This window comes from Chenopodium album, chromosome 23 (genome assembly GCF_948465745.1).
Source record: "Chenopodium album chromosome 23, dcCheAlbu1.1, whole genome shotgun sequence".
Taxonomy (NCBI): domain Eukaryota; kingdom Viridiplantae; phylum Streptophyta; class Magnoliopsida; order Caryophyllales; family Amaranthaceae; genus Chenopodium; species Chenopodium album.
The window spans coordinates 23,139,581-23,211,669 of record NC_137856.1 but is presented as its reverse complement, the minus strand read 5'-3'; the positions used below and the strand labels follow the sequence as shown (position 1 = coordinate 23,211,669).

The 72,089-nt window shown below is 36.1% G+C and overlaps 4 protein-coding genes across 4 annotated transcripts; 1 reads left to right on the top strand and 3 right to left on the bottom strand.

Annotated features, from left to right (window-relative positions):
* Window positions 1-15,730: 15,730 nt before the first annotated feature.
* LOC145609188 (uncharacterized) lies at window positions 15,731-30,620 on the top strand. The gene is made up of 6 exons (XM_081664735.1): window positions 15,731-15,974; window positions 16,104-16,215; window positions 17,721-17,765; window positions 19,818-19,926; window positions 22,088-22,349; window positions 30,287-30,620. The coding sequence occupies exons 1-6, from the start codon at window positions 15,924-15,926 to the stop codon at window positions 30,485-30,487; spliced, it is 780 nt and encodes a 259-aa protein (XP_081520861.1). The 5' UTR covers window positions 15,731-15,923; the 3' UTR covers window positions 30,488-30,620.
* Window positions 30,621-34,150: 3,530 nt separating this feature from the next.
* On the bottom strand, window positions 34,151-36,023 carry LOC145607150 (zinc finger BED domain-containing protein RICESLEEPER 2-like). Its single transcript, XM_081662898.1, has 2 exons — window positions 34,235-36,023; window positions 34,151-34,182 (listed from the first exon to the last, which is right to left on the bottom strand). Exons 1-2 carry the CDS (start codon window positions 36,021-36,023, stop codon window positions 34,151-34,153), a joined length of 1,821 nt encoding a protein of 606 aa, XP_081519024.1.
* Window positions 36,024-54,989: 18,966 nt separating this feature from the next.
* LOC145609113 (late embryogenesis abundant protein D-34-like) lies at window positions 54,990-58,469 on the bottom strand. Its single transcript, XM_081664671.1, has 3 exons — window positions 58,122-58,469; window positions 55,997-56,302; window positions 54,990-55,213 (listed from the first exon to the last, which is right to left on the bottom strand). The coding sequence occupies exons 1-3, from the start codon at window positions 58,464-58,466 to the stop codon at window positions 55,049-55,051; spliced, it is 816 nt and encodes a 271-aa protein (XP_081520797.1). The 5' UTR covers window positions 58,467-58,469; the 3' UTR covers window positions 54,990-55,048.
* Window positions 58,470-59,896: 1,427 nt separating this feature from the next.
* Window positions 59,897-63,083, bottom strand: LOC145606674 (NEDD8-conjugating enzyme Ubc12-like). The gene is made up of 6 exons (XM_081662486.1): window positions 62,927-63,083; window positions 62,224-62,337; window positions 61,446-61,554; window positions 60,582-60,660; window positions 60,340-60,456; window positions 59,897-60,250 (listed from the first exon to the last, which is right to left on the bottom strand). The coding sequence occupies exons 2-6, from the start codon at window positions 62,330-62,332 to the stop codon at window positions 60,110-60,112; spliced, it is 555 nt and encodes a 184-aa protein (XP_081518612.1). The 5' UTR covers window positions 62,333-62,337; window positions 62,927-63,083; the 3' UTR covers window positions 59,897-60,109.
* Between the last annotated feature and the right edge of the window lie 9,006 nt (window positions 63,084-72,089).

Genomic DNA, 72,089 nt, shown 5'->3' with positions numbered 1-72,089 from the left:
GGAACGCCTGCGAGCTGAAGGCGCCTCGTCCGCACCTGCTCCGGAACTTAGGTTCCCTCAATTTGCCAGTTCAGTCATGGATGGGGCCGAACTGGTAGCCTGCAAAGACAACCCTTCCAATCCTGGGGCGGACGCTTCTGGTTCGTCCGTTCCCTCTTCTTCTCAACCTCGGCCTCAACTGGGTGGGGCGGACAGACCCTTAACAGGGATCTCAATCCGCGAACCGTCCGCCCTGCCTATTCGCAACGCCCCTCCTTCGGGAAATGAGGCGGACGCTGCCAAGGATAAAGGCAAGCGTCCAATGTTCGAGGAGGACGTTCCTTCTTCAATGGGCGTTCCAAGCTCAAGGGGCCGAAGCTCGGCCGAGGCAGCAGATTTGGACAGAGTGCTGTCTTCGGAGTTTGGGAGTGCCCCTTCTCACCAAGTGGAAGAGGAAGAAGTTGAGAAAGAGGCCGTGGGTGAGACGGCCGAAGGCGAGGCGGCGGCCGAAGAAACTGTCGCCAACATTGATAACTTCAGGGACCCGTACGCCTGTACAGTTGGGGAGACAGCCCTAAAGTTTTTAAAGAAGGATTTTGAGAAGTATAAGGAGTCCCTCCATTTGGGGGAGGGATTCGAAATTCAAGTCCCCAGGAAGGCCATTGCTGTGGCTACCTGGGATGAGGAGAAGCCGCGCAAACGAGCGTTTTGCGTCTACATGGCCGCCTTGGATGTGGGGCTCCGCTTCCCTCTTCACCCATTCGTCCGGACTGTCCTGGACGAGTACGACATCGGCCTCTTCCAACTGACGCCAAACAGTTGGTTGAACATCTTTGGGTACTTAGTGACGTGCATCGCTAAGAAATTTACGCCAGACTTTGCGGTCTTTTGTGAGATGCACTCACTCACCCGGCTGGAAAAGGAGGTGGATGGTTGGCTCATCTTGAGTGAAACCAGGGATTACATGGTCGTGGTCGACCGTGTCAGTAAGTGGAGGGACTGGAAGCACCGCTTCTACCGTGTCAAAACTCAGGACGCGGAGTTCAACCTTCGCATGAACAGGTGCCGTCCAGAGCCTATTCAGCTCGGACGCGGAGACCACAAGCCTGACAAGCCGCCCATCCACCCAAGCCACGAACACCAGCTCGAGTACTTCAAAGTTAATCGAGTCAGGCGGGGCAACAAAACTGAACGGGTCCCTAGCCATTGGGTTCCTCTTGCCAATTGGCTTAGGGACCCTATCTTCATGTCTGCGTACGGCCTGTACCAGAACATGCCCCAAGGTGGACACTTAGATATATGAACTTTTTTGTACGCACGTAGGGTTCTGCAGAAAAATATTCTAACACTTTTGCTTTTTGTTTTTGCAGCGGAGGCGTACGCTATGCTTGACTCGGCCCAAAAGGCAGAGGTTGAGATGTCCGAGGTGGACTTGGCCAGATACAAGGCTCGTTTCAAGATGTACGAGCAACTCAAAGAGGTAAACACTTAGTTTATTTTTTGAATTTCTCATTCCTTAATGTGGCCGTTCTGCTATATTGGGAGGAACCCACTTCCTGAGTTTGCACGGACACTTTACGTCCGTTCATGCATGCTGGAAGGGAGCTTCTTTCCCAAATCGCACGGACGCCATCTTTGGTTTTGACTTCCAACATTTTCCTAACTTTGTATTTTTGCAGACCTCCTCCTCTACCCCGAAGGCCAGGCGGAAGCAGCCGGCCACGTCCACTCCTGATGCGAACGCATCCAAGAGGAGAAAGACGGTTGCTTCCAAGCCGTCTTCTCAAGCAGCGGCAACGGCAAAGTCGCAGACTGCTACAACGCAGTCTAAAGGAGAACAACCCCGGCTGGGACAAAGCGGGGCCTCCAAGCCCATGGAACTTGTTGCTGATCAGGTCCATGAAGAGTCCGTCCCTTCGGACGGTGGGGATAGGTTAACCCCAGAACAAATGACCGGTCGCTGGATCGGGACGATGCTGGTCAACCCGCCGTCCAGCGACGCTGAAGGGAGCCGTCCGGAGGAGGGGGAAGCTCCTTTACCGCCTCCTCCCACCAATCTTTCTCCTCCAACCTTCTCCACTAGTTAGCCATCTTTTTTCTCACTTTTTATAAGTCTTTGTTTACTTGTAAAATTTAGCTAACTTTTCTTACACGGTCGTCCGCAGATATATCAGAGGAGATGCAGTTGAAGGTACCCGGCCAGTCACTGACTGGCGCGGACAGGAAGGCCATGCGCGAGGCCATGGTTCGCGCGGTCCCCCAAGCGCAGCGTGATAAGCTGCGGGGGATCAACGAAGGCTTCCTCGGCCCCATACTAAACTGCAGCGCCGAGGTATACTTCTATCTCCTTATGTTTTTGCTTTCCAGCACTTAGCCAATTTTTCCATATTTTTGACTAAGTTTCTTTCCTTCTGTCCGCAGCTCTTCCTCCGTTTGAACGCCTTCCTAGATTGGAAGGACAAGGAGAACGAACGGTTGAAGAATGCTTGGATTGAAATCAGGAAAGCCGAGGATGTTGTAACTGGGACAGCCGCCGTCCAAAGGGTACACTTTGAGACCCAGATAACCGCGCTGTCCGACAAAGCGGCGCGGCAAACAGAGGACCTGGTCAAACTGGGCAAGGCACTCGAACAGGAGTCCTTGGCCAGGGAGGCCATGAGGGTTGAAAGGGACGAGACCGTCCTGGAGAAGGAAAAATGGAAGTTGGGCTTCGAGGCGTCCGAGGCCCTGAAGAGTGAGCTGAAGTTGGCCCAAGCCAACCTTAAGTCTGCGCTAGATGAGGCGGACGCGCTGAAGGCCGAGGTGGAAACCTTAAAGAAGTCCCTTGCGGACTATGAGGAGAAACTTAAAGCTCCTCGGCCAATCAGTGTTGAAGAAGTCATCCGCATCGAGCAAAATGCTGAAGACAGGCTTAAGGAATACTTCTTTGATGCCTTCAACTTGATGGTGGACGAAGGTAAAGCCGCCTATTACGAGGAACGCTTCAAGAAGCGGCTTCAGTACGTCTGCCTTAAAGAAGAGGCAAGGAAGGCCGGCATGCCTCCTCCAGAACTAGTAGTTACTTCCCCCGAGTCCGGAGGGGAAGGGGATGAGGAGGAGGAGGAGGCGGACGAAAAGGATGCCCCGGCCAAGGACGCGAAGACAGCGGAGGAGCCTGCCACAGATAATACGGCTAAGTAGAGCTCAGGTCCTCCAGCAGCCGTCTGCTCAGCTTTCCTTTTCTTTTCAGCTTACTGTGTACTTTTTTTTTTGTTCTTCTTCTGAGGCCGCCCGTTCGAGCGGTTATGTAAACATTTCGGCCGCCTTTGTGCGGTCTTATTAATGAAAATTTTGTCCGCCTTTTTGGCGGCTTTTACTTCTGTTTCATACTTAGCAGTTTTTTTTTTTTTTTTTTTTTTTTTTTTTTTTTTTTGCAAATTTTCTGCTTTTTGCAAGTTTTCCGTACGTCTCAGCATTATGCCTTTTCGTACGTTCCTAGGGGTATGCCCCTTTATTCGGTGTTCGCCTAGTCCATTTTCTAAGTGGTTTGATTAACTTGGTAGTTTTTATGCCTTAAAAGGGTATGACGGCTAGCAAGTTAATCAAATCATAGTAATGATTGCCCTTGGGCTAGGCGAAGCACCGAATTAATTTAATTGGTCGTTCGGCTATCATTGTACGAGTAGTCCGTTGAATCTATCGCTCGGACGTACCCTAGAAATCCTAAGTATTATCTCAACTCAGAGATTCCTTGATTGGCCGGGCTAAATGCCTAGGTATGCCCTTGCCCTATTTGTAAAGGACACTTGTTTTCTACACAAGTTCGGGATACCTTGCCTCAATCGTCCGCCTAGAATTGGGCGGACGCATTGATCTCTGAATTAAATTAGTTTTTTTTTTTTTTTGTGTGGCCGAGTTGCTATATTGGGAGCAACCTTGCTTCCTTTTTAACTCAGCCATTCAAAAAGAATGATAAGCTGTGTTACTATACTGGAAGCAACCTTGCTTCCTTATTAACTCGGCCATTCAAAAAGAATGGTAGGCCGTGTTACTATATTGGAAGCAACCTTGCTTCCTTATTAACTCGGCCGTTCAAAAAGAATGGTAGGCCGTGTTACTATATTGGAAGCAACCTTGCTTCCTTATTAACTCGGCCGTTCAAAAAGAATGGTAGGCCGTGTTACTATATTGGAAGCAACTCAGTAAAACATTTCATTCGGCCTTTAATCATAAAAACAACAAATAATTCAACAATGCCTGACTTCGTTAATTTTTGTCAAAAGTACATTGTTGTGGCCGTACGGCTTTAATTACAAGGCTCGGTCAGTAGACCTAGCTGTATAAACAACTTTTTGGCTAAGTACTTAAAGAAACAAAACTCAAACATGATACTTCTTCAGGTTATCAGTGTTCCATGTCCGTGGGATCTGACGGCCATCAATTGCCTCAAGGCGATATGTGCCGTCTCGGACTTCTTCCCTGATTCTGTACGGTCCCTCCCAGTTTGGAGTCAACTTGCCGTCCTCATTGGCACGGCCAACAGCTTCCATTTTTCTCAACACTAGATCCCCCATTTTGAGCGGCCGCTTAGACACTCGGCGGTTATATGCCCTTGTCATCCTTAAGCGATAAATTTCATGCCTGAGCGCCGCATTGCCCCTAGCTTCTGGAAGGAAATCTAGGGCGGTTTTCATGGCCTCCCAATTGGCCGATTCATCATAAAGCATTACCCGCAAAGTGGGCTCGTACATTTCAATTGGGAGTACAGCCTCAGCTCCATAGACCAAAAAGAATGGAGTCTCCCCTGTAGAACTCTTTGTTGTTGTCCGTATAAACCATAGCACATTGACCAGCTCGTCTGCCCATAGGCCGCCTGCCTTTTCAAGCTTGCGCTTGATCCCATTTGAAATCAACCTGTTATAGGCCTCAACTTGACCATTGGCTTGTGGTCGGCCGACCGAGGCAAAGCAATGGGTAATGCCTTGGTCTCCCAACCATTCTTTGAGTTGACGCGTCTCAAACTGGGGTCCATTGTCGAACACCATTGACTAAGGCACCCCATACCGAGTGATTATGCTTTTCCAAATGAAGGCTGACACGTCCGTCCATTTAATGCCCCGGACGGCCTCAGCTTCAACCCATTTAGTGAAGTAGTCTACTGCCACTAATACGTACCGTCTCTGGCGGGATGCAGGAATATACGGTCCCAAAATGTCCATGCCCCATTTGGCAAAGGGAAGCGGACTACTGATGGCTGATAGACTATTTGCTGGACGATGAATAAGGGTTGAAAATCTCTGGCACTTGTCACATTTTTTCACCATTTTCATGGCGTCCGACTTCATGCTCGGCCAGTAATATCCCAACTGTGTCGCCTTTTCAACTAAGGCTCTACCTCCAATATGCGAACCACAATGCCCCTGATGAAGGTCATCCAACACATCATGCCCTCTTTCAGGAGTTATACATTTAAGGTAAGGCTTCACAAAGGCTCTTTTGAATAGCTCCCCATCTTTCATCTCAAACCAGGCCGCCTTCCTCTTCACTAGCCAACTCTCTTTCGGATCGTCCGGAAGTATTCCATCCCTTAAGTAGGAAGTAATTCCGTCCATCCAGGTTGAACTTCTATCTATTATCTGAATGGGCTCGGCATCAATGCTCCTTTTTTCCTTTACTTCCCAAAACACTGATCTTGGAGTATCACATGACGCCGAGGAAGCCAATTTGGAGAGGGCGTCCGCTTGATGATTCTCTAAACGGGGAACTTGCTTGAGAGAGAAAAGCTCTAGGCCTTCGGCCTCATTTTTAACTAGCTGCATGTACTTCATCATGGCCGGCTCCCTGGCCTCAAAGCCACCATTGACCTGATGGACTATTAGCCGGGAGTCCGAGCATACTTCAATTTTGGTTGCCCCGGCCGCTTTACACATCCTTAGGCCGGCCAACAATGCTTCGTACTCAGCTTCATTGTTTGACGCTTGGAACTGAAACCTCAACGCGTACTCATACTTGTCTCCCTCAGGAGATTCACATATAATACCAGCGCCACACCCGGTCGCTGTTGCACTACCATCCACAAACACTTTCCAGACTTGGTCCCCGGCCGGCTGAAGATCAGGCCGTGTCATTTCAGCCAAAAAATCCGCAAAGGCTTGCCCCTTGATTGCCTTCCTTGGTTCAAACACAAGATCAAAACCTCTGAGCTCTAAGGCCCACTTGAGCATGCAGCCACTTGCCTCTAAAGTTGAGAACGGCTTCTTCAAGGGTTGGTCTGTATAGACCACAATTGAATGTGCTAAAAAGTATGGCCGCAGCTTCTTTGATGCCATGTACAAGGCCAGGCCAAATTTTTCAATTGGGGGGTACTTCAGCTCAGCATTGTGAAGTACATGACTGATAAAATACACCGGGACCTGATGGCCGTCCCTTTCAGCAAGAAGGACGGCACTCAGAGAGTGTTCGGAGATGGCAAGATAGATATATAGCTTCTCATTCTTGAGCGGACTGACGAGGCGAGGTAATGTATGCAAGTGATTTTTCAACTGTACGAATGCTTCCTCGGCCTCCTCTGTCCACTCGAAAAATGTTTAGGGTAAAAATAACCCAGGTACATGGCCCAATCTCATAGTGACACGTGGCCCAATAAACAGGCGACACGTGGCCCTATGAGAGTGAGACACGTGTCCACTTGTCATGGTGACACCTGTCAGCCATCTCTAAATGCCCCAATGCTGCAATCAGAAAGAGAAAAGGGCCCTGATGACCTCAGGCCCAAATCCCGAGAAAACCTTGAAAGCCGTAAAACGGCGCCTACTACGACACGTGGCGACCTCTGATTGCGCAGCCAATCATGTCACGAAATTCTAGGGCATAAACCCTAGAGGGGTACATGTTCCCACCCCTATAAATACCCCAATCATTTATGATGGGAGGGGTGGATTGTGACATAACATAACTATAGAGCATTAAAGAGCTCCAACTTCTCTCTACTTTCTCTCTCTAGCCTTTTTCCGTTTCCGTTCACTAACTTGAGCGTCGGAGGCGAATATTCCGAACACCGGAATATTCGTTATTTTGCAGGTGTCCGAGTCTTTGTCAGCAGAGCGTGACCAGTATCCGAGGGAATCACAAAAAACCCCGAAACATTTGGCGCCGTCTGTGGGGATCGAACCCACGACCACGTGGTGGGGTACTTCAGCTCAGCATTGTGAAGTACATGACTGATAAAATACACCGGGACCTGATGGCCGTCCCTTTCAGCAAGAAGGACGGCACTCAGAGAGTGTTCGGAGATGGCAAGATAGATATATAGCTTCTCATTCTTGAGCGGACTGACGAGGCGAGGCAATGTATGCAAGTGATTTTTCAACTGTACGAATGCTTCCTCGGCCTCCTCTGTCCACTCGAACGCGACTTTCTTCTTAATGGTTTGAAAAAAGTAACGGCACTTATCCCCTGATCTTGACAAAAATCTTCCAAGGGCTGCTAAACAGCCGGTCAGTCTTTGCACTTCCTTGATTGTTCTTGGAGACTTCATGTCAAGGACGGCTTGAATTTTTTCAGGGTTGGCCTCGATTCCACGTTGATCAATCAAAAATCCGAGAAACTTGCCGGACTCAACACCAAATACACACTTCTTTGGATTTAACATCATCTTATGCCGCCTGAGTTCGGCGAACGTTTCTCGTAGATCCTTGAGATGGTCGGCCGGCTCTTTTGACTTGACAATCATGTCATCAATATATGCCTCCATGTTCCGGCCGAGCTGGTCTCTAAAGACTGTATTAACAAGCCTCTAAAATGTAGCAGGAGCATTCTTGAGGCCGAATGGCATAACCTTGTAACAGTACAACCCCTGCTCGGTCACAAACGCTGTTTTCTCTTGATCTTCTTCCCACAAAGGAATTTGATGAAATCCGGAGTATGCGTCCATGAAGCTCATAAGGGCGTGTCCGGCCGTAGAGTCAACCAAACGGTCGATCTTAGGCAAGGGAAAGCTATCCTTTGGACACGCCTTGTTCAAGTCCGTGTAATCCACGCACATCCTCCAAGTCCCATTCGGCTTTTTCACAAGAATTACATTGGCCACCCAATCTAGGTAAAAGCATTGCCGAATGAAACCGGCGTCCAGCAGCTTTTTTATCTCTGCTGCGGCCGCCTGATTCCTCTCTTCTCCGTGATTTCTCTTCTTCTGGCGGACGGGTTTTATCAAAGGATTCACGGCCAACTTGTGCACGACCAGGTCAGGACTTATTCCTGGCATTTCACCAACTTCAAATGCAAACACATCTTTGAATTCTCTTAACAGCTGTACTAACTCATCCCCAAGCAATTCCAAGGCTATAGTGCCGACACTAACTGTCCGTTCTGGGTGGTTGGAGTCAAGCACTATATCCTGGTGGCTGCCGGCCGGCTGGGGCCTCAACTCATCTGGCCAGCCGACAGTCATTAGTTGCTAGGCTTCCTCTGCCCTGGTCGCCTTACGCTTCTGGCCGACCTGGTATGCTGGGAGTGAGGTTCCTTCTTCCTTAATCTCGGACAACTTTGGGCCGCGTGCTATTGGCTTCACGGCCAGCTGATTACATTCCTTGGCCATTTTCTGACTTCCTTGAATTGTTCCAATTTTTCCGTCCGACCTTTCAAACTTCAACAACATCAAATGGGGCACTATGACCGCCTTGGCTGCATTGAGAGTAGGGCGGCCAAGGATTACATTGTACCCAGTCAACTCTTTTACCACAAGGAAACGGACGACCATGTCTCTTCCTTCCCCCTTCTGCCCGAAACGGATGGGGAGGTCAATCCGTCCGACTGGATGAATGATATTCCCCCCAAATCCTACCAAGGGATGAGTTATATCTTGGAGAGCATCTTCTGGGAAGCTTAAATTCCTCAAGGCAGAGAGACTTATGATATCGGCCGAACTGCCCGTATCAATTAATATCTGTCCCACCTTCAAATTTGCTATTTTCATTACAAAGACCATGGGATCATTGTGCAAAGCTCTGATCTCACCACGGTCAGCCTCACTTATGATCACTTCAGGAAATGGCTCGGCTTTAACAACGTCCGTTTGCATCACATTTGACAGGTTTCGAGCGTCCTGCTTGATTCCTTTCATGGTAGGGCCGCCTGAAGCAAAGCCTCCTGATATGACGGCCACAAAACCTGAATCAGTGTTATTCCCATCATCTTCCTTGTCATTCTTCTTTTCACTTTGTTGCTTTTTCTCGGACGTGTTGTCTGTCCGCTTGAAGGTGAATTTGGACTTGGTCACATAGGGTTTCAGCAGACCCTTGTCGGCCAACTTATCCAACAGTCTCTTCAAGTTGATACACTCGTTCGTGTCATGACCCACATCCTTGTGGTAATGACAATACTTGTTTTTGTTTCTGTACTGGGCCGAGCATCTCAAAGGCTGAGGCTTCTCAAACTCAAACTTGTCTTTTATCTCCATCAAAATAGAGTAACCATCCTTGTTGAACTCATACTGAGGCTCGTATGTCTTGCTTTTCTTTGACTTGGGTTGCTGGTCATCAGCTACCCAGATTTCTTTTCTTTTGTTCCCTTCTTTCTTTCGACCGGCCGAGTTTTGCTGAGAAGATTGTTTCTTCTCAGCCCCCTTGGCCGGCTGTTCTGATTTGGTGAGCGAACAAAAATCCGCGGCCTCAATATAGGCTTCGGCTTCCCGCAATACACCTGCGTATGACCGAATCTTTTTTCTTACCAAATCAAACTTAAAACCATTATGCCTTAATCCCCGGAGAAATTCTGAGTAAGCCATTTCGTCCGGAAGATTATGAATTTGGGCTTTTTCTTGGTTAAACCTTTGGACGTACGAACGTAGTCCTTCATTCTTTCCTTGGACAATTGTAGCCAAGTTGAGACTTGTCTTTCTTGGTGGGATGTTGTATGAGAAGTTTCCCACAAACAACAAACTGAGGGTGGTAAAGCAATTGATGCAACCGGCTGGGAGGCTGTTAAACCAGTCCTGGGCCACCCCTTTGAGAGTGGCCGGGAAGCATCTGCACCATGTAGCATCATCTACACTTTGCAAGTACATCAAGTTCCTGTACGAGGTAACATGCTCTTCTGGGTTGCCCGTACCATCATAGGCACCCACTAGTACACTCTTCACTTTTGCTGGTTGAGGGGATGCTAGTATATCTTGCGAAAACGGAGGCGGCTTATCTCCCAAATTCAACAAACGCATTTGCCAATCGATAGGCTGAGGCTGAGCGGACGTTCCAGCCAGGTAAGGAGTCTGGCCGAACATCTGACCATACGGCCCATATTGCCCAAAAACTTGAGGAGTTGGTTGTATCAACCCATTGAGTACTTGAGGGGACTGATACTGCAATGGCTGAATTGGACGGGGAGTAATAGTATGACTCTTGCTGGAAGCAGCCGTGTTGGTGTATTGGGAGAAAGATTGGTTGGAGACTTCCTCCGGCATGGTTGGGGTAGAGGCCGTGTCAGAGCATGCGGCCCTCTCCCTTTGCCTGTGCCGAATGTAATCCCTTGCGTCTTTGAAACGCTGTGACGGCTCAGTCTCAACTCTTTTTGGCTGTCTGCCCCTCCCCCAGCCGACTGTGTTTTCGCCAGCAGGCTAGAGAAGTTGGTCCGTGGGACTCGGGGAGACCTTCCGTGCGGACGACGGAATGGGGTGTTACCAGCATCAGTTGCATTGGTCTTGTTGTTGGCTTTCTTGGAAGTGCCCCCTCTCCCCTTTTGCTGGGTAGCCGACAACTCCTTGCGGAGCTTAGTCAGCTCGGCCATTAGGGTAGCTGGGGTGACAGGAAGTTGTTCGGCCTCTTCAAATGAGGCAGTCAAAGGATTGCTTGAGTGTATGGTAGTATGTATGTCCTCTACATATCCATCTTCGCCTGGACGAGGTCCAGAATTAGGTGTCTGACCATCTATTGCCATAACGGACGAGTATCCCCACAGACGGCGCCAAATGTTTCGGGGTTTTTTGTGATTCCCTCGGATACTGGTCACGCTCTGCTGACAAAGACTCGGACACCTGCAAAATAACGAATATTCCAGTGTTCAGAATATTCGCCTCCGACGCTCAAGTTAGTGAACGGAAAAAGGCTAGAGAGAGAAAGTAGAGAGAAGTTGGAGCTCTTTAATGCTCTATAGTTATGTTATGTCACAATCCACCCCTCCCATCATAAATGATTGGGGTATTTATAGGGGTGGGAACATGTACCCCTCTAGGGTTTATGCCCTAGAATTTCGTGACATGATTGGCTGCGCAATCAGAGGTCGCCACGTGTCGTAGTAGGCGCCGTTTTACGGCTTTCAAGGTTTTCTCGGGATTTGGGCCTGAGGTCATCAGGGCCCTTTTCTCTTTCTGATTGCAGCATTGGGGCATTTAGAGATGGCTGACAGGTGTCACCATGACAAGTGGACACGTGTCTCACTCTCATAGGGCCACGTGTCGCCTGTTTATTGGGCCACGTGTCACTATGAGATTGGGCCACGTACCTGGGTTATTTTTACCCTAAACACACCCTTATCGAGCAAGATATTTGGGTACAAAGAAGAATAGTTTCCTTTAAACAGGTGGAAGGAAGCAACACACCACAAAGAGTATCAAACTTAATAACAACAGAAAAAAGATGGAACGCTAGGCTAATCTGGAACAGATTTGACTCCAATACAGCAAAGGATATCCTGGCTATCCATCTGCCGCAGCAACCTACTCGTGATGAATTCACCTGGACCTTGGAAAAGAAAGGAAACTTCAGCTTCAAATCAGGATACTAGTTTCTGGTAAAAAGGAAGAATGGAAGCGTTGGAAACCAACTGCTTCTAATTTCTGGAAGAAGTTTTAGAAGAATGATCTATCCCCAAAGTGGAAATACTTCATCTGGAAAATCCTACAGGACATACTACCAACAGTAGAGAATCTTGCAAAACGAGGAATTATAGTATATGGACTATGTCCTCTTTGTAATAAAGTGCATGAATGCACTAATCATTTGTTTCGCTTTTATGAGATTACCAAGAGGATATGGGCGTCATTTCCCCTTGGTATTTATTCTGCTAACCTAAATCATTTGTCTTGCAGGGAATGGATAAGCAACTTCATTACTTACAGCATAGCAGGGGGAACCTCTGACAGTTCAGTCCTGGTTATGTTTATATCCACTCTTTGGTCCATTTGGACACATAGAAATAAGATCATATTTAGAAGCATGAGTGTAGATCCTAGTAGAATACTAGACCTTCCACAGATGCACGCTCAGAAATGGAATGCAGTAAAAAGATTGGAAGCATCTCCCTCTATCAGCACTTACAGCTAACTTGCCATCACCTTTGATTCATGCTATGGTGTACAGGGAGAGCAAGCAACAGACCGAGCATCACAGTTTGCGTAGATGCAGCCTGTAAAAAGGAAAGTATGCCTTTTGATACATCATGGACAGCAGCAATAGCTTGGGTGTCCACGACTCTAATGATGGATCAATTATCAGCAGCAAGAAGAATCTTTGCAACCAAGTCTAACCAAGCAGAGGCCATGGCTATCCTTATAGCCATTAAGGAAGTTCCAGCAGTTTACGGAAACATAATTATTCGAACGGACTCACAACAGGTCATCCAAGCTCTTCTGAACATACAAAATGCTGAAGAGGAGCAGAAGCACATCATAAATGACATAAAAGTAGTAGCTTTACAAAGAGATTTTGTTATTTGTTCAAAAGTGGATAGGCATGTAGTCCAAGAGGCCCATAATCTTGCTGTGAAATGCAGAAGATATGGTTGACTCTAGACTATGCTATCTCTGTAAACACTGCTTAAAAAAATAAAAAAAAAATCACCTCTCGAAACTCATCTCCATCGTCGTCTACCATCTTTGAGACCTTCATTTTGTCGAATTTATTCTTCATCATTTACTGGCGTTGAATTTTTCGGCGAAGATCTGGTGGTGAATCCTTGAATCAGGTGATTTTTTGTGATGCGTTTTCCTCTTTTCACAAGCTTCTCATTAAATATGAACATGGAACATGCTGAAGTAGTTGTAGTTCTAATTTTTTATTTTTATTATGAAGTTTCTTTTATTCAACTCTTAGGTTGAAATGAACATTTCAATTGCAAATTTGAAATGAGCTATGATTGTTGATTTTTATTAAATTGACTTGTAATGTGGAAAGTAATTGATGATGAGAATAGTCTAAATTAAGGAATTTGCATTTTAATTGAGCGACATATTATAATTTTTAAATTATATTGAGCACTATTATGTTTTGATTGTCGTAGGTTTGTTTTAGATTGTGTAGATCAATTCATTAAAGATTGTAGTTCCTCTATAAATCCATTTGAACAGAGTATTTTGATTTGATTGCTCCGATTGAATATTTTGTTTTTGTAGTCTTGATTTTGGTGAAGCTGAATAAATCGATATTGTTATTTGTATAATTTGGTGAAGAATTTTACATTTGCTCTAATTTAAATGCATTTAAGCAGTCTCCATTCAGATGCCGTATTTTATTATATTCTTTGTCACTGAAATATATTCAATTCATGATTCAAAATTGGAGAGGTATGGGCTGTTCGACATACGTCAAGAAGATGGAATATGGAGTATGCAAAAGCTGCGGCAGCAAAGTATGGAATCCAAGTGGCTTGTAGATTGGGTGTTGCTTGACTATGGTTGGAGGTTACCATCAAAATTGAAATAGTTGTCTTGTTTTTGTATATAGTGACCTTTATGTAAATATGGTCAAAATTGATATAGTTACCCTACTTTGTATAATAGTGACTTCTATGAGAATATGGTCAAAATTGATATAGTTACCTTATTTTTTAATATAGTGACCTTAATGTAAATGTGGGCAAAATTAATGACCTTAATACATTTTTGTAGATAGTGACCTTAATGTATATAGTTACCTTATTTTTATATATAGTGACCTTTGTGTAAATGTCGTCAAAATTGATAAAAGTTACCTTATTTTTCTACATAGTGATCTTTATGCAAACGTCGTCAAAATTGATATTGTTACCTTATTTTTATATATAGTGATCTGACCTCTGTGCAGGCGTCATCAAAATTGATATTGTTACCTTATTTTAATATATAGTGACGTATGTGTAAATGTCGTCAAAATTAATATAACTGATATAATTACCTTATTTTTTTTTATATAGAGACTACTAGGTAAATGGGCTCAAATTGATGAAATTACCCTAAGTTTATATATAGTAACCTCTATGTAATTATTTTCAAATTGATATAGTTACGTTATTTTTATATATGACAACTCTATGTAAATGCCGCCAATTTAGATAAAGTTATCTTAATTTAGTATGTAGTGACCTAAAACGGTTGAATTGGTTATATGTAAGGTTGGAAAGATCTTAGGGTTTTTAAACCGTCTGATCTTTTGTGCTAATAATGAATGGTTGAGATTTGTTGTTTTCAGCATAAGCCTTGTTTTCAGCATAAGTTTTTTTTTCAGCGGAACCACCCCTTATATATATATATAGGGGCGGATTATTATAGAGGCTCAACGGGGCTTGGCCCCTTATAGGTTTGGGAAAAAAATTGAATATGTAGAGGCTTTATACAATAGTCCAATAATATGATAGTAAAGGTTTGAAGGCCCATAAATACACTAACTGATTACTTCTCTATTTACCCAAGAAAATCAAATAAATAGGAGTACAACTACCCAATTCCCAACAAAATACTGACAAACCCACTACCCAAAAAACCCCTCTCTTTCATTTACTCCGTAATGACCATCAATTTAATGATTAAAGTATGTGCACTTTTTCAAAGGAATGCTTCTTGTGTTATTAATGGCATTTTCGTGAATGCGGGTGAGATGTGAGCCGTCGGATGTAGCGTGATTAAAGGCTGAGATTGGTTCCTAGTTCCTACTATTCACCTTGGTTCTCACATGATCTAATATATATATATATATATATATATATATATATATATATATATATATATATATATATATATTTATATATATATATGTGTGTGTGTGTGTGTGTGTGTGTGTATATATATATACATACATATATACAGTTGTAATTATAGAGTAATATTTTTTGTGCATTAATTATGAAGTACGGAGTAGTATATATATTGACATCAAATTTATACATATTTGATTTATCAATTTTTTTTTTACACAACGGATTTATTTATCATTTACCCTATATTTATTAATGCAAAAAAGTATTCTTACACTCAAACCAGCTCATACAAACCACAAATTACTTAAGCTATAATCTTTTTAAAAAAAACCACTACTTAAACAAGCCAAAATATATGAAGTTCGATTTAAGTAATAAATTTATAATGACCTGGGGCGTTGCGCCATTGCCCAAGCAGATAATGACTCCCTCTGTCCTTAATTGTTTGCTCCACTTTCCTTTTTAAGGTGTCCCCAAAAGATTGCCCATACTATTGGCATGTTTTCCTAATTGCACTCTCTTTATCTCTCTTCTTATTGATATTTGACTATTTGTGTCAATCCATGTGCACCATTTTTTGCCCAAAGCCTTAATAGAGTGGATTTATGATTTGGGGCAACTAATTGGAGACAGAGGGAGTAGTTAATACTGAATTAAGACCTTCTAAATAAATCAACATCTATAGGACCCGTGATTAATAAAAGTTGTTTTTTTTCGAATACTAAGAGTCTATTCTCATTGACTGAATTCAATTGAACTGACTAAACTGATTATTTCGAGAAGGAAAATTGGGAGCTGAACCCTAACTCGTATTAGATTTACACAAATGTCACTAAGCTATCACGAAAATCAGATAGATCATGCGAACTGAAATCCATTTGCAAATTTGCAATTAGGGAAACGGGGAAGTAGGAGAAACTAGCGGCTAGCAACCAGAAACGAGTTGCTGCAAAACTCGGAATCATCATATATATCACAGAAAATTCAAACCTTCATAAAAAATTATTTGAATTTAAAGAATCAAAATGGCAGGACCTGCATTAGACGAACTGTTCCGATCTCTCCTCTCCAAAACGGTACTTTTTTTATAATCCATTTTCATTTAAAAATCCCCAATTTTCAATTTCATTCAAATAATTGAACCCAGATGTTTGTTTGAAGGAATTTTAGTTAATTGAGCTGATAATTTTCATTTGATTGAATAGGGACAAGAGAAAATGACCACCCAAGAATCAAAAGTCTTTGTTGAGTGGAAGTCTCAGGCCATTAAGAGTTGTGCGGTAGCAAGTGGTCTTGCCTCTGGTCTTGCTTGGATTGGTAAGTTAGATTCCCTCTTCTACTACCTAATTTACTTGGACTCCGATTTCGGACAAGGGTATGTGTTTAAGTGTTTGTTTGGCTATTTTGTGAAACTTTTCCATGATCATATAAATTAAAATGTCAATTGTAACCATACCTAGTCGAGGATCTGATATGGGTTTGGTTTATATATAGTGGGTTTAATTATGTCTGCAGTTGATTGAATTGTTGAAGATTCTTAGCATCTAATAATTTATCATTTCAATGTCATTTGAAATGTGTTGTATTATGAATTTATGAGAAATGTAAGTATTTGTTTTTATTTGACATACTCTATTTCTTATGCTAAGAACTCTTCCTTTCTCTTTTGGTGTTGCTAGAGGGAGTTTTATAGTTCTAGAGCCAAAACAATGATTAGGAACTCTTACAAATATGTAAGGCAAAAAAAAATTATCATTTGGGATCTTGTTGTATTCTTAATTCATGGTGTCAAAATGTAAACGTTTCATAATTTTTAGTATTAGTAATTAATGAAAATTATCATCAAAGATGTGCCTTACAAAATTTGAAAAAGAAAACAGGAACAAGAAAAGGATGGAAAGGGGATAATATATAACTTAGAGGATGAAGTGAATTTTAGATAATAGGTTTGTCCTATTTTAGCGAACAACAGCACCATCCTATCTAGATTTTTCCAATGTAGCTGGGATACAATGGCCTTACCTTTGATAGGTTAGGAATATTTTCATAGGCAGTTGTTAAGTTATACAAAGTGTCAGTATATGATCACTTTGTGGAGTTATGCTTTTGAAAATTACAATTTCATAATGGATGATTATTGTGTGATTTTATGATGAGTTGTTCTATGTCAGGAATTTTTGGGGGGTTAGTCATAGAATGATTGTTGTGTTTTTTCTATAAATTTTGTATTTAGTTTTTTAATTGTTGACACATAGTTTATATTGGCATTTCTTTTGTTCAATAGTTGCTTTATTGTTGTTTGGATATAGAATCTTCATTCATGAGAATCATGGCTGGTTTATAGAATCATGGAAGCTCAATTTGTTGCTTCTAAGTTTTGTTAATTACTTTGGAGGGAGTATTACTAAGTATAGAATTTTTGATTTAATGAGGCACCTCTAATTACATTAACTTGTATACTCTTAAAGAGGTTATTCTATTGGTGTTCTATTTTCTACATAACAATAATATTATTCCTATATTTATACCACACTTGGCAACTTTGATGGTTTTATTCTCCTTCTCTTTTCTGCATAACACTAATTTTATTCCAATACTTGTACTGATCTATTATTGCATCGTTGACTCAGAAATTTCAAAGAGATTACTTCTATTGGACCCTTGATTTAAAAATCAACAACCACTTGGAAAAAAAAAAGCCCAAGCAAGTATACAAGTCATTTTGACTTGTATCCATTGTATTCCAAAGCCAAACAATAGCAAATATTTTGATAATTTTTTGTTCCTTCTATTAGTTTAATCGAAATTTTTTGTTCTTGCAGTGACGAGAAAATGGAAAACTGCTAATCGTGTGATACCTGTTGCAGGTAGTTTAAGCTCTGTATTTCATATCTGATGTATAATTAATCTGCTTATGGAAAAATATGAATTTCTTAAGCACATTATTCATTTTAACTATTGAATAGTTGTGTTGTGTCCATTTGTTTCCTGTTTTCATGCTGTTCCTTGTTCGGTCATATATTTCATTAATTGTAGATTTGTAGTTTTCCGCTAAATTGCTAACACTGATGATTCTAAAAGAAAGTATATTCTATCAATACTTACTCAGGTAAAATTTGAAATGCAGTAGTTACACTTTCTATAAATCTCCTTTAGATAAGGACATGTATATCATCAAGCTGGAAAAATAATGCATTATAAAATTCTCTGCACTAATCAGTGTAGTTGAATGTTTAGATTTTTGAATTTGAAAATTCTTGGATAAGTTCCAGCTAGATTGGTTCATTCCGAGGCTATAATTTCTTTTGGTCCCATAGATGATTAGATAGTAAAAATGGTTTTCTATATATCATGAGTATAAAGTTTTTCCTACCACAAATCCTACATGTTAGGCAGATGGTTGCTTTTGTTCAATTTTCATGACTGTACAGTAGCAATTAAATACAGGAAAAACTCAGTGTTCTTTGTAGAATTGGATTATTGTAATTATTTTAAAAGCTGATTTCATCAGTGTAAACATTATTTCGAGGATAAATGTTTTATGTAGTCATGAGGTTCCTAAAATCCTAACATGTGGCTATGATTGCCAATTTGCCATAGCTGTGGACCAAATATCACTTAAACTGAGCTGTGTGAAATCAATTCTTTTACTGATCTTGATTGAATTTTAAATATTTTTATTTATAGAAAAATATACTTTAATAATCCCAACTTTGGTGTTTCAAAAAAAAAAAAAAAAATCCCAACTTTGGCTGATTTATTTTGAATAATCCCAACTTTTGATTATTTTGGAACAATTCCAACTTTCAGCTGCGTTTTCTTTCTTCAATCCCGATTATCAGTTACTTGAAGAAAAGGTTAATTTTTTAAAAACAAATAATTTGGCAGTTGTTGCATGTTAACTTAATCAAAAAGATTTAAAAAAAAATTAAATTTTTATTTAAAAAAAAAACAGAAAACCACCCAGCCCCACCCCTTCCCACTAGAACCCCAAGCCTCACCGACCCCCTCCAGCAAACCAAGCCCTTTCCCCTCCTTCCTCCGGCAGCCGCCCTGTCGCCCCCCTTCCCCTAGAACCACCACCCCTAGATCAGATCATAATCTTGCTGATTTTGTCAGATTATAATATGGGTTGATTGCATATTGCATGAACAAGTGATGTTTGTAAAGCAAGAATTATTGGTTGGGTTTGTTTAGGGAGTTGAGAAATTAGAAAAATTGGGATTGTAAATTTGAATGATGATGTTTAATTCTTGATGATTGGAGTAGGGAAGGGAATGAGGTGGTCGGATTTTGGAGGGGATGGAGTGGGGATGGTCGGATTATGGAGGGGAAGGGGTGGTAGTGATTGGTGGTCGGATTTTGGAGGGGAGGGGTGGTGGTGGAGGTCGGTTGTGGAGGTGCTGCATTATTTATGGTGCATTCATGGAGGTTTGAAGGGAAGAAGAAGAAAAGATAAAAAAGGATTTTTTTAAAAAAAAATTTAGAAGTTTTGTTTAAAAAAATATACATTTATTATTATTATTTTTTTCTTTTTTTATTTTTGGATCAATCACAACCTGACACGCGTCAAGTAACTTGAAATACCAGGTCATTGACTTTTGTTGACCAATTTGGGATTTAAGAAAGAAAACGTAAGTGAAAGTTGGGATTATTACGGAATAATCAAAGTTGGGATTAAATTATTTAAAGTAAATTGAGCAAACTTGGGATTATTAAAGTGTAATTTTCCTATTTTGTAGCATTAACACAATATTATTTTTTTGTTCAATTAGATAATCGGTACTAGTGCTAAGTAAAATTGTTTGTCCATCGTTAGTTCTCGGATGACCTGATATGATTGCCATGAATTAACATTTAAGGCATTTCTTACTATCTATGTCATTGTATGTATGATGTCATTATCCCTACTATTGCAGGAGCTGGGTTTCTGACTGCAAGTTGGGCATTTGGTAAATCTGTAAACACATGTGCTGATCGTATTCTGAAATTGGATGGGAGTCGGATGCAGTATGAGCTGGAAAAAATGTAGGTACAGTGTCCGACACTACTTAATTTGTTTTCTAGCACTGTTAATTTTGAAATGGGAAATCATGTTTCATTGAAACTAACTTTGGATTTGATGGTATTGCTGGCTTTGTATGTCACTGAGTGTTTAATCAACATCTTGCATTTCAGAAAAAGTAACTTAAGGTACTTGTGGGCCTTGTGGCTTTGCTTTATGTTTAATTTCGACATCTTCCCATGACTTTCATGTGCTTCATTTGTGATACACCTTCACTCCTGAGCAAGAAAGCTAAAGACCACTCAGCATACAAAGAGCTATGTTGAATTTGTCTGGATTGTGTTAGTGACATAATTTGGAAGGTACTTGGCTCAATGGTGGAAGTGTGATTTCTCTTATCTTTTGTTATGAAACAAAAGTTGGAAGGTTCTTGATTGCTAGCACTTTGTTTTTGGGGTTATTTATGATTTGGGGTTGGGGAGGGAAAAGGCTGGAGGTTTCAATGCTTGGAGCTTGGAAGTTCATCCTTTGCAAAATCGTTTTGTATTCTGCTATATTATGATGATTATTAAGATATGGAACATAATGACCTGCTTCCATATTTTTCAGATTTTGGGGCCAGAACACAAAATGGGCATTATATCATATGGGTATTAAATCTGGGGGCAACAACTAAGTAATAAAAAATTGGCTCACACTTGTGTTAGCTTGGTATTTTGGTGTATTGGTTAGTGTTTCAATTTTCATCATTATTCTTTGATTTGCCCTCCACTGAACTATTTCCCTTTATTTACCAAAAACTTTTAAAGGCTAAAATTAATAGAGTTTTATTTTACTAAATATATGATTCTCCAGGCCCCAACAGATTCTTCTTATAACTAATTAGTAAACCCTAATTTAATACCCCTAATTTTGAAGTTATGAGTAAAACGTAATTGGTATCTGAGAGTCTGAGACTCAAGTAGTTGCAAAATTGCATTCAGTAACAAAAATACACGAAGTAGAAGTAACATAGTTGTTCTTGTGATCCTTGTATTTTTGGAAAGAACTATCACCAGGATTCTTTCTTCAACTTTTTTGCTTTTCTGCTTTGCTGGTCAATATCAGTTTTGTTTCCTTGCTTCTTTAACCCAATCTCTTTGCACACCATTAAAATGGCCTTGGCAAGTTTCTTCTTGATATTGCATTTAGTAGATTTGAGCATTCCATATAGCTCAGTCAAGTTTTTCTGCATTCTGTTATATTGAAACTCATTTTGATGTTCTAGAATGTGTCCAGACGCGAATGTGGATTTGTTTGTGGAAAAGCCAAACAAAGGCGCTCATAAAACAAATTAAACATGTTATGAGCATGAGGACTGCCTCAATCTTATAGCTTTAGTTGCTGCGAAATTCTAACCTGCTTTTAAAACAAGTTTTTGATTTCGTGGTTGATAGTGTATGCATCTGAGTTCAGAAACTCCTTTTGCAAATCAGGGGTGGTTGTGAAGTTAGTGATTGGGATGTTATGATTCGTAGATATGGTGGTGGTGGTGGTGGTGGTGGTGGTGGTGTTAAGTTATATATATTTGGAGGGATGGTGGTAGTGGAGAGGGGAGTTGGGTTGGTGGTGTTGGCTACCATGGGGAAAGGGGAGGATGAAGAGAGAGAGGGAGTGAATAAGTTTGTAAATGTTCATGACTTGTGGTGGATTAAAGTCAGGGAAATAATGCTGTATATGGTTGGAGTATAATTAATGTTAGGGGGTGTTTTGGTGGGTAATATTGTTTAAAGTAGGGGGAAAACTCTAAATTTAGACAATAAAAAATATCCATTTTGACATATTTTTGAATTGCAAGTTAAAATTCAAAGGAAGTAGATTTTCAGAGGCTACGTTTCCTTTTGCCTAAAATATCGTTGACACTTGTTTGTCTCGTGTTTCTTTAACCTGTTGAATGCAATAACAATTATTTAGAGCTAGTAAAAGGTTTTGCTGCTGTCTATGTAGAGCTATGCTCTCATTTTCCGAATCAATATATAAAAAAAAGGCATGCCTAATGCTCAAGCAGAGTATTCTTGAATTTATTTTATCCCTGTCTCCAATTTCAATAAAGATAGATATGAAGTCCAAGATTCATGCTGCCATTTAATGTTTGTTGAGTAGACAATATTTTAGATGATGCTGAACTATTGATTATAAATGCAGAATACTGGAGAAGTATGGCAATGATCCTGAGAAAATGAAGCCTTTCTCCAAGTATTTCTACTGTGAAGAAATATTTAATGATTCAACCCCTGGACGTTCCAAACCAATATATCGGCAACGGCATCTGCATGTCGATAATCACCGGACAACTGATGACAATATGAACCATGAGTCTGCTAAGAAAGGTGTATATCATCAACAGAGAAAGGATGATTCTAACGTCAAACTGAGAGGCCCTAGTGCAGAGAATAAACAATCCTCTGTAAGTGCATGCTCATGAGTTTTTTACATCATAATATGAACACAATTAGTCTTTTTATATCTACAATGCAAATATAATTTTTGAAAAATTTAATCCAACATAAAAAAATTATTTGTAGAGAAATTATAAAATGAAAATTAAAATTACATAAATGAAACTAAAAATTGGATAAATAAAAAAACGTTGATGATACTATTTTGTACCAACATTAAAGAAATATACTTTATAATTTGAGAAAAATAAGTCAATCATAGACTGCATAATCATTAAAACATCCTTAAAACATTGTGGTTGTCAATATTTCAAACAACCACTATAAACTTTCATAAAATTTGCTGCTTTTGTTTTCCATGTTCTCTTTTATGGAATATTGATTAGTGCGGTAAGTAGTGATTTTGATGATCTCTGCTTGAAATTTGACTTGTTGCGATCTCCTAGCAAAGCAAATGAGTCATTTTCTATCATACTTTGTGATGGGTGTAGCTAGAGTTTTTTTACTCGTTTGTTGTGGATCCACAATGGATTGCTTTAATAAATTGTACTTCGTATTACTTATATTTGGTGACTCTTTAGCCCTTTAAGGTAAACATTAGCGGAAATACTAAATAATGAGGCTAAGTAAATTTTTATCGAACAGCCAGTTTAGCTCTTATCTGATACAAGAATATAATAGTAGAACAGCAGATGATTTCTCTTCCAGTTGAAACAAGAATTATACTCAACCAAGGCCTGATGACCATTACCCTAATGCTCATACTCTGCTTCAATCTACTGATCGTATCCCAGCTCTCTCATTATACCTAACTGCCTCTATACTTCTTTTGAAACTCTTAAAGTTCCAGATGTGAGATGAATAATACGGATCTTTTGAGGCATTTTGAATGACTAAACTAAGAATTATATCTGAACTTATTCGACCTGATCAATTTTATAATTATTGCATTTAACAGTCCTTATCTGAACTTATTTGATCCAAAACTTATTAGAGCAACTTTAATATTTTAATATTTTTGGGGACTAGGTTGCAATTTTAATATTTTTCAAGCTATAATTAGCTTGGCTAAGCAAATTAGCTTAGAATCTAATTGTCTCTAATAAAATATTAATTATTTAAAAATATTTTGAAAAAACTAAATGACAATTAGCTTAACCATTGTGGTATAAATTAGCTAGAAAGAAGGATAGCTTTACAATCCTAGGTGGCATGACAAGCTAATTTGACAAATAGCTTGCCACTAGAGTTGCTCTTAGTAGAAAGAAAGAATGAAGCCTTTGTTTACTTTAAAATTTTGTACTCAAAACTCAAAACTACTGCAGTTAAAACATTCAACTAGTTTATCCGTTTATGGGTCAAGTAGAAGCGTAATTGTATTTTCTTAAGTTTTATTTGTGGGTTGGGGGCTTGGTATTGTTCTTGGTTTTAAAAAGCGCACCTCGGGCGTGCCTAGGCACGCCTCGGGCCCAGGCTCTGGGAAATGGGCTTTAGCTAGTCGAGGCTCAGACCTACGGAAGGCGCGCGCCTCGTGCACCTCAAAGCGCCTTGGGTAAGGTGCGCCTTTGCGCCTCAAGGAAAAGAACTAAGGTTTAAGTTATAATTTGAAGAATGGTGGACATTTTTTCAAAGTCAGACTACCTTAGATTTACATATAGCATTATTTAATTTATTATGAATCTTTTTAATTGGTATCAAGTACAATCAAAGTAATATATAATTTGAAATAAATATATAAATACATGCGCCTTGCATACAAAAGGCGCGCGCCTTCGCCTTGCGCCTCACGCCTAGGCTGCAAGGACAATTTGTGCCTTGGTGCGCCTTGCGCCTTTTAAAACTAAGGTATTGTTCTGTTATTGACTATCACATCTTGTTATTGGTGCTTTAGGAAAACCTTTTTCAAAATTGTTTTGCAACAACAATAACAATAAAGCTTTAGTCCCAATATTGAGTTTGACTAACATAAATCGTAATAGGGAACCATCTGAAAAGGGAAAAGAGCCTAGCAAAATAAACGATTGAATAAAAGTTGAAAAAAAAAAAGTGTAAAGTGGAAAACAAAATGGGTATACAAAATTTACGAGAGTTTAAAATGTGTGGTAAGGTGATAAAATCGAGAGAAAAAACATGTGAGTAAAAACATAAAGGTTTGAGAAAACTCTAGCAAAAGAAATGCATCCTCTGTTTTTCTTAAGATGCATCATTTTCTATAGGAAAAATATAATCTAATAATCCCACCTTTAGTCGGTCTTCCATAAACAATCCCACCTTCTGAAATTCCAGAAACAATCTCACCTTTGACCCCATCTTCCATTAACAATCCCTTACCGGTTGGATTATTTTTATAACAGGTTTTCATAGGTTATAAGACACGTGTCAGATTTTAATAGGTTTAATCTAATTTTTCTTTTTTTTTTTTAAAAAAAAAACCAAACTAATAAATAAAAAAACCAAAAAAGCCAACCACCGCATTCCTCCCCATTTCGCCACCGCACCCCCTCCCCATCCCCGCCCTTGCTTTCCCCAGCAACCCAACCTATCCCTCCAAGGTGCCGGAAGCCAACCCCTGAAACCCGAAATCAGCACTTGCAACCACTGCCGCAGCCGCAACCGCCTAGCTTCCCCAAAAACCTAACCTAAACCGCAACCCATATCGCACGAAGAACCCCTCTTTTTCCTTCTCATGCTCTTTCTCTCTTCTCTTTGGTACGTTTCCCTCTCCTCTGAATTCATCTATTTATTCCCTTTCAATTCGATTTTTCAGATGATTGAAATCATAATTTGCTTTTTATTTCAAACCAAAAATCGAATTGGAGACGATGGGTGGCATTATTCGGGGCTGGAGTAAAGTATTTCGTGGCTGGGGTGGAGTACTTCGTGGCTGAGGATTGAGTTTCAGGGGTGGGGTTTTTCGGGGTTGTAGGTGGAATTTTCGAGGAAGGGGATAGGGTGGGGTTTTTCGGGGTTGTAGGATTCTCCGGCGTGGTTGGTGAGTTTTGTGGTGGCTTGGGTGGGGGTGGCAGTAAGGAGTGAGTGTTGGGGTGGCTATGGTGGTTGGACTGGTGGCTTGAGAAGGAGTGTAGTTGAAAAGGAAAAAAAAAAAAAAAAATTAACCTGTTTAACAGGATGTAGGTCAATGGGATCGTCGGTGGGTCAGAGGTGGAATTGTTTCTGGAATTTCAAAAGGTGGAATTGTTTATGGAAGACCGACTAATGGTGGGATTATTAGATTACATTTTTCCTTTTCTATAAATGAAAGTTTTGAATTTAGTTGCATTACTTCGTTTTTCTTATTGAGGCAAAATTGGCCTCACCCACCCAACACCCCAAACTTAAAGTAGTAGTTTGCGCCATCAACTATGGATTGGTGTGCAATGCGTGCTACCAATTATTAGGGGTGTCTATTCGGTTTTCGGTTTGGATTTTGGTCAAATCTAATTCGATCCAAACTAAAATTCGATTTTTTCAAATCCAACCCGAGCCGAATTTCTCATCAATCTAATCTGATCTAATCCAAATTAAAATTCGGTTAGTTGGATCCGATCCGAAATCCGAATTAAAATACATTGCAAAATTTTAAGGTCTAAAGTGATTATAAAAATAAAAAAAGCAATTATAAATTTGTACATTATTAATACAAGTAGTATTGAAAACATAATTTATGTTAATGTAATTATCTGAATAATTTTATATGATTAATATACACAGTCAATATTTGTGTAAGTATGGTTTCATATATATTTCGGTTAATTCGGTTTTTTTGATCCAAACAAGGTCAATCCGATCTAATCCAAAAATTCGAATCTTCAAAAAAATTCAATCCGATCCGATCCGAATTTAGATTGGATTGGATTTTGGTTGTTATCCAAATAATGGACACCCCTACCAATTATCCTTTAATTACCTGAAATATCTCAATTTAAGTGCCAAAAATACCCATTAATGACACATGTTGTATCCCAATTAGTAATCGGTGGTGTGTCAAGTTTGGGGTGCACCCAAGCTATACTTCAAGTTGTTGAGGCCAATTTTCACTTTAATTGATTAATTTTGTTTACCTCTCTCATATCACATGAAACTTCTTTATTTTTTCTCTCCATCTCAATTTACTCCAAGCCTAGTAAAATGAAGTGAAATGAAGAGTAAAAGGACTCATATGACTCATATCACTGTTAATCACCCTCTTCCATGTTTTCTTAGGTCTTCCTTCTTGGCTTGCTATCCCAACACTTTGCCACTCTTCAAGGCTCTTTACTGTCAGTTGGTCTCCTTCTTACATGGACAAACCACCTTAAGCAATTCTCCCTTACCTTGAATTCAATGGATGTAACCCCTATTTTCTTCCTAGTTATTTCATTCCACAACCAATCTTTTCTTGTATTGCTATGCTTCCATCGCAATATACGTATCTTCGCCACGTTCATTTTATGCATGTAACAATGCTTTTCAACCCAACATTTGGTACCATATTACAATGCAGCCTAATTGCTAGCCAATAGAACTTACCTTTCAATTTATGAGACATGTCAAGATCGCACTCTTCCACTTCTGTGAGCTACATCTCCATAAAATTCTCTGTCCTTTTGAATAACAGATCTCTGAAGACATTAGAACCTTCTATTATATTCCCATCCAAGGTGATCCCTAATCTTACATTGATGGGCGCGGAAACGATAGGTCGTTGGGCTACCTCCCCACCCAATCAAACAATATTTATAACTCAACAAACCCCTATGGAAGTATAGTAGTAAGTCGAGGTCGAACCCAAAGGAATGGAAATTGAATGTATATTGCCTAATGTCAAGCTACTCCGAAGTCAAATGCGGGGTTTATGGTAAGAACTAGAGCTAGAACTAATCAATGCAACAAACTTGTATAAAATCAATATAAAAGACACTATGGGAATGGATCCACATGTAATTGGAATAGAGAAGGGTAATTTGGGAGGTCAAACCAACTAAGTCAAGTGATGTGAAGGAAGATCAAACATGTATCCAAAAGAGCATACCAAGTTATTTCTCCTAGGGGTCTAACTAGCGCCAACTACGCTAAACACTAACTAGGAAACGTCATAAGATACCTCAATCGAGAAATTGCAAGTTACTAATCAATGGTCCGTATCATAGCAAGTTTACAATGCAATCTAGTGCAACAATTAAAGATGGCCAAGCTTCAATCAATTACACACATGCACATGAATCATCAACCAAGTTTAATCATATCATCAACTCCATTAATTATCCCCAAATTACTCTAATCCATCACTCATACATGCTTCACCATTACCCTAACTAGTAAACTACTCACTAGCCATGGAAATTAAAATCAAAACTACACTAATCATCAATTTCATCATCAACATATTAGAAATCAAAGATCAAATCAACAATCAATCAAACTTCAATCAAACTCCAATCAAACATCAAACAAACTTCAATCAATCAACAATAATATGAAAAACAAATGAAATCAACTAAAAACAAACTTATATTGAAATCAAAGATGAAAGATCCTTACAAACTTGATCAAAAGATCAATTACAATGGAGAATTCTTGAACAATCAACCAAAAACCATGAGTTTCTCTCTCTTCAATTCTTGAGTTTCTCTCTCTAAAATTCTAATCAAAAACTAAGCAAATGAAATCTAATGTAAAAACTTCTCTTTCAAAAATAGAAGGAAATAACTATATATATAAAGAGGAAGTCGGTTATGACGCCCAAAAATAGACCCACGCCGTGCGGTCGCACGTAGGAGAGAGAGAGGCGCGCACGGGAAACATACCCAGCGCACGCACCTGATGTGCGGCCGCACTCGACACATGTGCGGGCGCACACGACTTCGTGTGCGCCCGCACCTGCCTCGGTAAACTTCCTCTCTTCTCTTCGTCCTAGCTCATGAGGTGCACACACTCTTGATGATGGTGATGGAGGACAAGGTAGGCAGCAACTTTCCTCGGAGTTTTAGATAAACACAAGGCATGAAAAGTGCCCAACCAAGGTCTTGAAGCTTGCTCTTCGGATCCCCCTTGACTTGAAACTCTTTGCACAAGCATAAGGCATGAAAAACAATGAAAAACCATGGAAAGGAAGCTCGGGAATTCTTGGACAATCAATCACAACCTACAAACAAAGGAGAAAAAGCAAATAAAAGGGAAAAAACAACAAGTAAACTATAAAATGCACAAAATAGAGAAACTAACTAAGAAAAGCATAAAATGAAGAAATTAAGAATAAAACTAAGGAAAACTAAAGAAAAGAGTAATAAAATGAAATGAAATTCATCCAAAAGGAGATCAAATGAGTGCCATAAATGTCACTCATCATACATTCCAAATACTTCTTAAATCTGCTCCCTTCAAGCCACAAGTTCTTAAAATTCGTCTCCATAATTCCAATTTACTTTTCAAGCTTTTTTTTTTTTTTTTTGGGTCTACTCGACCAACACAATATTGTCAGCAAACATCATACACCATAACCATGGTATATCATCTTGAATTTGATTCGTCAATTTTTTCATAACTATGGCAAAAAGAAAAGGGCGAAGTGTGGAACCTTGATGAATATCAATTGTAATAGAAAACTCTTTGGTCATCCTAACACTTGCGCTAGCTCCCTCATACATGTCCTTAATAATGTCGATAGAATTTCGCAAAACCACCAAACTACCAAAGTATTTTACTTGGTACCTTTTTTGTAGGCCTTCTCCAAATCAATATATTATCATACGTAAGTACTTGGTTTCTTTTCCTGAATCTCCATTAGCTATCTCATAAAATGAATTGCCTCCATAGTCGATCTTCTAGGCTTAAAACCAAGTTGTTTTTATAAAATCTTCGCACTTGTCCTTAACCTTTGTTTTATCACTTGCATTCAATGTTTCATAGTATAACTCATTAGTTTGATCCGTTGGTAGTTGGCAACTTGGCACATACTTGGACATCGCCTTTGTTCTTATACAAAGGTATTGAAGTGCTTTTCTCCACTCAAAAGACTTTATATTACATCCCTAAATCTTGTTAAATCAAGTTGTCAACTACTTGATTCCTCTTTCCCCCCAGCTTCTCCAAACCTTAATAGAAATGCCATCAGGCCCAACAGATTTCTTCAATCCCATTGTTGTAAAAGCTATTTTGACTTCTCCCTTTTGAATCCTTTGCATAAACTATTTATTAACCATATCGTGAGGGACACTTATATCACTAATATCTTGTGTTTGATCTCCGTTAAAAAATGATCAAAGTGGGACATTATCTTCCTTTATCTCCTTGTCTTCAACAAGAACGTGTTGGTCAATATCATTCACACTTGAATTTTCCAATATCTCGCGTCTTCCTATCTCTAATATGAGCAAATGTATAGATCTCTTTTTCCCCTTCTTTCTTATCCAAGCTTGCATAGAGGTTCTGATTCACCTTCGATATGATTTCACATTTCATAATATCTTTATACTTATCATAATTCTCATCACTTTTGCATTTCCCTAATATCCTTCAATAATGGCAATAAAGTTTCAAAATGGATTTTTTTTCATCATTTGTTTTATGATTAACACTTTAATTGGCTGATTGATTTGTTTTATGATTGCTACAAGACTATGCATATGAAATTGCTTTTCTTGTCTTTCTATTAGGACTTTAGGACATTATTATTTAGAAACTGGCTTTTGGTACAAATTTGATAGTGATCATACTTGTTCCTTCAAATGTAAACCTTTATGAATCTCTTGTCAAACATCAGATGTTGGATTCAATTAGCTAAGTTGTCATCATATAGGACACAGTTCTGTCCTTTCGTCACAAATCAGCTGTTGGATTGCTGAGATATGTTTATAATTTGGTTTTTTTTTTTTTTTTTTTTTTGTAATTTTTTATTTGGTTGTTAAAAAGGAACAATGGCTGATTCTAATGCCAAATTGTCTTGTCTGATGTGAGCTTTTTGCAGGTACAACCTGGTATTAGTATATTTGGATATGGAGATCCTCTTGATGTTTTGTTTGGGTATTCATCTATAAATGAGGAGCCTCATCATCTGCCTGGTGAATCTGGAAACTCAGCCAAAGTGCAGAGTCGCAGTCAAAAAAGGGCCCGCCGTAGGCATAGATTGAGGCATCGTCATCAGGAGACGTTGGCACTTGTGGGGTAGCTGATCAAATTTTCGCCATCAAGATTGGATGTTGAATACTGGCCGTCAGTTAAGCAGAAAAGGTAAGGAAGAAATGTCCTATATAGAGAAAAACAAGTTTGTATATTATCATTGCATTAATGTTTCTTTGGTATCCCCTTCTTCTCCAGCTGTTTATATCAAAGAGCAAACAGTTTTCTTTATTAACATAAACCACCAGAGTAACATGACCCAAAAAAAACGGTGATGCTTTGTTTGAGAACACTGCAATTTATGTGAAATCGATTAGCTCATATCTTTGTGGAATTTGGAGTAGGATTGGTGTTGGTTTATTAATTTATGTATTATAAATTTTTAGGGTAAGAAGATCTATCATACCACGTCAAAACCCGAATGGGGTAAGCATGCTAGACATTTTGAGAGTGAGGGGGAAGGATAAGCAATCCCCATTCTTAATTGCCCTTAAAAATAATAGAACCTTTAACTTTAAGATCGGAAGATACAATCCTAACTACTTAATTGGACAACCTATGCTTGGTACGTTGCAAATTTGCATTGTATTGGAGTTATGCTGAGGAAAAAGGGCATTTGATTGTACTCACTTTTTACAAGAAATTATACTTCCTCCATTTCTTTTTAGTTGCATCACTTTTCTTAAATAAAAGTATTGAATTAGTTGTATCACTTTCCTTTTTAATTAATAAACTCTCTCTATCTCTCTCCTATCATATGGGTCTTTTTTTTATTTTATTTTTTTTTCAGCTCCAAAAATTGCGTAGGAGCAATATGCAAAATGATGCTACTAAAAAAATATAGAGGAAGTATCTCTAAACTAGTGTACCAAAAAATCCACAAGAAGATGTAGCCTAATACTATGGTGTTGTTTGATTAACCTTCATAAATGTAGGAAATGAAAATTCATGTGAATTTGCAAGTGGGGTAGTTGTTTGGTTGACAACATAAAGTGAAATGGAGGAATTGGAAATTCATGAGAATTATGATTTTCCACAAAACATAGGAAGGTAATTATCTACATCCCCCTTGGTCACCTTAAATTTCTATGAATTACAATTCCTTTATGAGAACCAAACAACTTAAGGCCATTTCCTATAAATTGTATTAAGGAAATAAATTCCCATGAAATACAAATTACCATAAGAATTTAGTTTCTATGTTAACCAAACAAGCCCTAAGAAGATATATACTTTATCCGTTTTTTAGTCGCAATGGTTTGAATTTTACATTATTTATGTGTTTCACTTTGACTAACTTTAATGATTTCTACTTAAGTGAAAAAATAGTCATGTGGGATCTTATTAGATTCGTCTCGATTTGTACTATTTTAATATCAAGTGTTTATAATTTTTACATATCGGTAATTAAAGATATTAATGATTGAAATCATGAATCGACAAGTGTGAAAAGAGAAGTGTTGAAACTACAAAGGAACTATGAATCATATTGCGTATATATTTTTCAATTAGTATTTTTAATTATTTGATTTTAACATTTTAAAATACTCATCGAGATAAAAGTTGTACATTAGTAGGCTAGCTCACCATTTTCTCTTTCTTTTTTTATACTCCACATCATTTTCCACTATTATGAGTTACTATTGTAAGTCACTTTTTAAGTTTTTCTACAATAGTGAGTTACCTCATATTCTCTCTCCTACTTTTATCAATACGCTACCAATTATTATAGTGATTTAATGTTAACAAATTCAATTATTTTAATTATTAAAGTAGTCACTACTTATTTTAATAATATAATTAATGCCTAAAATAATAATTAATTAATGACCTTACGTTTTAATTATTTCTAAAAACTATTAAATTAGTCTTGTAGAGCACGGGTCGTTTCAAAATTTTAAAAAAATTACATACATTAAATTATTATATAATTTTAAAAAAAATCTATACTAATATATTAAAAGGCGTTTTTAAAAACGTCTCTACACAACGTAGACTCCCTTACTACGCCACGTCACTCACTCAACTCCTTATTATGCCATGTCATCCATCTAGGAAAATAGTCGATTATGCTTTACTTTTGCATACTAAGTAATAATTATATTATAAAAGTATTGAATATACATACTACATACACCGTATTAAATGAAATTAAAATTATCACTTAAACAACTACAGAAGTAGTATCCCAGGACAACGACGGGCTAGTCACTAGTGTTACAATCAAATTAAAGGATTAATAATAATAAGAAATAACATAATCATGTGAAAATTGAATGTTGTGGGTTAATAGAGGGGTAAAAATTTAGGTGTGTAAAAATATGTCAATATTGGACTCTATTTATAGATAAAATAATCTCAATGGTATTTTTTTTTTCATAAAGCAATGTAGTTTTTTTTTTTTTTTTTTTTTTAAATTACAGTTTAAAGATATTTGGCACTTTTAAAACCATACAAATTAATGGCAAATATTCATGCAAATATAGCTAACGGTTACAATATTCAAATGATAACCAAGTGTTCGTTGTGGTGCTGACGCAACATAGAAAATAAGGAACTTTCTTACAAAATCGACGTAGTTTTATACAATTAGAAAACAAAAAATAAAATAAAAAATAAAATAAAATAAAGAATTTGATGCACACGGTCCAGCGATGTCAGTTACTTGCAAGAGAGAAGTGCCTCATGGGATGAGTTATTCACAAGTCATCATATATAATGGTGAGCTACCCCAAAATATGAGAGAGAATACGTGGTGTGGGGAGATTTGTGAGTTACCCATTGTGGGTGCTCTTAATTTTACTTACATATCAACCCCGACTACCCCAATGCCCAATACTATTTATATTTCTCTTACACCTTTCAAACTTTTTACCACTCGGTTCCTCTTTTAATTATTTTACTTTTTCTTACACGTATTTTGTATTTTGAAAAATATGAGTAACAAGTGTTTACAATAAGCAAGTCGAATTTTTGAAAACAAATTGAGTATGAGATGTATCATTAATATCTTGTATCATTAAATTTAAAAATAATACTCCAAAATAGGGGTGAAAGTTCGGTGTTCGGTTTGGTTTTTGGCCCAAACCAAAGTTAGTCCAATTCATACAAAGTACAAACCAATCCAAATCATACAAACTTAAGTTTTTTTTTTAAACAACAAACTAACAAAGTCTCAAATCAAACCAATCAATTCATACTAACTTAACTTAAACAAGTTTTAACATAACTACTTAAACATAACATGATCAGTAGCAGGCTAGCAGCAGAATAGCAGACAGCAGAAGCAGAACAGCAGACAGTAGAACAGCAGTACAGCAGAACAGCAGAGCAGTAGCAGGAGAACAGCAGAGCAGTAGCAGCAGAACAGCAACATGAGCAGCAGATCACTCGGGTATTTCGACCACTTCATCAATTTTAGCATCACCAATTGCCATATTCTTCATTTCTATCATAATTCAATGTAATTCACAAAATAAGAAAACAAAATAAATATATATACATAATGAAAAATAATTAACTTTGAATAAATGTTCTTATATTTTACCTTCTTCAAGATGCTCAAGTTCCTCTAAACACTCTTCAATACTTGGGAATGGTGCAGCACGTAACCAATTTTGAGCACATACCAAACCTTCCACAACTCGAGGAGTTAATGAACTCCTAAACTGATCTAGAAATCTGCCTCCGGTGCTGAAAACACTCTCGGAAGCTACTGTCGACACAGGGACAGCAAGAACATCTCTTGCAATTTTAGCAACAGTAAGAAACCTTGAACAATTGAACTTCCACCAACTCAAAATGTCAAAATCAGCAACATCTTCAGTCGTATCCTCCTCCAAATATTTGTCTAATTCTATTTTTGCATCTCCATCTCTCTCACATTTGTGTTTCTTATACTTATTCTTCAAGACCTCTATCTTCTTATGTTTGGGAGACATTGGAATTTTATCATCACTACTTGAAGCCGCTTCCATCTTATTCCCATCACCATATGGAGAAACACGATAATCCTCATATAAAGCATTCAAAGCTTCTTTCACATTTTTAACCAACTTTGATGCAACAATAGAATCATAGATTTCAGTTATCATCCACTCAACATAATCAAGTTTATAACGAGGATCAAGGACAACGACAATAAAAATCAAGAGGTTTATTTTTTCTGGATCACCCCAATACTTTTCATATTTATCTTTCATTCTACAAGCCATAAGACACATATCCGGATCATCACTTGACACCAAATCTTTCAAAAGTATACAAACACTCACCAATTCATGAAAAAACAGATTCGAAGTGACATATAAAGAGCCAGAGACATGCATGGTCAAATCATAAAAAGCTTGCAGAAATTCAGAAAATCTTCTCACATTGTTCCAGTCATCAGCATCAGGGCTGCCCTTACCATCCCTCTCACTCAAATCAAGTACATAGTGAGGGTCTTCCTCAGAATACCTCTCAAAAGCATCCTCAAGTTCAATAGCAGCAGATAACATCAAATAGGTGGAGTTCCACCTAGTGGGCACATCAAGGCACAATCCCTTTTTTGTGTTGATTTTTTCATCTACAACACATTTTTTAAACCTTTGCAACCTAGCAGGAGATTGTTTTATAAACCTAACAGCTTGCCTTACACGTTGAACAGACTCATTAACAGTTTTCAACCCATCAAAAACAACCAAGTTGACAATGTGTGCAACACAACGCATGTGAATGAAACGACCCTTAAGAACCCCAGTTTTCCATCCATTCATTTTCCTTCTCAAATAACCAATTGCAGTATCATTTGAGCTAGCATTATCAACAGTTATACACATGACTTTTTCAAGCCCCCAATCAAGCAAACATTTTTCAATTTCTTTGCCAATATCATCACCCTTATGACTAGAAATAGGACAAAAATTCAGAATTCTTTTGTGTAATTTCCAGTCATTATCAATGAAGTGGACAGTCAAGCACATGTAATTGATTTGTTGTATAGAGGTCCAAGTATCAGTGGTCAAAGAAACTCTTGAATTACATTTCTTTAATTGATTTTTCAGCTTTCTTTTTTCAGTTAAATAAGTTTTAAAACAATCTTTTGCTACTGTAATTCGAGAAGGAACATTAAATCTATGTTCCATTACACCACAAAAGTGTCTAAAACCTACACCTTCAACAAACTTAAATGGAAGTTCATCAACAATTACCATATACAACAAAGCTTTTCTAATACTACCAGCATCAAATTTATGGTATGTCAACCCACTAGTACCACCAACATCACTTGTTACTTTAGCACTTTTGAACGAAAGCAAACTCTGTTTTGAATCTTTAGGGGTGTTATAGGGATACTTACGACAACGGTTAATATGAGCCCATAACACACTAGTGTCGTTTTTCTTTGCCCCGCACTTGTAGCTCATCCCACAGTACTTGCAAGTTGCCTGCCTTCCAGAAGGTAAGTCTTCTTTCACAAAATGCTCCCAAACTTCAGACCGCTCTTTCATCCTCTTCCTTTTTACACCTTTTTTGTTACAGTCAGATTGGTCAGTCTCAAGTTCGAGTTCAGGCTGGTCATTGACACCCACATTGGTTGCCATTGCCCTAGGACATAAAAAACAGCAGCATAAGAAGACTAAAATTGAACATGCAGTAGCAGAGCAATTGAACATGCAGTAGCAGTAGCAAACTAATTAATTCCCACAAATTAGCACAAACTAAAATTCCCACAAATTAAATCCCACAAATTCGCAATTCACAAATTAAAGCAGTAGGCAGTAGCAACTAGCAAATAAAATCGCAAACAAATCGCAGCAAATTAAAGCAGTAGCAATCGCAAATAAAATCGCAGCAATTAAAGTCGCAAATCAGGTATCAGCAGAACAAATCAACATGAAGTAGGTAGTAGCAAATTAAAATCGCAAGTAGCAAATTAAAATCGCAAACTAGCAAATTAAAATCGCAAACTAGCAAATTAAAATCGCAGAGAGAGAGAGAAGCAGAGCATACCTTAATGTGGAGAGAGAGAAGCAGGTCGGTGGTCGCCTGGTGGTCGACGGTGGTCGGAGAAAGTGAATGTCGAGAATTGGAGATAGGAGGGGACGAAAGAGTGGAGAAAGAGACTGAGAGAAAGGCCGGGAGGAATTAGGGTTTTCATATTTTTCTTTATATACCTAGGGTAATTACTTTTGGGCCAGGGGTTTTGTATGTTGGGCTTATAATTCGGTTTGGTTCGGTTTTGTTCGGTTTTCCAATTTTCCGAACCGAAACCGAACCGAAAACCGAATTTTTTTATTTTTTGACACCGAAACCGAACCGAACTCCCAAAAAACCGAACCACATTCCTTATTCGGTTCGGTTCGGTTTTACACCGCTTCACTTTCACCCCTACTCCAAAATCCACATCTAGGATAATTCAATAAATAGCAATATATACTACATCATGTCCTAATCTCCAAAATTAGCTCTTAGTTAAATAATAAAAAGTCAATGATATGGTTGCAAAATCATATATACATCAATGTTAGTCACATGTGGACGCAAGAAGGCATTAACTTTGAATAAGTATAGCCCGCTACCAGGTAGGGACAACAAAGGTCCATACCTACATTGAAAAAAAAAATTCGCTAAATGTTGGAAAAACGCCATTTGCAATTTTAATATTGTTAATTTAAGGCTGAGCTTGTTATAATAAAATTAATATTGTTATATGTTTCTTCAATATTGTTTTCAAGGTGTCATTTTGCTCTTTTCTGTAGTACTTGTATTTGCATACTGTTATTGTTCAAGTAAAATATGTTATTAAAGAAGACAATACTGTTATTATAAATTAGAAACTGGTTAAGTTAAATTAATTAAATTAGTAATTAAGTAAAGCTGGAGAATACTAGACCTTCTACTGAGTGTAAGAAACCAGATTTTAAGCATTATTATCGATCATATTCCTAAAAATACTAATAATTTTGGCCCAATCCTTTATTATATTGTAGATCAAGTTGGGGAGCTTAAAGTAGAAGTTGATAGCATACATTGTCGTTGCATGAGCAGTGAACATAAGCTATCAACAACGATATCAGAGATTAGTAAAAATTTAAGTGAGTTAAAAGAACAAGTTAAATAGGTACAACTTGCTTTAACAAACGAAGTTAGACATCAGTTTAACAAAGAAGTATCGCATAATAAGGACAAGGTTATTCCTTATAAATATAAGTATCCTTTTCAAAATTTGGATAAAAATAAGAGGTTTACAGTATCACTCCCTAAAAGAACTACTAGTAATCAGGAAAAGAGCAAAGAAACTAAAGATGAGCTATCATCTTCAAGAGAAAACGCTTAAACGCTTGAAGAATTGCAAATCTTGTTTGATAAAGAAGAAGACCCTAATAAACTAAATTATATCATGAAAATAATTTCTGAAAAATGATTGCTGCTGATAATAATGTAGTTAAGGAGAATAACTATGCTACTTTAGAAGAAGATTTATATCAACAAATGGGATTAATGAAACTAGATGATCTAGACTTTCTACCTATAGAAGTGGTTAAGCAAAAGATTGAAAATAAACTAGGTAAAAGGGTAATGGATAGTAATGATGTTGGAGAAGAGATTATTAATATAAACAATGTTATCCAAAGACCTAGGTATCAAGGAGAAGGAAATTGCACACGACCAAGATACATACTAGGGAAGACTACCCGATTTAGTATCAAGGTTATGCCAAACCAAATTCCTAAACAAGAAGAAGTAACCCTTGAACCTATAAGTCAAACTGGTTATAAGCTTAAATTAGATGGTGTAAGAGATAGACAAGATGTTTTAGATCAGTGGAAAAAGAGCATGAGTAGTGTACTCAATTTAAACACTGATTGGACTTTTAAAATTTTCTTAAATTATATCGAACATAGTTTCTATGGCTGTGTAGAAGATTGGTATGATAGAATAGATGAAGAAGTCAAAACAATATTAAGAGCTAGTGAATCTCCCACTAGAATGTTCAGATAGTTATTTCAATACATTGAGTTAGAATTCATTGGTTCTAGAGCTAATCCTAATGAAAAACGAATGGAATATCAAAGAAAATTAAGTAATTTGTCCATCTGCAATATGAAATATGTTGATAATTACATCATGGAATTTGAAGCATATTATTATAAAATTGGTGAAAATGAAACAAATTTTGGAATGTTGTACGATAAATTACCAAGTCCCCTTAATGAAGAAATTAGTGAAAAATATCAAGAATGGAGAGATAAATTCTTAGCTAGCTAGGGATGCTCTAGGTAATAGAATTGCTTTTCTCATAAAATGGATTGAAAAGAAATGTAGAGAGGTTGCTGGAACTTAACAAATGAAGAAACAATTCCTCATTTGTTAGGATTTCCCAAATAACTATGGATGTGAAAGGAAAAACTATAATAAGAGAAGATACTACAAGAGAAATAAATTTGATCAATCAAGAGGAAAAACCTATAAGAAGAAGTATTATAAACATAAATATAGAAAACCAAGTAGGTTTTTCAGAAAGGCAACATATTGTTCAGAGAAAAAGAAAACATGCAAATGTTGGTCTTGTGGAGAATTAGGACATTATGCTAATGAATGTAAGAAAGCTGATCATAAATTAATGGAAGCCTTAGCAAGTTGGGATTACATAGAAATATCAGAAGACGAGACTTTAAAATTAGCTTTAAGTAATAATAAAGGAATAGTAGATATAATAGAAGAAGAAAATGAGTATAATGAAGAACCTAAAGATAGCGATGAGTTTGAAGTTGAAACTTATGAAGAAATAAATAATATGATGGAAGGAGAAGTATTAGAAAACTCGGAATCAGATGATGAAGAGGATAAAAGTTAAATGACTATAGGTCAACTAAAAAGAACTGAGTATTCTATTGATGATAAAGACCTAGACTAAATGAACAAAGAGAGTTGGAATTTTCTCTAGATTACTAAAGATAAAATATTTAAAACATCTTTCTTTAAAACTAGAATTAAATATGTGTGTGAAGAAATGGAAGGAAGTATAGTAATCGAGGATTGTGAAAAGAAAGCAGCAGAAATTAATATCATAATTTGGAAAAACATTAAAGACCATAAAGAAAAAGAAAATTATAGTTATATTTGTATTGGTGTAGTGCAATTATGCATAGCTCCTTTACAAGATTTTGGTAAAAATGCTAAATGTTTAAGCTTTGTGTGTGATGTTAGACATAAAGAGTTTTATGAGCAAAATAATAGTGGCATCACTTGTAGTTTAATTCAAGGAACGGTAAGCTATATAGGTGAACCAAGATATTATGTGAGCTTAGAAGATTCATATGCTCCAAAGTTTCTAGCAATCAAGTTATTAATTCTTGGAGTAAACATGCATAAAGGGACTCGACCTATACAACTAAGATGGAAGGTAGTCTATAAGTTAGTAAACAATATAGATTCATCTTTCAAGAAACAAATAGTAGACGCTCAGAAATATGAGCAAGGAGGAGGTCCTAAAAGAAAATTAGCCCTATAAAGGTAAATCCTAATGAAATAGAAATTGAAAAAACATGGGAAGAATTCTTCATGAATCCTGCAGTAAAAAATAGGTCAAGTAAGATATTAATAGATGAATCAGAATTATTCCATATTGGAATAACTAAAAATTCTAAAATGCAGAGAAGTATGAGTCTTAGAACACCAAGCCTAAGTAGACAAAATTCAACTATAACAAGGATAAAAAAACAAGTCAATGAGAAACCCGAAGAAGATGAAGAAATATTGGCTTTAATTAAAAAGTTAAATGAAAAATACGAAGCTAAAAAAGCCTTAAAGCAACCAGCAAGACATAGTATAGATATTGGTTCATGTTCTATTTAGAAGTGCATGAAGATCCGAATAATTCTATTATTGATAAAATAAAGGTTATCGGATATAAAACCTAAACTGTGAGTGAACCAGTATATGAAGGTGAAGTCAATATGCAAATGGAAGCCTGTAATGAAATATCTAGTACTAATCCTAATAGCATTTATATTCCAATTGATATATGCATTAAATATTATATAAATATAAATTATGTGCATATATTGATATAGTAATTGTTTTACATGTTTTTGGGAAAAAAGGTCATTATTCCCGGAATTCTTGTGGAAAAAGGCTAAAAATCCTATGCAAGTTAGAATTGCTAATAATTGTGTCATGATGCATGCAGAAATAATTGAAGAATTACCAATAGAAATTGGAGGAGTTCAATATGTTATTCTTATTTTATGGGCTACTGATCAACCTAGTCATGATATGATAATAGGAAAGAATTTTCAAAGGTTATACTCTCCATGCACTCAAACCATTGATCAAATAATATTTACTATTAATGATCATTCTGTTCCTATACAAAAAATAACAAAAGCTTATACTCATCAGACTATGAAATTTACGCGCAGCCCACATGGTGATATCAGGGTTACACCTACACAACGGGAGGTTGCACTTAGAATTTCTGAGTGTGATTTATTATTAATAGATCAGATAAATAAGCATTAGAACATTGGGAAAAGGATAAGACATTTGCTAAGATAACTCTAACAAATCCTAATAAGATTATTAGAGTCAGACAAATGATTTATACCTACTAAGATATATTGGAATTTGATGAATAAATAAAAGAATTGCTAAATAAGAAGTTAATTAGGAATAGCAAAAGTCCTCATAATAGTCCAACGTTATGGTTAGAAATTATGCAGAAGAAAAAAGAGGCAAAGCTAGAATGGTCATTAATTATAAGCAGTTAAATGACAATACTGTCTTTGATGGCTATTACATTCCTAATTAAACCGTGCTATTTAATAGAATTCAAGGAGCTACATGGTTTTCTAAGATGGATTGTAAGAGTGGCTACTGGCAAATTAAAACGGAAGAAGAAAGCATTCCATTAATGGCATTCAGTGCCCCTCAAGAGCATTTTGAATGGTTAGTAATGCCTTTTGGATTAAAAAATGCTCCACAGATATTTCAAAGAAGAATGGATAATATTTTTAGACAACTTAATCATTGTTTTTTGGTATACATAGATGATATTTTAATATTCTCAAAAGATTTAGAACAACATATGAATGATCTTAAGGCTGTATCCCAAAAATGTGCTGAGTATGGTATAATCCTTGGAAAGGATAAATGTGTTTATGCTAAACAAGAAATTGAGTTTCTAGGATTAGAGAGTAAAGCAGGACAAATAATATTGCAAAAACAAATTCTGGAAAAGATTGAAAAATTCCTCGATAAAATAGAAGATAGAAAATAGCTAGAAAGGTTTCTAGGGTGTTTAACTTATGCTTCTGATTTCATAGAAAATCTTGCTCTATTAAGTAAACCATTACAATAAAAACTCAAGAAAGAAATAACCACTAGGTTAAAAAACAAATTTGGCACCGGTTCAAAACCCCTCAATGCCACCGGTTTTAAACCGGTGCCAACTTGGGGGGTGGCAATAGTCCCATAAAAAGCCACCGGTTCAAAACTCGTGGCAAAATCAAATATTGCCACCTAGGGGTGAAAGTTCGGTTTTCGGTTTGGTTTTTTGCCCAAACCGAAACCGAACCACTTTAATTCGGTTTCTGTATTTTTGAAACCACACCGCACCACTTTACTTTAGAAACCGAACCAAACCAAACCATATTTATTTCGGTTTCATAATAAGAAGCCGAACCAAACCGAATTTTTTGGGCCTAATTTATTTGGGCCAATAATCTGCAATTTTTTTCGCCTCATTCATCAACAAAGCAGTACTGTAGTCTGTAGTAGCATAATATCATTAACAAGTTCTAAAACTTCTAATTCAACAAGTCTAAACTTTAACAAAATCAAATCAAACCAATCCGTACACATAATTAAACAATTTTTAACAACAAAGTAAAAAAATCAAACCAACCAATTCATACAAACAAGTTTTAACAACATAATTGAACAAGTTTTTAACAAGAACAGCAGCAGAATTGCAAAAGAGCAGTCATACCAAACCCCTACACAACGACCCCTACACAACGGCTCTTCCCTCGAATTTGGGTTTCAAAGTCTAATTCGACCATGAAAACACTAGATCTAGTGTTTTCATGGTCGAATTTGACATGAAAACCCTTTAGTTGATGCCCTTGATGGAGTTCGAAAATCCTCGAAAGGTTAGTCGATGGTGATGCGAATGGAAGGTGGAGAAGTGAGAAGAGAAAAGGAGAGAGAGTGAAGGGGGAGAAGTGAGAACTGAGAACTTGAGAAGAGGAAAGGAGAGTGAGTGAGAAGACTGAAAAGATCAGAAGAGGAGAGAAGGGTGAAGCTGAAGCGTGGAGCCGCGGAGAAGAGAGAAGAGGAAATGAGAGAATTAGGGTTATTTTTTCATTTATATACTTAGGGTAAATCTGTTGGGCTAGGGTTATTTTTTGGGTTTGGGCCTATATTTCGATTTGGTTCGATTTTTTCGCTTTTTCACTTTCTCAAACCGAAACCGAACCAAAAACCGAATTATTTTTTTTTCAAAACCGAAACCAAACCACCTTAAAAAAAACCGAACCATATTTGTTATTCGGTTTGGTTTTCGGTTCGGTTTGGTTTTAAACCGAATTTGTTTCATCTCTATTGCCACCGGTTAATCAGTGGCATTAAGAGGCACCCAATTTTTTAAAAAAAGTTATTCATTACTTTTGGTACCGGTGCCAAAAGTGCCCAAAAAAACAAAAAAAAATATTTTTTTTTCTTTTATCACTTAAAAATTAGCATACAACGATATTAAAAACATAATACAATGATATTAATAATCACATACATTCCTTCCAAAAAAATAATAATCACATACATATATATTCATCAAATAAATAATTATTACACCATTTTACAATTTACAAAAAAAAACACTACAACTTCGAATTAAAACACCAAAATCAACATCTTGAATCCTTTTGCCATGTGAAAGTAAACCTGCATCAGATTTGAACACCAAAATTAATAAAATCCCAAAATAAATTAACATTCTGAAACCCAAAAATATTATAGAACAAAAAAAATGCTTCTTAACAGTCTTATTTAATTCTCAAAACTCAAAAAAAAAAAAAAAAAAAAAATCGAATTCCTCCAAAAAAAAAAGTCCGAAATCCAAAAACAATAAAAACATTATAAACCGAAATACATAATTGATATTAATATTTGTTAAAAAAAATAAATAATTAATCTTGATATTTAATTCTCAAAACTCGAAAAAAAAAAACCAAATTAGATCTACAAGACAAGCAACAATTTCGAAGTTACAGATCTAATTTGGAACAACCAACCACAACCACTAGCAACCAAATTAAACCGCATAAACCACCAGCAACCAAATTAAACCACAACCACCGACAACCAAATTAAACCACAACCATTTCGAAATTACAGATCTAAATTGAATAATTGAACTAAAGCGTAAAGCTAAAGATCCCAAAACACCAACCTCAAATTTCTGATTAACGAGGAAGCTTGCGAGGAAGGACGACCGACTGACGACGATCGAACAATGACGAGGGAAGACGACCGACGACTCTTTCTGTTGATGTCGAACTTGGTAATAGTGCGGCGACGGTAGTGGTGGGCGAGAGAAGGGAGAGCGAAGAGAGAGACGAGAGAACTCAGAGATGGAGACATAAGGAAGAGGAGAGAGAAGGGAGAGGAGAGAGAGACAGATCGAAATGAAGTAGGAGAGAGGGGAGAGAAAAGGAGACTAGGGTTTATAAGTAGAGCAGCTTTAGTGGAGAGAGGAATTCATTGCATGGGTTTATAAGGGCCGGTTTTTTTTATATTAGAAAGCCATCGGTTTTGAACCGGTGGGAATAATATTTCCCCTACCGGTTTGGTTTGAACCGGTGGCAATATATCCCCGCCCATTTTTCCCCTTTTTTTGCCACCGGTTCTTAAAAACCGGTGGCAATTGAGCAATGCCTTTTTACCTTTTTCTACTAGTGAACTTGGAATTGGATAGAAAGTGATTCCAAAATTGTTCAAGATCTGAAAGCTATGTGTAAAAACCTTCCTGTATTAACACTACCTACTAGTGAAGATAATTTAATCCTTGAAATAGATGCTAGTAATATGCACTGGAGTGCTGTGTTAAAAATCAAAGACGGAGAAAGACTCTGTAGATATAGCAATAATGAAAGTTTTAATAAAGCTGAGTTGAATTATCCTACCATGCAAAAGGAAATCCTTGCAGTTATTAGAGGGATCGAGAAGTTCTTAATCTTCTTAGCCCCTAAACAGTTCTTAATAAGAACAGATTGCAAAGGCATACTTGGTTTTGTTAAAAAGAATTTGTCAAATATGCAAGCGCAAGGGAGACTCCTGCGTTGGCAATTATGGCTTAACCAATTCTCTTTTGCTATTGAACATATACAGGGATCAAAGAATTCTTTGGCAGATAGCTTGACCAAGGAATTATCCAATGGCAAGGAAGCACAAGACATCAGAAAAACCTCCTGCCCATCAACTAGAAAAGATGGAGGCAGAGAGAAAAACTCTTATTGAAGAAACAGATAAAGCAATGGAGCGGGTTTTACCCTCCACTTGGGCCTTGATGGAGGCCATGATTGTTTCATCACAAAAGAGATCTCGAGATGGTTTGGTTAAGAGTTGTCATGTGGCAGTTCGAAGGTTCCTAATGTACGAAATAATGGTCATCATCCTACGACTCATTTCAGATATTCAGGATATAATATTACACAAAATAAAAGATAATGATTTGAAATTCTGGTACAATTTAGTTGTATCAAGGTCATACAAGTTGTATGATGTTAATGATCTATGGGGAAGTAGAATAATGTTCAACATTAATTCCAGAGTGGGTACCATGTCAATTCATCCACATTCTCTGGAATGGAGGGCACCATATGTGACGGAGCACTACAGAGCTTGGGATTATGGAATGGTTCATAGCATCGTACCATTTCCCGATCACAATACTACTTTCATTGAGAAGCTCACAAAATTTCAAAAGTATATATTTAGAAGAATTTATGATGCAACAAGATATAAAGGAAGAGTTGAACAAATCCAAGTACAAAGTGCAAGGAAAAGTTAGCTCTCCACATTTCCTGATCATGTTTGAAGATGTTAATTGCAAAGTCAAAGATCCAATCTGTATTCAGCAGAGACGAGTAAAAGATCATACGGAGGCGAGAGCCTATGGATTTTTCTATATTTCTCAGTATCTTAACCTATTTATAGCAATAAAGGAAGAGCCACCAGTCATAATACATTTTGGAAGTACTACAATAGTAGCATCACAATGGTTAAAAAATTATTTAGAAAAAGGATTGTTACATGGTGAATCAGTGTGTGATTATCTTGAACATGTTGAAGCTGGGAGATACTTATCCTTAGAGAGAAAAGAGCACTTATTTTAAATCTTTGTCACATGGCCTGGGATGAATCATATGCTGCCAAATGTGTGATGGATCTCAGAATAGAAGAAGACAACAAAATGTATGTCCATTATGAAGAGAGTAAGGACAACGAAGGTGGTCTACAAAATATGATGGAGTCTTGAGCCCACACCAACAATAATGTATTCTACTTTTACTGTTGAAGCACGTTTTATTTGTTCTAAAAAATCTTTAGGAAAGTAGTGAACGATATTCACTTGCTAAGTCATAGTTTTCTATAAGCCATAGAAAGTGTCGGTGACCTTTGTGAGCCTTCCGCCATATAAAAGGCATTAGGCAAAGAAGTGAAGGCAGGCTTGAAGTGAGTTGACTAGAAAACAAGAAACTTCTCTAGAGAAAATCCTCACCTTAAGAGACAGATTGGTTTTCCATCTCTCTTAAAGTAGAGAAAAACTTTGTTTCTTGTCATGTCTGTTTAGACTTTATGTTTTTTATTCTGTAAGAAATGAGTGTGTGTAAACTTTTCAAATTGAATAAAATTTTCCTATCAAAAGGGAACGTTTATCCTCCCAAAACTTATGTCACAAATGAGCTAGTTTTATGTTTAAAAGTACCATCACAAATACAATAAAGATTGTTTAAGTAGAGACTACGATCTAAGGTAGGAAACGAATTAGATCTATGTTGTGCCTGATCTAAGGAAGACGGGGTTGGGGTTAGCTACCTTGGTAAAGCTGGAAGCTCAGAACGCCGGAGGTTCCATTGTCGACTAAGGGCCTGTTCTCTTACGTTAAAATTCAGTTCAGTTCAGTTCAGCTGAGTTCAGTTCAGTTCAGTTCAGCTCCTAATTTCCTTCTGTTATAAAATATTCATTTCAGTTCAGTTCAGTTCAGTTCAGTTCAGCTGAGTTCAGTTCAGTTCAGCTGAGTTCAGTTCAGTTCAGTTCAGTTCAGCTGAGTTCAGTCAATGAGAACAGGCCCTAAGTTGGTCAAAACTCTCTAAGTAAAACATTTTATATTGCGAAAAATGGTGGACTATTAAATATAAAAGCTAATCTGTTAAAGATATAAGTAGTAAAGTAATGATAACTAATACCAATAAAAGTCATATAAATTATAATATGTGTATTATTAAAAACTGTTATTTTAAATCAAGGTTCTATTATTAGTTTATAAAATACTGTTATTCATTGATTAAGTACGGTTATTTACCTTAAGTTAAAAATTAAAAAAAATTTAAAAAAAAAAAAGCTGACGTCACTTGGTATTGGGCGAGGCGACCTTTACCGGGTAGCGTTCCATCATCCTCATTGACTTTAAAGGTTACATAATAGGAAAATTTCGATCAATCCCAAAAAAAAAAAAAAAGGTAATATTGGTGAGCGGCATAGATGATGAAGAATAACAGTTACACTTTATTTAGAGAGAAGAAAGTGGAAGGAAAAGAAGGGAAGAGGAAGGGAGGGGGCCAAACTATCTTGTTTGGGTAAAGGATTGGGGGAAGGAAGGGAAAGGAGAGGGAGGGATCCATTTTCCCTCTCCCATTCATAAACATAATCCCTCCAAAATTGGAGAGATTTGGAGGGAAATTGGAATTCACCTCCCCTCCCTTTCTTTCCTCTTCCCTTCCTCCTATTTTCCTTCCCTTCCTTTCCTTCCCTATTTGTTATCCAAACAAAGTGTTATGCTATGGCACTTCTACTTGTCTTTTCCGTCTTCATATTAACCACCTTTTTTGCCGGCAGTAGCTCGGGGTATCGTTGCAGACGGTAAGACCCGTATTCCATTAGCTTGCCCTCCGGAGTGCCTTCCTCTTTGTTTGCCTATTTGTGTTGGCTCCGAATGAATGTTAAAGAAGAAGAAGAATAAGAGAGCATACTCTTCTAAACGGGTGTGTTGAAGTAATACGTCCGTGTTCATGTGGAAGCAGTAGGTGGTATCCATGGTAATATTGGGTGTTTGAAGCATTGGTGTGTGTATGAGTTTGAATAAGGGAGGTTGTTGAATTTAAATGTTAGTAGGCATTGTAGTATATTTTAAGTGATGTGATTAATCTTGATAATTTAGTTGACAAGATTACTTTTGTATTGTTTTTCTAATCTATTACTTGTTTAATTTGCTATTTATATCTTCACTTATTACCATATTGGAGTTTAGTGTGTGAGGAATGAATTAATAATCAAGACGTGACATTCTTTATTTTCTCTCACCTTTATATGCAATTATGTTTTCTAATTACATATTATTGTACATGCATAACACCCATTGTTAAAGTACATCAATACCACAAAATAGGGAATAGAGAGCGCCTAAAACAACCAATATAGATTGCCTGTAGGGCGCTCCTCTGAGGGGGTGCCCTATAAAGTCTATAGAACGCCTCTTTGAGGCAATCTATATCTAACACAATAAAGAGCGCTTAGATAGGCGTTTCATATTTTATATAAAAGGTAAATAAAAAACTAGGAAAATAGAGCGCTCATCTTCGCATAGGCACTAGGATAAATTGAGATCATGTGAGAATCAAGGTGAATAATAGGAACTAGGAACTAATCTCAGCCATTGATCGCACTCCAGCTAATGGCTCATATTGCACCCGCTCTCATTAATGGCATTCTCGTAATTTTGCTGTTTTCAAACTTTTTTCCAGTTTTTTTTAACTTTAAAGACAATTTCATTCACTTTAAGACTAATTTCATTTACTTTTACTAAGTTTTCATTTACTTTTGAGAAATGAAACTAGAAACTACTTCATAAAGTTAAAATATTTCAAAAATGCCATTAATGACACGGGAAGCATGTGAGCCATCCGATTAACATGATCTAAGGGCCTAGATTAGTTCCTAGTTCTTATTTTAGTCTTGGTTCTCATTATAACTTGGTCCTATATTCAAATAGTCAAATGGTTTGAATTCGAAGCTCCAGTTCAAGTCAAACAAGCAGCCCACACAAACCCCTAATCAATCTCCCCTGCTGCTCTGCCACTTAACCTTCACCACTCCCTCTGTTATCTTACACCACATCTCCAATCCACACCCCTCAAATCATTTGTGTGATGATCATATCCAATTAAAAAGCATGTTTCATTTGAGTTTTTCTAGATTACAACTGTTGTAATGAAGAAGAGAGAATCTCAAACAAGAAAATCGCAACAATGGCAGACAACTAAATCAGAAATTGTTCACAAAATTTGTAAAGAACAGTATTTGGAAGAATCGATAATGTGGCCTTATAACCTTATTACTACCTCCGTTACATATTAGTTGCAACTTTGGAATATTTTATCTCTCACAAATAATCCCCAAAGTTGCAACTAATATGTAACGGAGGTAGTACAAAAGAAGTAGCCAAATTATTCTCAATCCTTAGCACAACCCAGAATTCTAATATAAATTATTCTCAATTAACATAGTAACTTCAAAATACAAACACGCCAACTAAATTAATCACAACAAAATTATTCAATAAAACCGCACATAAATCACATAAAAAAAATGGTAAAATGACGCAAAAAAAAAAGAAAAAAAAAGAAGAAAGAAACAACAATAATCAAGACTAGCGCTGAAATAAACTAATATCGCTAAAATTCAAATGACCTAATATCGCTGAAATTCGAACATTTAAATCGTTGAAATTTGAACCTTAAATCCGTTGAAAATTCCAACTTTAAAATCGCCGAAGTTTGATCCCTAAAATCACAGAAAATTATTGAAAATCAACTCAGAAAAATTAAAATCGACTTGAACTCGCAAAATTCATGAAAATCTAATCAGATTAATCAAAAGAATCAATTTACAAAAATCAAAATTCGAAATTCGCAAAATCGCAAAAATAATGCAAAATTCATGATATTTGAACAAAATCGGAAAAAAAAAAAAAACGTACCTAACTTGAGCAATATAGATTGTTTATGCAAAATTTGAACAAAAATACTTCAATTTGCAGCAATTTGTGTTTGATTATGGTATTTGAGGAGAGAGAAAGTCAAGAGGTATGAAAGTGTGAGGAGAGAGAAAGTTTTGGATGGTGGGTTAGGGGTTTGAGGGTGGATATTTGTTTTAATCTAAACCGTCCAAAGTAACTTAATCCTACGGCTGAGATTGGTTCTTATATAACTAGGGTTCTTACCGGATCCCTATATATATACGTATATATATACATATATATATATACATATATATATATATACATATATATATATACATATATATATATATATACATATATATATACATATATATATATATACATATATATATACATATATATATATATATATATATACATATATACATATATATATATATATACTTCCTCCGTTTCTATTTAGTTGACGCATTTGATTTGGGCACATATATTAAGGAGAGGAGAGAGAGTGATAGAGAATGAAAAAAGCAAGTGGAGTAGCTTGTAAATGTAAGGTAAAAAATTTACCCAAAAAGGAAACGTGTCAACTAAAAAGAAACGGAGGTAGTGTATATATATATATATATATATATATATATATATATATATATATATATATATATTTGTTGCATTTCCAATTTTTCTCTTATTAAATTCAATAGTTAGCTAACTAGGGCCCATTATTTTTATCCGCCCCTAGGCCTCCGAAATCTCATAAACAAGCCTGGCTGTTGAAGAGATAAAAAGTAGTTGATAATTGTTGAAGAGATAAAGAGAGGAAGTGTTGAAAAATGATGTCAAAAGTACAAAATAAATAAAAGAAAATTGATGACAACTTGTCAAAAAGAGGAAATATTGTCAAAAAGTACATTCTTAAAATAGAAATAGGTATCTAATAACCCCCCAAAAGGAAAGTAGACATCTAATTAAGAAATGGAGGGAGTAGTAGCTTAGATATCTTCGTCAAACCAAATTAAAGACGGCATACAAAGAAGTTAAAAGGTTTAGTTAAAGATTCGTTTCTCTTTGTATTAAGGAAAATTTTTAAATTACCACCCAAAAATGTATCCATTTTCAAAATAATCACCTGTTTAATTTATTTATTTATTTTACCACCCCTTAAATTATAAAAACAACTCAGATTACCACCCATTTCAAAATTTCGGTGGACTTCTGTTATGTGGACTCACCCAACGGCTAGTAACGGCTATGTCTAAGTATTACAATCAGCCCTATCTTCACTCCACCTCCCCCTTAAACTAGTTTATTGAATACAAGACAACCTAAAACCAAAAGAAAACAACTAAAAAAACCAAGAGCTTATTGTACTACTACTGATCATCTTCTTCCTATCACCACTAACAATCGTTGGGTGGGGCCCACATAAGAGAAATCCACCTGAATTTCGAAATGGGTGGTAATCTGAGTAGTTTTTGAATTTAGGGAGTGATAAATAAAAAAAAAAATAATAAATTAACATGTGATTATTTTGAAGATAGATACATTTTTGGGTGGTAATTTAAAAAATTTTCTTGTATTAATTGGAACTATGTTAAAATCATGTTTCCAGGAATGCGTATAGGTGGCTAGAGTGCCTAGAGCCCACCACCTAGCTGAAAAAGTAATAGATGCGTAAAAAAAATTCAATTTTTATGGATGTTGTAGATTAAATTTATTTATATACCTAGGGTGCTTAGTACATTCAAAGGTAATTTCTGCTCATTTAGTATTTTTTTTTTTTTTACTCTATTTAGGTGTTGTTTAGTTAACAAATAAAAACATGGAAAGTTGAAATTTTTAGAAATTGAAATTGTTTAGAGTAATTGGTTGACAAATTCATGAGAAGTAGAAATTTTCATGAATTTTCACTTCCTACATATTGGAGGAAGTAAATTACTTAGGTGGATCTAGGTAAGTGGAACTTCCCTTGTGAATTTCCACTTCCCTTGGTTAACCAAATACTTCTTAGAATTTCCTATGAAGTATAGTTTCATGGGAAATCAAATTTCCATGTAATTTGCCATTTCTACATTCAACCAAACAAACTCTTAATATTTATCTTGTAATTATCAAAATATTGCTCTTAGATGCACCTACCTCCACTGGAGGATCTAAAAAGGCATAAGAGGTAGCAAATGCTACCCTTAAAAAAAATTAAAAAAAATAAAACCGTTGATCAAAGAGACCTGTGATTTAAAGGTTGCTGATCTCTTTGATCTAGCCATAGAAAATTAAGCACGCGCTAATACTCTGTACCAACTCCTGTTGATTTTAGCTTTAAACTAAAAAAGACATGTTGTGTAAAAGTATAATAACAGGTCTCTTAGGTTCTTCTTTTTATTTTTTTCTTTTTCATTTTTACCTTTGCTTCTACTTTATATGTTGGAATATTGCCCGGAATAATCCGACCTTTGGCTCATCCGTCCAAAATAATTCCAGATTTTGATTATTATTTAATAATCCAACCTTTACTACTAATCCGTTTAATTGGTCCCAAGTAACTTATTACCGATTGAATAGGTAATTATTTTAAATTAATTTAAATTTACACATGTATCACAATGTGATCGGTTAAAAATAATCAATAATTTTAATTTTTTTTTGTAATATATGACTATTACCAATCAACAATATAATTAGCTATTTTGAAACTAACTATTTAAAAAATAATCAAAAGAATTAACAAAAATAATAACTAAAAACTTAAACCACAACCAGCCACATCCTCGCCCCACCATCGTCCGTTCGTCCCAAACCGCAATCCCACCGCGTCCAGACCATCGTCGTAGACCAGTCATAATCCTGCGCCAGTCGCCGCCCTTACCCCCTGCCATCGTCTCTAATTCAACCACCACACTTGCATGGTAAAACTATGATATAATTGATTGTTGATGAATAGTTATTGTAGGATAGGGTGGCCGAAATCGATGCGTGGGAAGGAGAAGGGGGCCGGAATCGATGCGTGGGAAGGAGAAGGGGGCTAAAATCGGGGCAAGGGGAAGGGGATAAGGGCCGAAAAAAGGATAGGGCCGAAAACGTGGCGGGGGAATGGGAGGGAGGTCGGGGTCGGGACGGGGGGAAAGGTTAATTCAAGGCTGGTTGGTGGTGTAGGGGGAGGCCAAGGGAGTTGGCAGTTCAAGGGGGAGAGGGGATAGCAGTCGTTGCGGCGGTCCGGCGTCGGGGTGAAGGGAGGGGTAAGGCTGGTAGGAGTGGGCAGCAGTAGAGGGTGGTTGGGCTGGTCGCTGGTGGGGTGATTTTTAATTATTTTTATAATTTTTTTTATTAATTAAGTATAATATTTGTTTCAAAAACAAAATTAAGTATAATATTCTTATTTTTCTTTAACTTTTTTTAGACTAATCATGTGTCGACACGTGTCATGTAACTTGCTATAGCAAGTTGAATGACCGATTTAGACCATTTCAAGCAAATTGAAATTAAAGGTCGGAATATAAAAAAAAACGAAATGTGGGATTATTTTGGGCGGATGAGCTAAAGGTCGAATTATTATGGACAATTTTTCCGTACATGTTTGCATAACTAATTATGTATTCCCCTTTTTTTTTTTTTTTTTTTTTGAAGTCTTTCATTTAATTTATGAAAAATCAATTACTAGAATTTATCATTTTTAAATTTTAAAATAAATATAAACTCATACTTTAATTATATTTATTCATTGTAAATTTCTTTTAAATGAATAGCTTATTATTCTTCAAAACTTCTTCATTTGATGAAATCTTTCCCATTTTATTGCACTTTTATTACAATACACATATTTATTAAGTAATTTATTTACTACTGAGTATTTAGTTTTATATGGGTAAAGCAATTAAAAAAATTTATACTCCGTAGTATATAGTAGTATAAATTACCGTATACAAAGTAATTTTTAAACTAGGATGTATGGAGACAACAAAAAACATAACTTTTTAATTTAATCATTGTATTATGTTGATAACTGGCTAGAATATAAACTATACCACATTTGTAAAATGAAAATTTATCAATCAAAACAAATGTTAAGTATTTAAAGGCTAATTAACTATTTAATAACTTGTTTACCCTTTTTTCTCTTATTGTTCAATGGCTAAATGTTACCCCTACTTAAAATTCCTAAAAAAACGCCACTGCGACCCTGCCTACCTCTATGTACACTCAAGTATATATAAAGGTGTTGATAATAGATGCAATACTAAGGGTGTTAAACTTGAATTATTGTCAATGGAAGGGTAAGTATAAAATAAAGAGAAGTTATTGCGTGAGTCTTGACTCACCAATAGTTTGGTGATTCAAGCCTCAAAACAACAATCTCAGCTTATACATGTTATCATATAATTAATAGAGGATATCATTCAGCTTATAGATGATATCATATCATATAGGCAATGGATGATATCATTTATAACCTGAATGATGTTATATACTGTGTATGATATCTAGCAACGGATGATATCCAGCTTACAGATGATATCATGAAATCAATAGATAATATCATTAAACAAATAGAGGATATCTTCCAGATTATAGATAATATTATCCAGCATAGAGATGATATCATCCAACCAATAAATGATATCACATAATAGATAGCATTTAATCAATAGATGATATCATATACTTCCTCCGTTTTTTTTTTAGTTGATACCGTTTGACTTTTACACTATTCACATACTACACTTTGACTCGCTTTTGTGATTTATAGATACGATAAAATATAATCATGTGGGATTTTGTTTGAATCGTCTATATTTATATTTTATTAATATCCACTTTTATACTTTTACAATGTTGATAATTGAAGTTATTAAACGTTAAAAACATGCGTTGACAAGCGTGATAATAGAAAGGTGTCAACTAAAAAAAAACAGAAGAAGTAACCAATTGAAAAAAACATCCATCCTATAAATGATATCATCCAGCATATATATAGATGATATCATATAACTAATAGAGGATCATCTAAACCATTAATCATATCATCTAACTAATTTTCATCTAGCCAATATCATTCAAGTAGTTATTTATATCATCTATATAATTAACCATATCATATAACCAATTAAACATAGTATTATTTGCATTTTTACCTCCATGATTATCCATCAATTAGTTCTTACATGTTACCTTAGAAATCTGAGTAGATGAATATGATATATGAATCAGTTTCAGAATTTCTAAACATAACTTGATAGCAAAATTACAACATATTGATTGATGACTAAAACAAATTTACCCAAAAAGTTTGATAACAAACATATTAGATTCAATGGCATGCAAGCATACAAAATACATCGATCATGCTCTTGATAATACATAAATATTTTGGATACTACTCTTGATACATCATGGATTATTTCCCTCGTTGAGCCTGGCAGCTGCAGCCACTGATGCTGCAACGCCACCAGGGCGAGTTGCTACATTTGGGTTGTTCCTCAGTTCGGCACTCACCACTCCTTCAGCATCATGCCTCGTCGCTTCCTTATCAGCTGGCAGCTTCATGGTTGCATTCTGTTCGCACAAGGAAGTTTATTAAAAATTAATGCAGCTATTATGTATAGAGAAAATATGCTTTATAAATAAAAGGTATTGCCCTCTAATCTATACAATTATATTGACAAGTAATTTAGTTTATCACATTAGACAATACTAAGCTAGCTTCCTCCATTCCTAAATGTTAGCACTTTGACTTGGACACTTTTCATGTGTTAACTTTGAGGTCTTCAAGTACACTTTTATTTTTTACTAAACCTTTCTCAAACCTTATGTTTTCAACTTAGAACGTTTTAACCACTCTTTTAAAATTTTCTTGAATTTTATTCATGGTTTTCTGTTAAAATTCTCTTAATTTTTCTTAAATGCTCTTTCGTTTACTCATTTTACTCACCTTTTTCCAAGCTCTTTTAAATGATGGTTTTATTATATCCGTTTCTTTATATTGTGCGATTCCTTATAACGATTCATGTTAGCCGACCCCAAATCATTTTGGAACTAAGGCTTTGTTGTTGTAGTACTTTATATTTTCAAAAACTATTTTTTCAAAAAATCTATTAACACATACTTGCATTTTAAGATTAAATTGTGGGTGAGCATGTACGTCATTTAGATCAAATGGGTGCAGAATAGCGAATGATATGTTCCATTATCTTAAGTAAAACATTACACACATTACCAATTATTATACAACGAACCAAAAATTACACTAAATTAAGGCCAGAGGAATATATGTGATTATGTGAATATTCAACCTAGATGAAGATCAGAGTAATAGTAGTATATACTTAATTCACGTACCGTCAGAACATCGCCTAACTTGACTTTGTCTTCGTCACGAATCGTCTGAGCATTCATAGAAGCGGCAGCCTGAGCGGCAGATGCCACCCCACCAGGTACCACCACATTGTTGCCAGTAGCCCTAACCTCAGCAGCCTGAATCGCTGAGGCATCGCTTTGTTCCACTGGTTTGTCTCCTGCTGTTAATGCAACTGCTTCTAAAGCTTCACCTATGGTAACCTTTACGGTTGCGCTATTTCGACCTTGTATTAGACTCCCTTGTTCACCTTGCACCAACGGCCTAGATTGTATGGTTTGCCCTACAACCTACAAGTGCTCACCAACATTTTAAAAAATTTAATAACGTAAAATAGTGCAATTATGTTACTCTTTACATATATTTAGTACTACTAGTAAGAAGTTGATGGAAACTTTGTTAGAATAAATTAAAGAGAGAAAAATATAAATCAGCACTGTATTTAGATAACAAAGATGGATGTACATGTACATTACGTAGGACCTGTCTGTTCATCTTTTTTCACTTATTTCAGATCTAATAATTCTCATAAGTTCAGTTAAGCTCAAAAAGAATAAGATTGAAAAAAAAAATTTTAAAGAATCTTATAAGTATTGCCCGAGTTCAAATTACAACTAAGTTTAGATAAGTTCACTTTAATGAAAATTAGTTGAATTGAACACACCCTGAATTAAATATTTAAAAATTATAACTATATCCAAGATATGAGATCATAGGGGCGGATCTATTTATGTTCATGGTGAGCCGCGCAACAGCAAAAAAAAAAAAAAAAAAAAAAAAAAAAAAAAAAAAAAAGTTTTTTTTTAGAGACCGCCTATTATATATAGATAGGCGATCTCTTTGTTGCTGCTATTGCTAGCCTCCCTGAGTTTTGACTTAGGGCCTGATCTCATTGACTGAACTCAGTTGAACTGAAATGAATATTTTATAAGAGAAGGAAATTAAAAGCTGAGCTGAACTAAATTTCAACGTATGAGAACAGGTCCTTAGTCAAATTCTTTTAAATATCAAAGAGACCGGTTATTTAGTTAACCGGTCTTTTTTCTGCTGACATTGAATTTATATTTGTTGCGCTGCTTTCTGTTTTCATTATATTAAAAAGCCCTATTATATTTAATAACAGGTCTCTTAAGTTTTTTTTATACTCTGTATAATTTTTTAATAATTCTTGTTTCTATTTATACTATATTTGTGCAACCAATTTTAATATTTTCCCACAAAGCTTATTAATTAAGTAAAAAATCATAAAGTTAATTTAATGTAATAATTTTATAGTATCATTTGTTTGTAACATGTTATTTATTTGGAATACGTACTTTCGACTTATAAGATTGAATTTTTAAATACTATTGTAGTATGGATTTTTATGTCCTATTTTATGATTGAAATCGTTTTGGTGAAATATATTTTATATATATTTATATAATTTTTGGATTGAAACAAGTGATCAATTATTGATGGCGACTCACCAGTTCGAAAATCATGGATCCGCCACTGTGAGATCATCGCCTATGTCATTTTACTCTCATTACATCAAAAACAAGGCAAAAACAAAAGTTTTGGGGTCGTGCAGGCCTTTTTTAAGATAGACTAATTATTGTAAACTCGTCTCATATAGTCACACTAGATACGGCCATACACTTATATCAAGCCCCGTTCATTTCACTTTACAAAGATAATTTTTAATAAAAATAATTTCAGTTCAATAAAAATAATTTCAATTAAGTAAGAATAGTAACATTAAACACAAAAAATATAATAGAATATCAGTAAAAAAAAAATGATTTCAGTTTAATAAAAACTAATTTTATTTTAGAAAAAATAAAATGTAGTAAACGGAGCCTTATAGGGATCACAAACTTTTAAATAAAACGGATGTTCAGTAAGTTATTGAACATCCGTTATAAAGTGACAATAAAATGCGCAAAAGTTACACTAAAACGCACAAAAGTTACTCTGACATATATAAGAGTTATTTATGCTTTATTGATAAATTTGACAAAAGTGACACTAAATTTGACAAAAGTAACACCCAATGTACAGTAAATTAATGAAAACCGGGTGTATACAAAAGTGATTGTATATGGAAATACAAAGTGTGACATATACCTGTCCACCAATAGACTCGGTAATAACAACAGCACCAGGAACAGACGTTTCAGTGACAGTAACACCCTGCTGCGCAGCCAGATCCGAGGCGGTAGCATGGCTAACAACACCAGCTCTTTCATTAATAGTGGCAGCAGACTGCATGGTGGCAGCAGGACCACCCTTCTGAGTCTGCCCGAATACCGCGTTTTCAGCAGTCTGCATCATCGCAGCATCTCTCGGTGCTATAGGCTTTGAGGCCAAATCCCCCTGCACCGGGAATACATCACCGTATCTTACAGGCTTCACGTCTTGGCCTTGTTGCTGTTGTTCTTCCTGATCTCTTTGAGGCTGTTTTTGACTCATTTTGCAAATAAATTATTGAATTAGGTCAATTAGTTACTACAATATTAAACACTTAACTTTGTTGGGAAATGATTTGTCTAGGACAAAACTCGATGTTTGAGTGAATAAGTCTTAGGTGGTGATAAAAAAAAAGTTATAAAAGGCTTTTGGGAGGAAATAGATGATGACACATAGCATTTCTAGTTCCATTTGGCTAGATTGTGCTAGTGCAGCTGGATAGAATTTTACACGCGCCTTGTACATAGGGTAGTTCCAATGATTGATGATGAGTATTCTTTTCGCGTTCATCCGATTTGAATTTAATTGTAACACTTTAACCGACATAAAATATAAAAAATTGTAATAAAACCTATCTATAATGTATCTCTTATTTATAATCAAGTATGGGTTGTGATGTTTTCTTGAGAAATCCAAATTTACCTTCTCGATAAACGATTTATCCCTCAATAAACGAATTGAATAATATTTCTCGAGTCTTTGAAAAAAAAAAAAAAGAAAGAAAGATCATTCAATTAAAAAATAATAAATAAAAAAAAAATTGAAAAAAAAATGATTTCATACTGCATTTAGAACTTGTCTTTCCAGCTCTTCGATTCATTTAACAGAACTTGATGTTATCCTTGAAGATGTACTCTCATTTAGCTCTTCTTTTGATTTCGTTTTTTGGTCACATGTCACAAAAGGGATGGAAATTTCGTAGCCCACCACCTTGCTAGATTAGTGCCTCTTGGTATTGAACAAGTTTGGGTTAATCATTGTTCTTGGGAGATTACCCCATATGTTTTGTCAGACTCTTTGTCCCCTGATTAATAAAGCACTTCTCTAGCGTTTACTTCAAAAAAAAAAAATCCTATAGGAGGTAGTTATTGGAAATTTAGTTTATTATTCAAAAAAAAAAGATTCGATGAACTAATTCTATAGTAAAAACGTACATAACATAGCAACGATTATAAATGGATAATTGTGTGATTCTGAGTAGATTCCTGCCCCAATATAACATTGAACATGAAGTGGTGAAATCACAAACAATAAAGAAACACTGGAAACCAAAGATTCTAGGCAGTCAATAATAACCAATACATTTAATTTGGCAGACTTCACAATCTATATTATTTGCTCTATATGGTATATTATTATCCTGTGCTGCTTCATTTACAGAAATGTAAATGTAAACAAATTTTGATATACTGAAATAGTTGTTTGTAATTCTACCCATGGCTGATCAAAGGGGTTACAGTTACGAGTTTAGGTCTTTAAGAACTTTTAGCATTTCTACATATGACTGGATTTAGGCAAATTCGACTAGTTTATATTCAGTTAGGGTGAAATTGCCTGTTTATTCTACATTTAAAACTCTTGTAAGAAATGATCATGAATAACGGATGAACCTTGTTTGCGGGAAATTTAGCAGCTGAATTATTTTCACAAAATGCAATAATGATACTTGCCCTTGTCATAAATGTTTTAATGATAAACAATGAGTTTACAAATTCACAAATCCAGGCATATTTTAACTAGCACTTTTTTTTTTTTTACAGAAAATAAACATTTTAAAAACATCAAAGAAGAACTGGTTCGCAAAAAGATATACAGTCAAACAGCACCCTTCACATCCAAGTTTACAGTTTACAGCCTCATAACCATCAAGAAACACACCTAGGAAAGAAAGTTTGACCCACATAACCCCCAGCTATAGCTCTTCTCACATTGGATTCGAACATTTTTGGATTATCCCTCAACACAGCAGCGGCATCATGATTTAAAGGGTCTTCATAGTTTGGTTGCTGCACAGAAATAAAATGCCACTATAATGCAATGTATGTAGCAATAAAAGGAAAAAAAAACATGTCCAGATAAAGGGAAATGTTAATACCGTGAAGAGGTGATACAACCCATAGATGACAGTGTTTACATTCAAAACAGGTTTCCAGTCTTCTCTTAGAATGTTGAGACAGACATTACCTTCTAAGTCGATGTTGGGATGGTATACCTGCCAGATGCATACATGTAGTTAGAAAAAAAAAATCAAAAATGAACATAAGTACATAACTAACAAATAAGTTATCATCTTATGTAGCATAAGACGGGTCTTCCATAGAAAATCACTCTATTTACCTTTGTCTTGCACTTAACCTTGGGAGGCTCATAAGGATATACAGATGGAACTTGGAAGGTAAACACAAATGTGCCGCCCCTGCAATCAAAAGTTTCCTTAGAATATCAATACACTATGCATCTACTCCCTCTGTCTCTTAAAGTTCTTCCTACTTTAATGGTGAGTGTCTTACAAAAGAAGAGTGGAGGGAGTTGATAAGAAGAAAGAAACAAGGAATGCAAATAAAGCATAGCCAAATGAATTAAAAATGAAGTTCAATGATCCAAACAGATATATATACCAATGTAATTTTCCTACACACTAGTACATTTACTTCCTCTGTAACACAATACATGCATTGTTTGGACCTCTAACACTATTTGTTTATTAGATTTTATTATACTTTTTTATAATATAGTAAATTATAAATCAATGTGTGAAGTGTTGTGTGAAAGATTTCTATACATACTATCAAAAGTTTTTTTTCTATTTCTTTTATAAATTTCATATTAAACATATTAAAAATAATTTTTAGGCAAGCGTAAAAGTCAAAATAATATGTTCAATCTGCAGAGGAAACATATAGATACAGATTTTGACCAAACTCCACCCTCTCCATACACCACAATTACAAGAAAAAACTGAACAAAGAATAAGGCAATATTGATGGCTAAGAGATAAGAATAATTTTAATAAAAAATGTCAAGAAACAAAATCAAGAATAATGAAATAAGTAATCAATGACATAGGTACAAAGACCTGCAAGAACTAAGCACTAATTTGCAATAACCTATGAATTAAGACTGGTATTAAGAGAAGACGTCAGTCGTGAGACTCGTGATGCAACCCAGGTGTTGGCATGATTTAGTAGAAGAGACACTTACAAATAATATCCCTCATCAGGCCGGATAGTAACTTCAAAATTCATCAGATCGTCCTTCCCACTGGGAAATGATATGGTACATGATTTGGGCAGGTTCAGTTCACTGATATCTAGAAAAAGTCAATATTTTAGAGCCACAATATGTATACAGAAGAGGTAACAGTAATGTGAAGCGTAATAGTATGTTTGATCATATGCCTAACAAAAACCTTCAATCTACCCAATGCAGAATTAGTGGAAACAAGGAGTCCAGGACCAAATGCAGCAGATGAGATGTTAATAGATGTTTATCATGCCAAAAGATCAGTCTATAACAAGAAACTGGCAAAAAATTGTCAAAGAAAGCGTGAAGCTTGCAAACACTTCCCAGCGTAAAACAAGACATAAACAATCAACAGCAAATCTGGTCAGAACAGAACTGAGGAGCAAGAATGTCACACTCCATCCAATCCTTACACACACACAGAAAGAGAGAGAGCAAAATCTCCATCCCAGTCTCTTACACAAAACTAATGACATGTTCATATATACATGAGTCTAGGGTAATCGAACAATAGACTGAGGAACCCCATATAAATCATGCACGGATAATGAAACTGAAATAGAGAAAACACTGTAACGGTGTGATAGATTGGATAATATCCCGTTCAATTGAAGATCTCACAGCACAAGGTAGTTCTTCAAATCATAACTATGACCACAACTTACACAAGACCAGACTACAGCACCATTAAATATTACCATACGAATCCTTACTACAGCTATTTAAGAAAGAATACCTTTATAAAGACGAAGTTCGCCAGCTGTTTGCTTCTTGACATGGGTCTTTCCATTAAGACTTTCAGCATTTTCCCTCTGTTTCGCTTTCACTCTGATCAAGTTAATCATCTTCTCTGAATAACAAAAGAAAAAGGGCAAATTCCATTAAATCACATACTAAACATTATTCATTGACCAGATACCAGAATTTATTATACAAGTACAATTTTGAAGTTTCATTGCTACATGATCATAACAAATGAACAGTACACATAATTGTTATCAAGATAAGTAAACCTTAAATCCAATCAAACAAACATCAAACTAAATTACTTACTCATTCAACTTAATTGATTTATTACAGCATATATTATCAAAAAAGCCACTGAATTTAACAAGTTTTAAATTGGGAATAAATTTACAAATCCAAACGCCAAATCATATTGCAGCATCTATGCGTTTCAGATTTGTATATGAGCTTAGCGCGTTTATATAATCAACTAATGATAAAGCTTCAACAACAAATACATTAGCATGAACCCTAATTGATTTTGTTCCCATAATTCGTTAAATTACCTAATTTAAGAGCATAAATATAAAAACCCCCAAATAAAATTTACAGAACACTGCACCTGAACTATTTTTATGCAAAAAATTAGTGATCGAAAACCCCAATTTAGGACCGTAAACAGAAAAAAAATCCCTAAAAAGTTTTAAAATTACCTGAACAAACAATCCCCAAATCTGGAAGATCTAGCCGGAAACTTCCAATATCGTAACAAAATTAGACCACCAGCGTAGTTTGGGGAGGAAAATTTAGGTAAATGACATTGAATTGATTAATGAGGAGAGAGAATGAGAGAGAGGTGGTGATAATAAGAAGTTAAGAACTTTGGTGTCAAAAGAATAAAAGTAATCAAACTTCTACTCAAAAGTCAAAACTCAAAATAACCCAACTTGAGGAATCCGAAAATCATACCTAATAAGATAATTGTACAACTGATTTTATTAATCTTCTTGTTTAATCGAAAATAATCACAATAATTAGATTTAGGCCCTTTTCTCTTCACCTTATTTTTGCTAAACTGAAATTATTATTACTGAAACAAAATTATATATACTGAATTTAAATTATTTTTACTGAACTTAAATTAATGTTATTGAACTGAAATTATATTTGCTGAACTGAAATTATTTTTAATAGATTTTCTATTATAATTCTTCTTTAAGAAAAATGAATTTTACTGAACTGAACTTATTTATACAGAACTGAAATTATTTTTACTGAACTGAACTTATTTTTACAGAACTGAAATTATTTTCACTTAATATTATTTTTTTAAGGTGAAGAGAACATGGCCTTATATGTGAATTATATATTCAACCAATTTACATTATTTGTTTGAAGCAAATTGAATGTATAATCGATTTCTAAGTATGCAATATCAGACATTCTACATCGAAAGATTGAAAATAAATACGAGCAGAATATAAGAGTTGTCAAAGCACAAGTTAATTGTCTTTGAAATAGAGGTGATCACTTGGTAGGCCGAGCTAGGCCGATAGAAAAAAATTTAGGCCCACTTCTCGAGTCGTGCTGAAATTTTTGTGCCCAAACCCATCCAAAATGGCTGGGTGGTCAGGCCAAAAAAATTAACTAAAAATACATAAAAACACATTCCTAAACCCGCTTAATAAAAATAAAATTATTGGTCAAGCTGAGCCCAACTTGATTTCAAGCCGAAAAAATCTGCCCAAAATCGGGTCGGGCCAGCGGACAGGGCGTAGTATGATCGGGTCTACTTTTAAACAATGGCTATAAGCACCATTTGGGCCTTATTAATTTTGGGCTTGACAAGCTTTGATCGAGCCAAGCTCGCCTTTAGGAGTCTCGAGCCCGAGCCAAGCTTTAGTTTTCTAGGCTTGTCGAGCTTCAATCGAGCTGGAGTAGATCTTGATCTCACAAGCTTCAAGCTCGAGTCTGCCTAATCTCGGTTTCACCTTGACTTGTTAACATCCCTACTTCTTTCCATTCTTAACCATGTTGCATTGGTTCTCATGGTAACACACCCATTCATATTTGGCCATTCTTACCACAATGATTTTACACATGCAAATCTTTTACAGGTACATACTTATATTCCTTGGGCATACCTTTGTTTGGGTGGACAAGGGCCCGTCCCCCCTAAGTATTTTTGAGTTGTTTAATATAATTAATTTGTTGTCCATTCATTTATTACATGTATAAAGTTGCGGCATAGTGGTTAAGTGTTATTTTTGAACAAAAGGTAAAGGGATCAAGCCATACCTTCCTAGCTTTTTGGTCTAAAATCTATCACTGTCCTAAATCCAAGTGGTTTCCCTGGGGATCAATTCTTCCTACCCTTGTTGTCGGTATAGACAAGAGTCCAAAACATTTTCTACTACTTACCTAGTGGTAGTAATCAGTTACTCCGTAGTTCAAGCTATTTTGAGCATGAAAGGGTAGTTCTTACTCTTGTATGGTGCAAGGATAAATACTCTTTGGAACAACATGTGTCGGTTATATAAGCTAGATAAAGTATTGTATTTGTATAAAATAGCACTCCCTCCGTCCCTTAATACAAAGTCTCATTTCCTTTTTGGGTAAACCAAAATACAATGCTTCTTTCTGTTTAATGGTTGTTTTTTTGACATTATTACCCTCTTTTTGATGAGTTGTCATCTTTTTTTCTTTACATTTTTGTACTTTTAACATCAATTTTCAACACTTTCTCTCTCTACCTCTTTAATTATCCCCAACTATTTTTTATTCCTCTCTATCTCTCTCTAACCCCACATGCACATATCTACTTTTAATCATTAGTTTTAAAGAATTTACAATTTTCTTAATTCTCGCGCAAAAACCAAAAGAGACTTTGCATTAAGGGATCGAGGGAGTATAGTCTATACTAATAATATAACTATTTTCCGTGTAAAATGAATTACGTCAAATTTGTGTTAGAAAGTATCAAAAGTATATTCTCTAATAAAAATTTATTTAAATAATATAGCACTCCCTCCGCTTTTTTTATTTTTTTATATGCATCACTTTGACAAATGCACTATTCACATATTATAGTTGACTTAATTTTTTCACCTCTAAAAAATGAATAAATGTTATTATATTATATATCATTAGATTCATCATAATGTCTAGTTTCATATTATAATTTTGTTACATTTTTTACTAATACACAATTAAAGATATTTATGACCAAAGTAGCGTCTTGACAAATATGCCGATCAAACTGATGCATATAAAAAAACAGAGGAAGTATTAAAAAAATGAAAACTAATAATCCCACCTTTACTCCGTCTTCCATAAACAATCCCACTTTCAACAGGGAACTTCCATTAACATTCCCTTTTACCTACAACCTATTAAACAGGTTAATTATTTTTTATTTTCCTTTTTTTTCTTAGTCTCTCTCCTTGGGCCACCAGTCCACCACCATAACACCAGCCCCTACTCCCTCATGCACCACACTAGCCTGCTCACCTCTTCCCACTTCACCAGTGGCAGCAACTGTACCACCGCAGCCAAGATCAACAATAGCTTTATAGCTCAAAACAACCTAACTACCTTGAAAACACCACCCTCAGGCCCGAGGAAATGGAGAAGATTTGTGTTGCGGCACCGTATTAATAGCTCCACCCTCCTCTCCTCAGCTGCCGATTCCTCCGTTCAACTCCGATCCTCTCTTCGTCGATCTCCGGCGGCTTCAATGATGCTTCCACCGCCGACATCCTCCTTCGCCTCTTCCACGAATCCGATTATTCTCTTTCATCCATTGCCGAAACCACCGATTCTCTCTCCTCCATTGCCGAAACCTTTGATTCTTCTTCCTCCGATGAATTTCAGTATTACCTTCATTCTTCTGCGCTTTGTTCTCAAATCGATGGAGTAAAAACGATGTAATCACCTTCCCTTTGCTACGGCAGGGATTTAGAGGGGCGAGGATGAGGGCCACTCAGGCTATGTGCGTGAGTGGTGACGACGATGGTTTTCGGCCTATAATTAATTTTGTTTTTTTAAAAAAAAAAATAGAATAAACCAATTAAAATCTAACATGTGTCTTATAGTAGAAGATCCTTGTCAAAGGTGCGATTGTTCTAGAATTTCAAAAGGTGGGATTGTTAATGGAACAAGGAGTAAAGGTGGGATTATTAGTTTTCATTTTTCCTATAGTATATGTTAGTTAAAGTATTGTTTTTGTAAAAGCTAGTATAATATATGTCAATTTAAATGTTCTCATGGTAAATAAAAGTCAAGTTCAAATATGTGCGAGCATTGGGAGTCCAAACCACGGTGCAGTTGAGACAAGCTCGTGATGAAATCACAAACAAAGAAACAGTGGAAACTAAAGATTTCAAGGCAGTTAATGTTATCCAATACATATGTAGGTTTTGCACTTGAATTATGTACACAAGAAAGTTCTGAACTTTGGCAAAAGTTTCACTTAAAGTACTGAAATTCAATTTGTTTCATTCGGGGTACTCCAACGGTCACTGGAGGTAAATATTCCGTTTTTACCTCTTGTAACCGGTCATTTTTAAAAAAAATAAATAAATAAAATTTATTATTTTTCTCTATCATTCCCTTCCTCTAATCTTTCTCTTTCATTCTTTCATGGTTGGAAGACCTTTCTGAACACTTCCATGGCCAAAACCTAAAAACGTTTCTACAAACTCAATCAAAGTGGGGGCTTCTGTAGACACCAAACCCGATGATGAACAACCATTCACCGTCATCATTGGTAGAGTTGAGTATTTAATTTTTGGAGTGCTTAAAATTTATATTCAGCTCAACACATTTCCATTAAATTCACCTAAATCAATCCAATTCCTAACTCATTTCCCAAACCATAACTTATTTTCCTCTTTTCGTGTCCACATCACAAAGCCAAGCACTTTTGATTTTTCTTGCCTCATAATTTTGATCCAATTATTACTTTGTTGGATAGGCCTTGAAATAATCTTTTCAATGATATATCATATAAGCTCAATTCCGATTTAAAACGAAAAAGATATGAGCAAAACACTATTACTATGCCCAAAACGACACATTTGCACTGAAACAACCATATCTTAAAATCTACAAAGGATTTTGACCTGGTTCCAACTGCATTGGAAATTTGACTTAAATATATTTCTAATGATACATTATATTCCTTATTCCGAGTTACGGATCAAAGGTTATCGAATTTTACAAACGCGAAAAACCGGAAAGTACTACGACACGGTACAAAGTATTGTGCCACGTTTTTCTTCAACAGCGCCTCGCTTCTAGGGTTTCGTACTTCACTCCATCGTTTTCCTCTATAAATACGAAGCTCATTTATGAGTTTCGGCAAACAACTTGAATTATTGGGGTATTACACTTTTTCTCCCTTTTCACTTCACACTAAACCTAGCCTTTATACTTTAATCATACATCATCCCTTAAGTACTCTAAGGACATATAACACCCAAAGTTCCATACTTAAACCAAAGTGTGAAAGGTAGAACCGATTGAGGATTTGGACAAAATCAACTCTAATTTAATTTAGGATTTTTTGACTTTTACCAGCAAAAAAAATTAAAAAAAGAAAAAAAAACATGAAATTGTTTTTTACCACAAAAACTTCTAACACATTTATTTTACCAACAAAAAAAATTGCTTTTTGCCACTTGTCGTCAAATTAACCGGTAACCCTAACGGAACTTTTTAAATTCTTTGACTTTCGTAAAAGACATGGTCTTTAGGGGTTTTGGGGGCATTTTGGTCTTTTAGATCCAATTTGAGGTTAGAATTGACAAAAAAATGATTTCGTTAGTGGGTCATTTTACCTAATAAAAAATTCCCCGATTTGTGTGAAACACGCAAAAGGAAGCATTTTCGATCACTTTCTGTGAATTCTGACCTCAAATTAGATCTAAGGACCAAAATGCCCCCTTAACCTATGAACAACTTGTTTTGCGCACGAAAAGCAAAATAAAATTTTTATAATCGTTAGATTTGACTGTTTTCTTGACGGTAGGTGGTAAAAAATATTTTTAGAATTTTGTTTGGTGGTAAAATAAAAATTTTAGAAGTTATGGTGATGAAAAAACAATTTTGTTATTTTTTGTGGTGGTAAAAGTCAAAAAATTTCATTTTGATTTATTATTCTTTTAAGTTACTAACGTTTTATTCGTGATGTAGCAATTAAAGAAACACGGAACGTAAGTAATTCATTCAATTACACTTGTTGTTGTTGTTGTTGATCACAATATTGCATGTTTAAAGGGAATATGTAATTAAAATCACGGCTGATAAGATAATTTGGATTATCGCTTTAAGATCCTTTATAATCTTGTTGTTTAACACTACAAGAAAACACGCTATTTCCGATGGATTCCTTCCGATGGCCACCTAAAACTTTTGGAAAATACATAATTTCCGATGGTTTTTGAAAAATTCCGGTGGATCACGCCGTTGGAAATTTCCGACGGCCTTTAAAAGCATCAGAAATCGTATTTCCAAGGGCTTTTCCGATGGCTTAAGCCATAGGAAATTTTCGATGATTTTAAAAATCGTCAGAAAATGTAAAATTTCCGTTGGTTTAAAAAACCATAGGAAATTTCCGATGGTTTAGGTTTTTAAGCCATAGGAAATATCCGATGATCTAAAGCCATTGGAAAATAAAGTATTTTCGATGGTTTTTAAAACCATCGGAAATTTCTGATGGCTTTTGTTAAAAATGTCGTCGGAAATTATATAAACAAAAGAAAAAAAGAACCCTAAGGCTACTAAAGAACCAGCCGCCCCCTCCTTTAACTCCTATTTCCCTATATTTCTCCTCTCTTTTCCACTCACTCTCCTCTCATTTCCCCCTTCTGCGCCCCTTCATCTTTTTTCTCTCCTCTTTTTCTCATTTCTATTATTTTCTTTCTTGTTTATCTTACTTTAATTGACCAAATTTGCAGTTTATCAATTGTTTTTAGCAAATATTACAAGAAAACAAGCATTTTTGGTGAGTTTTTTTTTCTGGGGTTTTTTTGGCCAATTTCAACCATGAAAATTCCACATCTGGAGTTTTTGTGGTTGAATTTGACCATATAAACCCATTTTTCTTGAAACTATGAAGGTTTTTTTTTATTGTTCCTTTTCTTTCATTTTCTTTCGTTTTTGCTGGGGATTTCGTTTTTTTTTTCGTGTTTTTGGTTGCAACGACGGTTGGATCCCTTGGTGGTGGTGGTGGTAGCGGCAGGTACTAGTGGTGGTGGTTAGGTTTTTTTGGTGTACGTGTGCGTAGGGCTGCTGTGGTTACAAAGGAGGTCTAGGGAGGGTGGTGTGGATCTGGTTGCGTGGGTGTGGGTAGTGGGTTTAAGTGATTTAGGGTGGTTTTGTGCGGGTTTTGGTGGTTTAGGGTGGGTGGGTAGCCTGAGTGGGTAATTTGGTGTCTGGGTCTTGGTAGGGGTGGTGGTTTAGGGTTACTGTGGCCCAGTGAGTGGTGGAGCGGTGTTTTTAAAAAAAAAAAAAAAAAAAATTCTAGTGGCATTTCCAACGGCTTAGCCGTCAATAATCTCCAACGATTCATCCGGCTATCGGAGATTTCCGACAAAGGTGTTTCCGACAACACTTTTCCAATGGAAAACCATAGAAACTCACTTTTCCGACGATTTTTTCAGTGTTTCCGATGGATTTATACCATCGAAAATAGCCTTTTTTTTCTTGAAGTGTAATCAAGTGATCACAATATATTTATATGTGCATTAATATTCAACCAATTTAGCCTAATTTAGTTTGGAGCAAATTGAATCTTTGTTTGCATGCCTTTGAGATCGCTGGATATACTTTTCATAATAAGAATCGAGTAGAGGCCAATATGGGCGAATGTGACTCCATGACTCGCTTCGTACCATCATCCCCGATCCTCCTTTCATGGTTCCGAATTATATGAAGTTAGTAATCTCATGGATTATGAATGAGGTGTAACCTTCACAAAGCAATAGTTGTTGCCATTGTTGTCCCTTATCGTGGTTGCCTTTTAATGTTCCATGAACGGTTTAAAGTTCTTTACAAACTTGTTGGTGACTCCCTACTTTATTTCTCCCTAATCGTATAATGTCAATCCTCAATTCCTATAATTGCCAAGTGTTTTGAGTGTTTTTGTCCCTCAAGAGCGTTACAGTTTGAAGACTGGTCAAACGCGGCCTGTACCTGCAAAACAACGGAGACTCCGGGTGGTTGGAGCTCCGCCTCCGACGATCAAGTTAGTACTTGAAGGAGAATAAACAAAGGTGCGGATAATGAGATGAGATCTTCTCGGATTCCGAGATCAGGTGTTCTCTGATGAGAGAGAATGTGGGGTGTAATAAATGATTGAATGTGTCCCCAAAATGGAGGAATATCTACCTATTTATAAGGTCGTTGGGAAAAGTACCCTCTCCTAGGTCACTCTGACCTAGATTTGATGGGATGCGCCGTTTTACGGCATTCTCAAGAATTAGGCCTTGAAGGCCGCAATTCAGCTGACATCTGAGGCTGGCACGTGTCAGCTGGTGTAGGGAATATTTCAAGCACTATAACCCCAAGCTTGAACCCCACTGTGATCATACGCTAAAATATGGTGGCGTTCCAAAGGGAAAGAAAAGAGAGCAAAAGAGTCGCCAACAAGTTTTAGGAACTTGTAAACCCAAAAATGATCCAAGGGATCGTCAACTCCATAAGGTCTTGAACCAAATAGGGTTCGGGGATGAGGGTACGAATCCAATCTACAAAAGAAAGGACCCGCCCTATAAAATAGGCCTCTACTTTGTTTTACTCGTATTCATGTGCGCTTTCTGACTAACATGCAAACATTAGATTTAACCCTAAACCTGTTAATCTATGTTGGTTGAATATTAATGCACAAATAATTCTATTATTGGCGATCACTTGAATTAAAATCACATTAGCCTAAACCAAATTATTAATTATCTTATTAGGCGTGATTCCAAGTACAAATTCCCTTTAAACATGCATAAAAGGCGTGATCAAGCAATAACAATAAATAAATAATATCAAGCAACATAATAATAATCAATAATAACAATTATGATAACAATAATAATAATAATAATCAAAATCATGATAAGGCATAATAAAGCTTAATAATAATAGCAAGATCCTAGGCATGATACTAAAAAGATTAATAACAAATGCTAGCATGTCACTAAGCATTAAAGATCAAAGCTTTAAACCTAACATGGTACTAACATGATATTAGAAAGAACAAGAGGCACTCTAAACATGATACTAGAAAGCAATAAATAACATCCTAACATGATACTAGGAATTAAATACATCCTAACATGATACTAGGAATATTAAACAATAATAAACATGCTTTCTACATTGAAAGAGAGTAAAAAGATTACATACTTTGAAGCCTCGTACCTCTTTCTAATAACAAAATACACAAGTTAGTAAACTTCAATGAAAATAATAAAGAACAATTAAGTAATTAAATTAAAATCAAATTAAATAAAGTTTTGACTAGATTTGGACCAAACCCTTAGAAAATATTAAACCTTGCACGTCTAGGGCGAAGGCAACTTCGAACTTGGCTAGGTGATTTTAAATCTTGTGTTGCGGAATTGTGTTTTGAAAAGCTAGTTTAGAAATCAAGAGGGAAAGAATAAGCTAATGCTTAGAGAGAGAAAGAGAAAGCATGTATTGCTCAAGAGATAATAGAGAGAATTGATGATTGTTGAATGAGAGTTGATGAATAAAAACAGAGGTCGGGGACCCTATTTATAGGAAAATAGTCCGAAAAATCATAGAATTTGATAAGGAATAAAACTCCACTTTGTCGCTAACAAACCAACCTTGTCGCCAGAAATTTATCTTGTTGCGAGG

What these genes read in the sequence shown, in the direction of transcription:
- LOC145609188 (XM_081664735.1), top strand. Translation starts at nt 15,924, where the DNA reads ATGGCAGGACCTGCATTAGACGAACTGTTCCGATCTCTCCTCTCCAAA. An exon ending in GATCTCTCCTCTCCAAAACG is followed by an intron (nt 15,975 to 16,103) that starts GTACTTTTTTTA and finishes TTGATTGAATAG; the next exon opens with GGACAAGAGAAAATGACCAC. An exon ending in CTCTGGTCTTGCTTGGATTG is followed by an intron (nt 16,216 to 17,720) that starts GTAAGTTAGATT and finishes TTGTTCTTGCAG; the next exon opens with TGACGAGAAAATGGAAAACT.
- LOC145607150 (XM_081662898.1), bottom strand. Translation starts at nt 36,023, where the DNA reads ATGGCAACCAATGTGGGTGTCAATGACCAGCCTGAACTCGAACTTGAG. An exon ending in TGCTGATTTTGACATTTTGA is followed by an intron (nt 34,183 to 34,234) that starts GTTGGTGGAAGT and finishes TAAAATTGCAAG; the next exon opens with AGATGTTCTTGCTGTCCCTG.
- LOC145609113 (XM_081664671.1), bottom strand. Translation starts at nt 58,466, where the DNA reads ATGAGTCAAAAACAGCCTCAAAGAGATCAGGAAGAACAACAGCAACAA. An exon ending in CCGAGTCTATTGGTGGACAG is followed by an intron (nt 56,303 to 58,121) that starts GTATATGTCACA and finishes GAGCACTTGTAG; the next exon opens with GTTGTAGGGCAAACCATACA. An exon ending in AGTTAGGCGATGTTCTGACG is followed by an intron (nt 55,214 to 55,996) that starts GTACGTGAATTA and finishes TTGTGCGAACAG; the next exon opens with AATGCAACCATGAAGCTGCC.
- LOC145606674 (XM_081662486.1), bottom strand. Translation starts at nt 62,332, where the DNA reads ATGATTAACTTGATCAGAGTGAAAGCGAAACAGAGGGAAAATGCTGAA. An exon ending in CGAACTTCGTCTTTATAAAG is followed by an intron (nt 61,555 to 62,223) that starts GTATTCTTTCTT and finishes GACTTTTTCTAG; the next exon opens with ATATCAGTGAACTGAACCTG. An exon ending in CCTGATGAGGGATATTATTT is followed by an intron (nt 60,661 to 61,445) that starts GTAAGTGTCTCT and finishes TTTTGATTGCAG; the next exon opens with GGGCGGCACATTTGTGTTTA.